Source organism: Lissotriton helveticus, chromosome 6 (genome assembly GCF_964261635.1).
Source record: "Lissotriton helveticus chromosome 6, aLisHel1.1, whole genome shotgun sequence".
Taxonomy (NCBI): Eukaryota; Metazoa; Chordata; class Amphibia; order Caudata; family Salamandridae; genus Lissotriton; species Lissotriton helveticus.
This window is the reverse complement of record NC_136067.1, coordinates 711,727,644-711,799,732: the sequence shown is the minus strand read 5'-3', so window position 1 is coordinate 711,799,732 and position 72,089 is coordinate 711,727,644. Positions and strand designations below refer to the sequence as shown.

At 44.6% G+C, this 72,089-nt stretch overlaps 1 protein-coding gene across 1 annotated transcript; it reads left to right on the top strand.

Annotated features, from left to right (window-relative positions):
- The first annotated feature begins 29,106 nt into the window (after positions 1-29,106).
- Positions 29,107-66,943, top strand: LOC144762902 (trypsin-like). Its single transcript, XM_078648199.1, has 5 exons — positions 29,107-29,245; positions 35,395-35,563; positions 42,261-42,520; positions 43,631-43,767; positions 66,146-66,943. Exons 1-5 carry the CDS (start codon positions 29,146-29,148, stop codon positions 66,293-66,295), a joined length of 816 nt encoding a protein of 271 aa, XP_078504325.1. The 5' UTR covers positions 29,107-29,145; the 3' UTR covers positions 66,296-66,943.
- The last annotated feature ends 5,146 nt before the right edge of the window (positions 66,944-72,089 follow it).

Here is a 72,089-nt window from a genome sequence, read left to right as displayed (position 1 = left end):
GCTGTGCACCCGTTGTTGTGCACATCAGGCGGATTTACTGCACATGATGGGGACATGCGCACGATTAGCACATTTTTGGGAAACAGTAATACATTTGCTGAAGGAAGTGGCTCCGGTGGTAGGAGGTGATACACTAGACTATTGTATGTTGGGATTATGCATTAAACATAAAACACAAAAGGTGCAGGCACGTTTTGCTGATTTAGCTTTGATTCTGGCAAAGTGGTCAATCACAATGCGCTGGAAAGCGACATTACCCCCAATAGCATTGGGGTGGCATAATGAGGTTGTTAGATGGGGAAGAGCCGAAGGGATGGAGAATAAATGGGAAGAAAATTGAGGCCTTTGTAAGAACCACATTTCCTTGGAATGGAATGCGATATTGGAACGGTTTACTGCCGCCAAACCTGTACTACACTGATGGATTGAGTACATCAATAGACTGTATACTATAGGTCTGTAGGTGGATATAAAATAGACCTTGCGCTAATCCAACTAGTGCCAGGATAACAAAAGGCTAATTAGTCAGACAAACATACTTGTTGGGTGGAACTTGGTGGGCCTTCGTCTGCTCGAGCTTGGCTCAGCAGCAGGAGGTCAGAAATGTGTCTCTGGTCAGCAGCAACCATTTTGTGCTGTCCGGGTCAAGAAGTCTGGTACTGGGAACACTGAGAGCCTAACAGAGGGCTCTTCCAGTGCTTGGAATCATACCTCCCACACCGTTTACGGTGTAGGGGTATAATTCCAACATGTTTAATACCAAACATGATAGGATTCCTTGCAGCCAGTTTTGAGATTGTCATCCCATAATTACGCGGTGCCCCTCTATATAGTAAGTGGAGAAGTGTGGCTCACTGGTTAGAGGTGGCAGACCCTGAAGCAGAGGTCAGACCCGGGACCAGGGTTCAATTCCCGACGCGGCAGGGTCTTGAGCCCAAATATCCACGGACTCGATAATTCTCGTTTCGGTGCCTACTCGAGTCACAGGTTCACACTCTGCAGCTCTGGGCATTAGCTTGCTTAATCTCCACTACGGCCCCCCCGCGGCGGGATGCCTGGCTTTCACCTTGGGGATGCCCAGTATGGGTATCTCACAGGGAAAAACCAGGACGGGTTCCCAAGGCAAGCGCCGAGATGCCTACGGGTAATCGAGCGCTATATAAGAACGCTTAATAATAATAATAATAATAATAATATGGCTGCTTCACTTACAACCCGGGACAATGGACTCCGTGGGCTGCAGGGGTGTCCTGCTCATACAGGGGCACCCTCTCACTTAGAACCAAGCACCCTGCCCTCAGGATTGCCTGCTATGGGGGTGACTCATAGGTTTTAAGTGCAGTGACCCAAGATATGGAACACCTATATCTTTAGTAAGTGGTGAAAGCACCAACGTACGTAGGCAGCAATGGCAGGACTTTACTTCCATTTTGAATGGTCCCTCAGGGGTGAAATAATACATTCTTCAGCCCATGGGGGACCTTTGGGGTACCTATGCCCTGGGTACATGGGTACCATATACTAGGGACTGACAAGGGTACCCCAGTATCCAATCTGGGATGTACCTAGGTACCAAACTTACCAATTTACGGAGAAAGCAGATAGACTGGGGCCCTGATTAGCAGGATCCCAGTCAGACTAGTCAAACACAGCATCACATCCAGCAAAAAGTGGGGATAACCATAAGAAGCATATCCTACTTTCCTACAACCCCCCCTCCAAATGTAAGGAGATGAGACTAACTTTGCCCAGTTGAGTCTTCATTTTCTAATTGGAAATATTTGGAGAGTCCATCTACATTGGCATAGTTACTTCCAGGTCTAAGTTCCACTGTATAGTCCATCCCCGGTAGAGAAATGGACCACCTCAAAAGTTTGTGGTTTTCACCCTTCATCTGTTTTAGCCATAAGAGGGGCTTGTGGTCTGTCTGAACAATGAAGTGAGTGTCAAACAAGTATGGCCTCAACATCTTCAAGGCTCAGACCACAGTAAAGGCTTCCCTCTCTACAGCTGACCAAATTTTCTCTCTGGGGGGTCAACCTTCAGCTGATAAAAGCTACTGGTTAATCCTGGCTCTCTGCATTAAGTTGTGACAACATAGCCCCCCCCCCCAATTCAGATATATCTGTTTGGACAATTAATTGTTTAGAGCAGTCAGGACTCTGCAGAATGGGAGCAGTGCACATGGCCTGCTTGAGGTCATCAAATGCTCTCTGACAGCTAACTGTCACTGAACATTCTAGGGCATTTTCTTGGAGGTGAGATCATTTAAGGGGATCACTATGGACCCATAACCATTTACAAATCTCCTGTAATACCAAGTCAGGTCTATGAAAGCCCTGACTTAAGTCTGGGTAGTTGGAGCAACTCATTCCATTATGGTCTGGATCTTGCTCTGAAGTGGTTGAACCTGGCATCCACCCACAAAGTGGCCCGAGTATACAACCTTGCCCTGGCCTGTCTCGCACTTAGTAGCCTTGATAGTGAGGCCTGCTTTCTACAGAGCCTCCAGAACATTCTTCAGGTGGACCAGGTGATCCTCCCAGGTGGAGCTAAAGACAGGTATATCATTAAGATATGCCGCACTATAGGCTTCCAGACCTGTGAGAACTTTATTCACCAGCCTTTGGAATGTGCACTCTTCAAACCAAAGAGCATCATAAGAAATTGATAATGCCCACTAGGAGTTGAGAATGCTGTTTTTGTCTTGGCATCCTCAGCTAGTCTAATTTGCCAATAGCCAGCAGTTAGGTCAAATGTGCTTACGAACTTGGCTAAGGACAAAGTGTCAATAAGCTCCTCAGCCCTAGGAATTGGATGAGCATCAGTCCTAGTAACTGCATTGAGTCCCCTGTAGTCAACACAAAACCTCATCTCTCTTTTATCACCCTGCTGTGAGGATTACGTACTAGGACTACTGGGCTAGCCCAAGGGCTATCTGAGGGCTCAATTACTCCCAATTCAAGCATCTTTTGGACCTCTGTCCTGATGCAATCTCTGACATGGTCAAGCTGCCTGTAGATTTTATTTTTGACAGGAAGACTCTCACCTGTGTCCACTTCATGGGTACAGCCGGTGGTTTGACTGGGTGTCAGAGAGAACATGTGCCTGTATTGATTGAAGATCAATCTGCTGTTGGCCAGTGAGTCCCCCTGCCAATGCTATACCATCTGCTGACCCATCATCAGGGTTTTATGAGAGGATATCAGGGAGAGGGTCACTCTCTTCCTCCTGTCTCCCATCAGTTGCTATGAACAAGCCCATGTCAGCCCTATCCACAAAAGATTTTAGCCTGTTCACATGGAGCATCCTCTGGAGGTTCCTAGGAGTGCCAAGCTCCACCAGGTAGGGGACCTCACCCTTCTGCTCAATGACAGTGTGGGGTCCACTCCATTTATCTTGGAGAGCTGTTGGGGCCAGAGGCTCCAACACCCACATCTTCTGACCTGGCTGGTAAACAGTCAGGACAGCCTTTTTGTCTTGCCAAGCTTTTTGCAATTCTTGGCTGGCCTCTAGGTTTTTGCTGGCCTTCTTGGTGTACTCAGCCATCCTGGAGCAGAGACCAAGTACATAGTCCACCATGTCTTGTTTGGGAGGTTTGGGAGGTAACTCCCATCCCTCCTTCACCAAGCACAAGAGACCCCTAACTGGATGGCCAAACAGAAGTTCAAAAGGGATGTAGCAAACCCCCTTCTGGGAGACCTCTCTGTAGGCAAAGAGAAGGCAGGGCAGAAGGACATTTTCGCCTAAGATTTTCTGGGAGGCCCACGATCATGCCCTTGAGGGTTTTGTTGAATCTTTTAACTAACCCATTGTTATTATTATTATTAAATTTAATTTATAAGGCGCACAGCTACCCGGAGGTTTCCCAGCACCAATGGACAAATTACAACGGAGAGGACAACATCTACTGATTAAATAGCCAGGTTTTGTGGCCTTTATGGAACATCTTATGGCTGACTTCATGACGGAGTGGTGTGGGTAGCGAATTCCACAGTACAGGGGCCAGATAGGAAACAGGCTGTCCGCCCATGCGTGACAGTTTAAACCTAGGAACTAAAAATGTGCTTGAGATGAGGATCGGAGCAGACGTGTCAGGAGATATGTCTGGGCTAAGGAGCATAGATATAGGGGTGCTCTGCCCAGTTTGATCTTATGCATATAGCATAAGGTCTTAAATTTGGTCCGGTTCTCTATCCTGAGCCAGTAAAGATCGTGGAGAGCACCTGAGATGGAAGATGTTTTTGGCACATGGCAGAGCAGCCTAGCCGCAGAGTTCTGAACCACTTGCAGTTTGCAAATTACCTCCTTATTGGCTCCTAGGTACAGGATATTGCCATAGTCCAGCCATGACATGATCAAGGCTTGGATCACAGTTCTTTGAGTGGGACCAGGCAACATCCAAAGTATTTTACGGAGCCATTTTAGGATGGTAAAGCACGTTTATGCGATCTTGACTACTTGCTGTCTCATAGACAGCTGATCATCAATCACCATACCTAAATTGTGTGCAGTTTGCACCGGTTGGAATAGGTCGCCCATTTCTGGCGGCCAATGATGAGGGCCCCAGAAATCTTTATTTTTTCTCAGGATCAAAACCTCAGTCTTTCCACCATTTAACTTTAGCCAGTTAGTGTACATCCAGCTAGCTATTTTATGCAGCCCTACCTGTAGAGATGACACTGTGGAAGATTCATTGGAGGATAAGGAGAAGAGAAGCTGGGTGTCATCCGCATAAGAAAAGATAGACAACCCAGCTTCTTCTGCAATGGTAGCTAAAGGGCTGATATAGAGATTGAATAGCACAGGGCTAAGAATCGAGCCATGTAGTACCCCATATGGAGATGCATAGGTCTTAGAGCTAGCAGATGGGAAAAAAACTGAAAAGTCCTTCCAGTGAGAAAGTTTTTAATCCAATCCAAAGCTGAGCCAACTATTCCCAGTGACTGAAGTACCTTTAAAAGACCTAAATGAGACACCGTGTCAAAAGCGGCACTCAAGTCAAGTAAAATGAGTGCCACCGTTTCCCCTTTGTCTGACAAAGTGTTTCTGTAACTCCCAGGAGTGTGGTCTCTGTGAAGTACCCAGCTCTAAAGCCTGATTGAGACACATGCAAGATTTTATGGGATTCCACAAACTGCGTGAGTTGTTGGTTCACATGTTTTTCCAGGATTTTTGAGAAAGCAGGGAGCAGGGAGATCGGGCGGAAGTTTGAAGGTTCAGCCGGGTCAGCATTCGTTTTTTTCAGAAGGGGGAGAACCATTGCATGTTTCCACTCTGCTGGTAAAATAGCTTCCCTTAGTGAAGCATTAAGTAACTCCATAATAAGTTCCAATGAGGTTGTTTCTAGTTTTGGAGAATATGAACAGAGAGCGGGTCGTTAGGTGAGCCTGATTTAAGGCTATTTAAAATGGAATTAAAAGACAAAGGGTCTAATGGCTGCCAATTTGTATTTCTGTGAATAGACACAGAATCAGGGGTGCCGTGTGGCATATTACAGCCTAAAGTGGGGGGTGACTTCTTTATTTGCTGTTCAACACTACTTGTTACCGTATTTAATTCTGCATAGATCTTCTCTACTTTCTCAATGAAGAACTTAGCCACGTCTTCACAGTGTGCTTCAACAAGTACCGGGGGCGTCGGTAGACAGGCTGCTCCAGAGAGCTCCTTAACTATTTTAACCCCTTGGCTGCGGCGCGAATTCCGCCGCAGCACTGGGGGGGGTGCGAGGTGAGCGCGGAGCTTGCACGCTTGTGACGGAACCACGCCATCATGAGCCACAGGCAGCATGTGCTCATAACGGCGTGGTTCCGTCACGGCCCCGCCCGCTCACTAATTCGCCCGCACAGGTGGGGAACCAGTGCTACGTGGGTGGAGTGGCCGGCTCATGACAGAACCATGCCGTCATGATCACACTGCACCTGTGGCTCATGATGGTTTGGTTCCGTCATGAGCAGGCAAGGTGTTAAACAGCACTTTGGGGTTATTATATGCAGATACGATAGTATTATTCACATGTTCAACACGAGCCGCTTTGCACAGGGAATTGTATTCTCTCTTAGCAAGTTTAGAGCTATGCTTGGATTCAGGTGCGTAATCCTTCCTCCAGTATCTTTCCAAGGCTTTGCATTTTGTTTTTTCGGCTTTTAGCTTTTCTGTGAACCAAGGAGCAGGGGGGCGATGATTATTTAATTTCTAGAAATATGTTGGAAGGCAGGTATTCACAGATGCCGTGATCCAAGTGTGGATGGTATCTGCATCCAAAAACTTGATGGAAGGAACAGCCAGAATATTGCTCGCTAGATGTTGATTGAGAGAATCAACATCTAACTTCTTCCAATTGCTGTATTTTGATTTGGGTAAGGAGGTGAGAGAGTTATTCAGCCGTAGGTCAATCACCACCTTAAAACTTACCAAGAAATGGTCAGACCAAAGTAAGGGAAGGGCCGTTTGGCATGAGATATTTGGTAAGTTAGAAAGGATAGGATCCAGCAGATGACCAGCCCTGTGGGTGGGACCAGAGTTGCAGAGTGACATATTCATGGCTTCTAGATCGGCGATCAAGGCAGAGCCAATCTTACATATGGGATCGTTAAAATGAATACTTAGGTCACCCGCAATGGTAAAGTTGGCAGCGTCAAGCAAAAAAGGAGCAATGATTTTCTGGAAATCTCTCGGCCCACAGCCCCGCTGGACTGGGCGAGCGGTAAACCAAAAATCCCGAAATTGAGGATGATATGGTGTGGTGAATTTGTAATTTATACCACACTCCTTCCACATTGCAGTGATATGACTTGACATGAAGTGTGTACCTCTGTCAGTTAAAACCTCCTTAGGAAAGCCCGCACTGGAAAATAATTCCCAAGAGGGCCCTTGCCACCAATAGGAGCTGTAGTGGTCCTAAGGGAAATTGCTTCTGGGTACCTAGTGGCATGGTCCACCATCACTAGTATGTAACTGTGCCCAGATGCTGTAGGAGGGTTCATGGGACCAATGATATCAATCCCAACCCTCTCAAAGGGGACCCCCACCACTAAAAGGGGTAACATGGAAGCCTTTGTGGTGCCACCTGCATTACCACTGGCTTGGCAAGTGGCACAGGAGCAACAAAACTCCTTTGTGTCCTCAGACGTGAGGCCAGTAAAAGTGAGAGACAAGCCTGGCCCAATTTTTACTTTGGCCCAAGTGTCCCCCCAGGGGAATGTCATGTCCTAGGGTGAGTAGGAAGCCCCTAAATTTCAGAGGTAATAACCAAACTCCTAGTGGTACAAGGCTTGAGATCTCTACCCTCTGAATAAAGGAATCCCTCATCCCAGTAGATCCTGTGGGACTCACTGACATTCCCAGCAGCCTCAGCAGCAGCTTGCTGTATGAGGGGTTCAGGAGAGGGGCAGGTTTGCTGCTACAAACTCAAGTCCGCCCTGGAAGGGTTCCTCTGCACCCAAGAACTCAATCTGATCAGGCTCAAGCTCATCTGGGGTAGTTCCTTCACAAGGATTAAGATCATCTCTCTCAAGAGACTGATCCTCACTCTGAGTCTGGGGGAAAGACACAGCCGTACCCCTCCTGCTCCTTCTCTTAGAAGGTACCTGGTCCTGTGTACCATGATCCAGGGCCTGTTAAGTGCATGTCAGTTTGGCTTGTGATCTAGTCACAGCAAACACATCTGCAGAGATGCCCAACATTGCTTCATGCGTCCTAAATTCAACCTCAGCTCAGGTTGAAGATTCCAAATCGTTGCCCAACAAATAATCTACTGGTAGGTCTGACCTTACCACAACCTGTTTAGGGTCAGTTATCCCTCCCCAGCTGAAATTAACAACTACCAAGGAATGGTCAGTCCTGACATTGTTTGCATTGGTCACTTGGTACATTTCTCCCAGGATGATTTGTTCAGGAGACACACGTTTCTCTGTCACCATGGTGACACTGGCTCCTTTGTCCCTGTAGGGCATTGCCTCTGTTCCATTGATCAAAGGCTGTTGTCTGTACTTGCCCAGGTTACTGGGACTGACAAGTAAGGTGGCAATATCTATGTCTGGAAATGTATTTAACTGGTTCGCCTCCTTCCTCCAAAATAGATCCCAAATATTCAAGGTCAACCAATCCCTGTCCAACCCCATGCCAGTCACATTAGGAGTCCCCCAAGGCTCCTCCCTATCACCCACCTTGTTCAACCTGTTCATGGAACCTCTGACTGATCTTTTCAGCCTCTCCAAGATTCACTTCCACATGTATGCAGACGACACCCAAATTTACATAAAGATACACTCTCTAGAAGACATCAAATCGCTCAACACCACTCTTCAAAAAACGCAAACGTGGCTGGCCGAAAACCATCTGAAACTTAACTCACTCAAAACGGAATTCCTCTTAATCGCCCCCCCCCCCCCGAACAAAACTCACACTATCCTGGACTGGATGAAGCACCTAACAGCTCTTAATGGACAACCGCTTATAGTCGACTCAGCAAAATCTTTAGGGGTAACACTAGACAATAACTTAAAGATGCATAAACACATTAGCGCCTCAACTTCCACCTTAAGACCCTGCGAAAACTGAAAACCTTTCTGCCCGCACACGATTTCAAACAAGCAGTTCAAGCCTTAGTAATTCCTCGGGTGGAATATGGAGCAGTAACACTATGCGGCCTCCATAGGTCATCAACTGCCCCGCTAAGAGCTACGAACAACTCAGCTGCAAGACTCATCACAGGTTCTAAGAGAAACGCTCACATTTCCCCAGACCTGAGAGCTCTCAACTGGCTTCCGTTTGAAGCCAGAATTCACCTAAAAATCGCCTGTATGACACACAAAGCCCTCCACCACAACACCCCACAATACCTAGCTCAGAAATTGGTGCTCTCCGCGTGCCACAGAGCCTCCAGGAGCGCCAAGACTCTTCTCTAAAAACCTCAACGATTTTCCAAGAAAAAAACGTATACCCTGTCATTTTCGGGGATGGCTCCGAGGATATGGAACGCCTTACCCAATGCAACAAGAATGAACCCTTCCACCAACTCCTTCAAAAGAGAAGTGAAAGCTATCCTCATGGCTAAATTCACTTGAACTCTGTCTATTCACTATAAATTCTATCTTTTGTGTGTATTCTTTGTACATTTTGTGCCTTCTAACTATGACCTGTAAAGCGCTCTGATACTCACAAGAGTCTTGTTCGTGCTATATAAAACCTTCAAAATAAATAAATAAATATGCCACCATCACAGACTAGAACAGCCTGAGCTGGAGTTCTGGCTAAGCCAGAACCCATCTCAGATCCCGAGGATAACCCCACTATTCCCTTGTTCCGTGTACCACCCTTGGAACTTGTGCTAGGGGGAGCATTTGCCTTAGGAGCAGTGGTGGTAGGAGTAGTCTCCTTGGCGTTTGGGCAATCAGCATCTTTTGTGCCATGGGTTTTTTCCTTACAAAAGTAGCACCAAGGTTTATTTTTGCCTTTTCCCTTGTTGGATTGTGACTCCCCCAGATGCAGGTTTTTGGGGCCCTGATGAAGATTCTTTTTTTGCCTTTACCCTTGTCCCCACCCTTATTTTTTGTTTTGGAAGCATCCTGCTTCTTCTGGCCACCACTATTGTTCTGGTTTTTCTGCTTCAACCTGGCACTTTCCCATGTATCTGCCTTCTTTCCCAATTCTTGGGGAGAAGCCAGATCTGAGTCTTACAGGTACTGATGCAATCGCTGATTTTGGCAATTATTAAGGATCTGCTCCTTCCTTATCATATTGTACAATCCATCAAAATCATGCACTTTGGTGCCAAGCAAGCAACCAACCTTCCAGAGCCTTAATAGCACCATCCACAAAGTCTACCCAGTCCTGATTCTGTGTCTTCTGGGTGTCTGAAAACTGAGTAATTGTCAGCATCCTCTTCGCTAACAGTGAGGAGCTTATCTCTACCTTTGTCAGCAAAGGAGAGCCACAAGATAGCTGCCCACTTCTCTTGAGGGACCGTCTGCACTTTACAGGCCCTCTCTAAAGCAGTTATCTATTTGTGGATCTCATCCCCAACATGGTAGGGAGGGACAATCTTTCTCAGTTTCTATGGTCCAAGGAATGCTCCTTAATTCTAGGGACACTTTTGCTGCCACCATGGGACTCTAGTCACAATTTCTTCCTAGCCGTCCGGACTTCTAGGGACTCTCTGTCAAGGGCCAACTGTACTTTCCTGAGCCTAAGCCTGGCTTTCTCAAGTTCAAGCAGTTGGTACTCCCTATCTAAAGAGTTCCCCCCTTTACTAGAAATAGAGGTCCCTACTGACTGTCTAGAAGTATTGCATTCTGCAGAGGAGGATCTATACCTCCTAGGTCTACTCTGCACCTTCCCAGGAGGTTCAGAAAGGGCATCCTCTTGGCCCTCTGGATTATCCTCTGGGAGGTCTGAATTGTCCAGGTGGAAGTCATCAGGCTCCACCTGGTCATGGTTAGATTCTAGGTCAAAGAGGGGGACCCCTCCTGTCCTATCCTCATTCCCCTGCCCAGTTTATTAAATCAAACACAGGAGGGTGTTTTGTACAGCACTCATCCTGTATTTCGAAGTCCTCTTATATGTGATAATGAAGAACAAGGAGGGAACGTGAAATACAACATTTATTGCCTAGGATCACACAATTTGGTTAAGTGGGGAAGCCAGGATTGATCCCAAGTTTTCTGGTTTCACATTGTGCAATTCCACCACTAGATGTTCATCCGTCACTTCCCCTACACCGACCTTAACCCTCTCTCCCCCGCCCCCAAACTCCTATCCTGCTGGCATAAATATGGCCCTCGGTCACACCACAGACCAAACATTTTGGCCCCTGGGAAAATGTTTGTGAATACCCATGGGTTGGAGTATCTCTAACCTGCCCCCTTACATCTTCTTTTTTTAACCTCTCTTGAGGACTCAGGACTGACTCCCTAGTCCTGAGATGGCGGCTACCACATCCTTGTTGATGTGGTGGTAGGCAATCAGATCTCCTGAATTATGCACTTTTTTTAGCATTGATTACTCAAAAATTCTGGTCCAAACTCTAGCTTTCTGCGAAATTTGGTGCAAATCCGTTCAGCGGTATGGGTTGTAGCTGCGCTGAAAGTCCAATGGAAAAATGAATAGGGAGAATGCGTTTTTTGACCCACATCTATAGCTGTGCAGTTAGGGATGTGTTTTGATTGACTTTTTTTTAGTGTGTGGAAACAAGACGACTAAATTATCAGTAATACGAGTAAATTATAATGTAAGAGAACTGAAGCACTGTGTAGTCTGTTCCATGAAAACATGACAGACATGCTTGTGCAAATTGATTTATATTGAACTAAGCCACATAATTCACGAAAGACTGTTAAGCAGTTTTTGTATCATTATGAGAAACTGAGCAAAAGGGAAGTTAAAAGATGGTGGGATGTTACATCCCTTATTTACATCAAGGTGGACAGGTGCCTTGGGGAATAAGGATTCTAATTGTACCAGCGTATGAGAATCCACATGATGAACTGCTCTGGGAATGGTCACAATTGATAGCATTTACATGTAAGAACTTGATGGGTTTGCTGTACAAATAGGCCCAAATGGAACGTGATAATATTTGTGAGGTAATTACATTTTTTTTTGTTTTTTTCCTTTTATCAAGTACATTTTTAATTTGTTTCAGCATGACTTCTTAATTCAATTTATAGATTTCTGCATACTGATTGGTAACGTATATAACTAAATATCGGATCGGGTCAGGGGAGAGGGCTTGCAGTTTAAGATTATCTGGGAGGAAATCACTAGAAGTATTAATTATTAAACTTTCAGTCTTGTTATGATTGATTTGATACCCTTCAATTAATACTGGTGTTTTTATCTCTACATTATTTTGGATCCTACTAGCCAAGGGTTCGATAAAAAAGTTAAACAATACCGGGGACAGAGTACAGGCTTGCCTAGTTCCCGACTAATACTAATTGTCCAGGCCAGGTTAGAATGAATAAAAACCTAAGCCTTCGCCCCTTGATAAATATTTCGTAGCATAGTAATAACCTCGGGAGCAATCCCAACCATGCCAAGACAGTAAAAAAGAGAATCCAAATGCACCAAGTCGAACGCTTTCTCTGTGTCGACCATCATTATAAGTGCTTGTGTTGGGTTAGTATTAAAAAAATTAGGTGATTGGACTAAAAACCCAGTATTAGATGACATTAACATCCCAGCCACAAAGCCTGTCTGGTCCTTATGGATCAATGTTTGTGCAACAGTGGTAAAGCGATTCGCCTAGACTTTCATTAAAATGTTATAGTCAGAATTTATTAAACTAATCAGCCTATATGAGTTGATGTACCTGGGGTTCTTGTCCTTCTGTACAAAACTTACAATGATAGATTCTTTAAAAATTGATGGAACCACGCCACCCACTTTATCATAGTTAAAAAGCTCTACCAAATATGGTGCTAACTCCTCAGCAAACGCTTTATAAACTTCTGTTGGAAGCCTGTCGTTACCACAGGCTTTTCCTCCAGGCATTGCGACAAGGGCTTGCTGAATTTTAACTACTGAAATATCTGCTTGCATCTCTTCTGCCTGCGTCTTTGATAAATGCGGAGGTTTATATAATAAAAATATTGTTGTATTGCTCTTTATAACGGTCTAGAGAGAATGTAATGATCCTTTCCTTTTTGATCCCACCATGGCCCCTGTCCCTGGCTCTTGCAGCTCTGTGATTAATGCCGCTTCCTGCTTTAGCTTGGTCAATGAGGCTAAAAATGTGCCTACCATTGGGCTTTCCTCATAAACTCGCTGCTGAAATGCCCGTGAACTATTTATTTCTTCTATGTTATAAAACTCCCTAAGCTCCTGTTTTGCTTTATTGAGCTGGCTTCTGCTAAATCTTTCACCCTGAAGAGGCATTCTGACTCGACAAAGCAGTGTCGACTGCCAGCTAAAGTTTGGTTATGCGTATCCTTCGGATGTTTGATTGTCTAACCATAAAGGCCACCATCTGCCCCCGCACAGAGGCCTTGAAGGCCCCCAGACTGAAAAAAGTGATGCTGTGCCATTATTGTCCTGAAAAAACTCTTTTATCCATTTTCTTGTGCTGGTTACCTATTGCTGATTTGAGAGAAGGAGTCGATCCATCTGCCACCTGGACCTTATCCTCCTTCTAGCATCTATTTCCATTTCAAGTTTGACCAGCGAGTGGTCTGAGAATGAATTAGCCCAAATGTCCAAACTGGAACAGTACAAAGAGCGAGAAATACGGAAAAAAATCAATACGAGATGCTGACTGGCATCGACGGGAATAGCAGCTATACTGCAAAAATTCCCGATGGGCTCTACTCCATGGGTCAATTAACTGATAATAATGCTTTATTACATCTATTACTTTTCTAGTCTTAGGCTCCAGTTGTTTTTATTTTTATTCAACGTATCCTTTGCCATATCTTGAATGAAGTTAAAATCCCCCCCAAGATAATAGTGCCCATGGCCCCTCTAAGTAAATCATTGATCTTCATAATAGATGTGGCATCATCTATGATTGGTGCATAGTAATTAAAAAAAATAAAAATGTTGCAGTTAATCCTGGCAGTGACCCATATCCATCTACCTTGAGAGTCTCATTCTGGATTTGGGTAATCCCCCAATCTATTCCTTGGTTGAAATAGATTGCGACCCCCCCTTATTGCCAACAGAGGCAAGATAAACCTTGGAAAAAAACTTGAGGCGAAAAAGAAGTTAGCCATCTCCTTAATCCACCGTACTTTCGCCTATTCAATGTACCATTTACATTGACCGTCATTATGCGAAGTTTAAGACTTATCGCGGAGACTGTTTCTTTGAAGTCGACATGTCACCGTCAATACTCTACTCTCCAAAACCTTTCCCTCTATGCTTCTGCTCATGTTTTTTTTTGCTGCCCTCACCCTCCTGCCCCTGTGCCCTCCCAGCCCCCCACACCTTGGGAGATGGAGAATAGCCCGCAATACCCCCTCCTCCTTCCCCTGATGGCACCCTGCTGGGTGCCGTGGTGCAACACCCTGATTGACCAATCCCCCCGTCCTCAATCATATTATTACATCCTGTTTAATATTTATTTTCTATTTTGCGGTGGAGATTTCTTGCAGCATTTCCTGAGCTTCCTCTATATCAGCAAACATATGAAACTTGCCTCTCACTAGAACCCTTAACTTGGACTGATGTGCTATTGCAGCCTGCGTGCCCTGTGCCTTAAAAAGATAAAGTAATTTGACAAATTCCTTTCACCGACGTGCAGAGGCCACTGATATGTAAGCAAAAATCCGGTAGCTAGATGCTTCATTGATCACAAATGGACTCTTCTGGATAGCTTTCGATAGTATCTGCTCTTTAATGCGGTAGTAGGCAAAGTTCATAAGAATTCTTTGTGGCAGCTTTGAATTGGGGAATGGATGTGTCGGTACCCTATGTGCTCTTATGATAGTAAGGTACAGCTAGTGATGATTTGATTTTGGAGAATAGTGGGTACTCCTTTGTTTTCCCATAGATTTGATTGACTATAAGCTCCTTTGTGTTCTCCTGTGAAGGGCAAGTTACTTTCCTCCCTTGAACTAGCCCTATAGGCTGCCCTGCTTCTTTGCCTTCTCTGTCCTCTGGAACCCGGACAACTGAGTTAAAAATTTCTGGTGCTTCAGTGTGTGCACCCAGCTCTTCCTATGGCTCTGGTTCTACATTTGACCACCCTTGTGGTATACTCTCCATGACTGGACTCCCGGTTCCGAGCATCCTTCTAGGCTCCAATGCATCTTCTTCCAAACTCAAAGAGCTTGAAATTGTTGCTGACCCACTCTGTAATTTGTGGCTACGCTCTGCTCTTGCCGCGGCTGATGCTGCCGTCATATGAGCAGATCGTGTTTTTGTTTTGAAGTTTGCAGCGGAATCCACAATGGCCATTAGATTCAAGTGTTTTAAGTGCTTCCCCATTGTTTTAAGCCCAGAACACTTTACTGGATCGGGGGGACCAAAAACCAGCCACCCACTGCCATGACCCTTCTCAGAAGTATTAGCTATTTTGGGGGTTCTTTGACTACTGTTGTGAAGCCTGGAGGTATCTCTGTCCTTCAACAGCAATTTTTTCCAGTTTTGAGGTCGTCTAATAAAGGGGAAGACTCCCCATCCATTGCCAGGTTGGTCTGGAAGAAGGGGAGCGGACACGGAGGAGAAGAACAAAACACTACCAGCAAGCCTTGTGCCTTTTGTTGTATCTCAGTGCTGCACAGGCATTGAACTTAAGTACTTGGGGACTTCAGTGAGTCTCTTGCTCTCAGTCAGTGCACCCCCGGGAAAGCCACAGGTCATAGTCAACCTCCACAGTCGGTGAGAGCCTAAACCCCAAGCCTTGTTGTAGTTAAAGTTGTAGCTATCAATCATAGTAGACCCCTAATTTAGTCCTGGGTAGGTACAGCAAGTAGGAGTTGTCCCCTCCCCCCTCCCCAGGGGAAACTCCAGTCAAGCACATCAGTCCCTTTAGGGCACACACACTTGGCATAAAGCAGAAGAGCAACAGTCCTCAGCACGATGCGGGAGCGATGTAGGGATCCAATTAGCATCCAGCACAATATGAAATGTCCTGGGGGCCCTTGAGAGACTGCTCACCTTCACCTTCTAATTACTGTCGGTGGAGAAGCAGCATGGGCGCTAGAGTGCACTCCCGGCTCTCTGAGCGAGCTGACTCACAACCGGATACTTCAGCTAGGCAGACCGTCCTCAGCTGCAGCAGTCACTTTCCCACAGCCTCTGGGCATCGGGAACAGGAAAGAACTTCCGGCAAAGCAGTCTCCTGGGCATGACCCACACATCTAGGAAGCAGGCGTTGATGCCTCAGCGCATCGGTGTCTCTCCACCTCGCTGCCGGTGTTGGAATGGAAACGGCTTGAAGGCTGGGGGAGGACGGGTAAAATACATAGCGGAATAAAAAAAATTAAGGAGCTTTTGGATGAACACCCAGAAAAGGAAAAAATAACAGTTGATGGACAGAATGCAGAACAATGTCATACATTCACCCCAGTACAGAGATCTGGGCCTAAATCCATCGTTTTTTTGCACTCCTTGCTCACTTTGCCACTGGATTTAAGCTAGCGTGGCTGATGACGGCTGAAATGCCAGAAACCGGTCCCAGGATGCTTGTTTACGGTCCAGGGAAGACATGGCTTTGGCAGTTCGGGCTGGACTGTTCCCACGAGGCACAGGGTCAAACTGATTTGCATATGGCCATGTCTGAATTGGGGTGGCGGAGTGAGCTAAAGAATGGTGATGGATTAAACCCAGATCAGTTGACTGGGGTTGAGTGTTTGATTTGCTCAAACGCTCCGTCCATCAACCCCTTTTGTATCGCTTTGTTCGCCTTAAGTTGGCAGGGTATGCTCAGACGTGAGTCCCTTGCTTACTTTGCCACTGGATTCAAGCTAGCCTGGCTGATGACGGCTGAAATGCCAGAAATCGGTCCCAGGATGCTTGTTTCCGGTCCAGGGAAGACATGGCTTTGGCAGTTCGGGCTGGACTGTTCCCATGAGGCACAGGGTCCGACTGATTTGCATATGGCCATGTCTGAACTGGGGTGGCGGAGTGAGCTAAAGAATGGTGATGGATTAAACCCAGATCAGTTGACTGGGGATGAGTGTTTGATTTGCTCAAACGCTCCGTCCATCATCCCCTTTTGTATCGCTTTGTTCGCCGTAAGTTGGCAGGGTATGCTCAGACGTGAGTCCCTTGCTCACTTTGCCACTGGATTCAAGCTAGCCTGGCTGATGACGGCTGAAATGCCAGAAACCGGTCCCAGGATGCTTGTTTCCGGTCCAGGGAAGACATGGCTTTGGCAGTTTGGGCTGGACTGTTCCCATGAGGCACAGGGTCAGACTGATTTGCATATGGCCTTGTCTGAACTGGGGTGGCGGAGTGAGCTAAAGAATGGTGATGGATTAAACCCAGATCAGTTGACTGGGGGTGAGTGTTTGATTTGCTCAAACACTCCGTCCATCATCCCCTTTTGTATCGCACCCAGAAAAGGAGGCAGTAAACTCATTCTTTTCTGCCATGGAGAATAGGCGTGTTAAAAATAAGGAAGAAATTAAACAGAAAAAAAGACACACATTTTTGAGGGACAAGCAAAATTATGCAAATGACAGAATTTTGATATTTAAAAAGAGATTATAAACAGATCTCAGCAATGAGACAAGAATGATGCATAACCTCAGAATCGGGTTCAGACACGTACTCAGACCAGAATAATGGAAAAGCCTCAACAAAAAGGAAAAGGGGGAAACAGTGATAACAAACTAAATCCCAGAGAGGGAGCGAAGGGACAAAAGGACGATTTGCTACTTGGGAAGAGACACAGGACATCAAGAAAGCAGAAATAATGGGTGAGACAATTTTAATAGTCATTAACTTGTCGTCCCATGAACTGACTAAAAATGAACAGTCCGTATTGGAACTGAGGCAACCCCATAATACCACATGATAGTATAGATGCATTTCACAAAGTAGTTATGGGTGACTTGTTGACAATTTGTTAAGGTTCAAAAAGCAACTATGCCACCAATCTAACCAATGCAAAAGAAACAATTGATGGACAGAATGCTGGACTATGCAAACATTCACCCCCAGTCACAAGGATATGGGTTTAATCCATCATTCTTTTGCTCACCACACCACCTCAGTTTGGACCCAGCCATATGCAAATCAGTCTTGACCCTGTTCGTTGTGGGAACAGTCCAGCCTGAACTGTGAAGCAAGGTCCTCCCTGGACCAGAAACAAGCATCTAGGGACCGGTTTCAGGGCATTCCCCTTTATCAGCCAGGCTAGCTTGAATCCAGTGGTGTAGTGAGCAGGGGACCCACGTCTGGGCATACCCTTCCCACTTAGGGTGACATATGCAAAAGAAACAGGTGATGGACAGAATGCTGGACGATGCAAACATGCACCCCAGTCACAAGGATCTGGGTTTAAGCCATCATTCTTTTGCTCACCACACCACCCCAGTTTGGACGCAGATATATGCAAATCAGTCTTGACCCTGTTCCTTGTGGGAAAAGTCAAGCCTGAACTGCCAAGCCAGGTCCTCCCAGGACCGGAAACAAGCATCCTAGGACCGGTTTCAGGGCATCACCCTTCATCAGCCAGGCTAGCTTGAATCCAGTGGTGTAGTGAGCACGGGACCCAAGTCTGGGCATACCCTTCCCACTTAGGGCAACATATGCAAAAGAAACAGTTGATTGAGGGAATGCTGGACAATGCAAACATTCACCCCCAGTCACAAGGATCTGGGTTTAATCCATCATTCTTTTGCTCACCACACCACCCCAGTTTGGACCCAGCCATATGCAAATCAGTCTTGACCCTGTTCCTTGTGGGAACAGTCCAGCCCGAACTGCAAGCCAAGTCCTCCCTGGATCAGAAATAAGCATCCTGGGATCGGTTTCAGGGCACCATCCTTCATCAGCCAGGCTAACTTGAATTTCAGTGAATATATATATTCACAGAAAAAACCATAGGTTTCAGGGACGTTATATTTGGACGTTTCTCTCGTGCAAAACCATAGAAATTCCCCCGTTATAGTTAGTTCAGCTAACTATAACTCGCGCCCCCGCAATGCACTGCTGATGACAACACATATTACATCATTCATGACATGGTCAGTGACATCACTGATGACATCTCAAATGGCAGCACAGCCAGCAGCTTTGGCTGCAGAAGAATGTTAATTGCCCGCTGTGTTGGTACTGTCAGCCTGTGGGCAATGTGGCAGTGTGCACTGACTTGAGAATGGGGCGATAATTCTTTCACCACTTTTGCTGCGCTAAAGTGCTGATAACTCGGTGATAAGTCCACACTGTTGGGTTATAGGGTGACTCTAAAACAAGCCCTTGTGTTTATTAGGATTTTGTTGTAGCTACATGCGAAATACAAGTTAAAAGATGAAAAAACAAGAAAAGTGGGCAGGGTACAAACACCCTGACCCCCTGGGCCTGCTCGGGGATCACACAAAAAACCCGAGGGTCAAAAAATTATCAATTTTTTTTTTTTTTTAAAGCGGCTGGGTGCGTGAATCAGGACGAAAAAATAAAAAAGATGATGGGGTGTATTCTCAAGGACTTATCGCCGAGTTATTGGCACTTTAGTGCAGCAAAAGTGGCGAAAGAATTATCATCCTATTCTCGACCTGGTGCAAACTGCTGATATCGCCAGTTTTCTAGCGATAGCTTCCGCAAAATACATCACCACGAATGAGAGCGACAAGTAACGCTAATGATTTGCAGAGTAGGCGTTCTTGTGCAAAATAAAACACGAAAACACCACTTCCAGATATTTTTAACGCCCAGCCAAATCTGCGATGCGATCCAAAAACAGGCGATAAGCCGCGTTAGCAGTAAGAATTTAACATCTGCCTTTTACTGGTGTAATGTTGCAGGGAAAAGTAGTCCCAGTATACACTCTTCAAAGAACACAAACAATTCTTTATACTGCACAAATGAAATATTATACATTGAATTTGTGAGAGATGTTGTTTATTCACATCCTCATCAAAGCACATATATGAAAAAGCTTTTCATTAAGCATGAACGTTGTGACCAGGAAAAAAAGGGGGGGAAGTAGTCGGAAAGGCATATCATTTAGCCACATAGAAACTTAAACAGTTGTTAACCATGCCCATACAGTAAAACACAGTAACAATGATCTTTTGTTCTTGGGTAGGCAACAATACAAAAGTCAATGTTTCCTCCTTATGTAAGTAATGTGTTCAGCCAATGACATGAGTTTTACCGTGCTTTTAAGCTGGCAATTGTATAGGCCCGTTTTTCATGTGGCACTTTTCTAAATATAGGCCACTTATACAATACCTTTTTTTTTAGGTTGTAGCACGCTCGCTGGTTTTAGGAGCCTGTGTGCCCCCATCCCTCAACTCAGCCCCATGTACGACGGCTCTTTGGTAACTATTTGGAGCTTCTATGCCCATTACCTAACTAGGTGGGATTTCGTTAGTTTACTGTATTTTTATTTACCCTAGGTGCCCCACTCCACTCCCTCCACACGTCCTAGTCCTGAGGAAAACCCCATAGTAAGATGGAACTCAACCTTCACATGAGCATGCTCATCTCTGGTGCCTCTACCTCAGTGCACTACAAATCATGGACCCTTTATGATAGAATCTTTTGTGTATGATTTCAGATCTGCTGCCCCTACCTCAGCGCACCACAAGCAATGGACTCTTTACAATAGAATTTTTTGTGTGTGATTTCAGATCTGGTGCCCCTACCTTAGTGCTACACTAGGAAGTTCCCTCATAGCCTATATATATTTTTACTTTTGAACATTATTCATATCCTTTTCTTGAACCTTCAAATCACAACAGTGACTCATGTGTTTTCTTCAATATACTTTTTTCTGATTTATTTATATTATCATCACTTTATATCTTTTTCTATCAACTTATAAAATTCTTTTTTTCCATGTTTTATAAATATAACATGTAGACATATCAGTACATAATTGAACTCAATTCAAAATGTCATTGTAATACAGAAATACATTACAAAAACAGAATTAATTACAAAAAAGAGAATACAAGAGGAAAAAAACCATACACACCTGGTTAAACAATATACCATAAATACGATCACACTACACTCTCTCTGATTCATACACTTTCACACCAGCCATATACATACAGTATCGAAACATAGTAGAGTATGTCAGAGAATATATCTGACATAGTTGGAAACACAGAATGTTTTTTAGGGTTCCACGCAGGGTCGACGCGCGTTTCGGTGGGTTTGGTGTATTACAACCACCTTCCTCAGGACCTATGTGGATACTCACTCCTCACTACCAAAACCAGGGGATAAAAGCACCATAGTTTAGAAAAGATCCATATTTAAAAACTTCAAATCTAGAGCAGAAATGGTCGTCCAATGAGTCATCCACAGGTAGTCACTCTGTTTATCCCAAATAATTGTTCTAGATGAGTCCAAATTGTATTAATAGATATTTTCTCAAATTTTTCGGGGCAAGAGGAAAAACACTTGATTCTTCTTCTAAATTCTCATAAGATGTTAAAGGGTTTTATCTGTCACCGTGACATGTAGTCTTCACAGTATCTGGTACCGGCCTGCGGGTTGCCTATGTTTTCTAAGTTTCTAAACGAACTAGGTTCTGCATCCAACCTTGCCCGATGAATCACAGGAGACCTATTTAATATCTCCTCCAACATCGTATCCTCTGATTCACTTTCTCCATAACTTTTCCTTTTCTCTGTCTCCACATTATTCCTTTTCTCTGTGCATTTTCGCTCTTCCATTTCATCTACCAATCTAACCGGATACATTCCAACACACATGTCAGCATTTCTCCATCTTCTCATCCTACTTTCGTGTGTTTCTCCCCATAGTCCACGTAATCTACCTCTTGGTCCTCGATGATTTTCCAACCTTTCTCGCTCTAACTCATGCATCTCATCTTCCCACTCAACTAGTGCTTCAAATTGAGTTGGTCTTGGTCTCGGTTTAAGCTTCATCATCTTTTCTCTCAAATTTCGTAAAACTGGCAGATTAAAAGATCCTACTTCTGGAAATGCTAGTGCACCATAATTTTTGGTATATCTAGCCCAATTTTCTAACCAAATGCTTGTATAATAGCCATATTTCGTCATCATGTAGGATGCAGGCGTTTTTGGCGGAGGAAGTAATCTTCCCTCTCTTGTTACTATCGCCTTGTCTTTCTTGAATACATTTTTCAATTTCTTAAACCATGAAGGTTTCTCCTTTTCTTCTCTGTAATAAAACTCAATTTTTCTGAAAGTTTCCAGTCTTTCAAAAGATCGCGCACTCTTCCGTATACTGCTTCGTAACACCAGCCTATCATAGCGCGGTTCACAATATTGCACCAATTAGAACAAGATACGTTGTCTTAGTGCTTAACCAATAGACTTGCTGCTTTACTGATGCATCAATCAGCTCTTACTCTGTCTTGGTCACGAGGACCAATACCTGCGCGACACTTTTAACTTCAGCAGTGCTCCGGCTTCTGCAGCGCCGACTGACCCCTCCTTTACAAGGTTTATCGAGAAGCCGTATTTACACTTTTATACAACTGAAACGGTTAGTAACTACAGAAAACAACTCCATTCGTCTGTTTTGCGAAACCAAAAGTGATAGTTTTCTCATTCGCACAAGTATTCTGTATTTCCAGTAGACAGCGCTTACCTCTTCTCTACCACAGAATTTTAGACTCGCCGATAAAGTAGCACATCTCTCTACCTTACCCTTCTCTTAATCTCTGGTTAAACCCTATTACTCTCTCAGCAGTAAGTTTTAAATCAGGATACACAATGATCCCTGAACTTGAAGGCCAAGATTTTATAGACTGTCCTCGCTATGCATTTATCCTCTCACACGTAAAGTCCCTAAACTTATGATGTACGATGACACCACTGTGATATACGACGATACCAGTACCTTTTGAAACAGACTATGCGATGTGCGACTTCACTTGCCACACTTCCTCTGCCTGCAGACAGAGTAACTAGCTTACCACACTTTCGGGAAGCCTTTTCAGGACTACCTATAACTTTTTACGAACTCAACAGATGTTAGTCATAATTCTGTACATCAAATCCTGCATACATCGCCCGATACATTATCCTAGCTAATTCTATAGCAACCAATGCTCTGCTACCAAGCTAATTACTGATGCAGCGCTACTCCGAAAATAATTTCTAAAATCCTCATCACCTTTCCCTGAAGTATTATATCATGCTTTTACTCATCAGTGGGGCCCATAACACTGCGAGTCACTCGTACACACTTTCTCTCTACTTCATGGATTGGTGAATCAAAGGAGAGCTGCTGGATCATAGCGAAGTGTCTAAAATGTTAACTAACATTTTTAATATATACATCTGCAGTTTAAATTGTTTTACCATGGTTTTATCAACACAATAAATTATTCAGACACACCACCATTGATTGTCGATAGATCTGCTAGTAAAAAATTAGGCTAAGGATGAACAAGACCAGCTTAATTCTTCATTTATCTAATTTTTATTTAAAGAGAAATCTTCTAGCATGACCTGTATTCAATCTTTTGTTTATTCATTCAATGCAAAATAGATTTAAGAAAAGAAAGAAAATTTAGCTCATACATTTATATTTCAATTTAATTCCAAGCTTAGAAATAAACACATTATAATAGAGATTATTAGACATGAATATTAGCAAATGACATAATAGTTCCCAAAGCTTACCTCCCTATTCTCTCTAGCTATTAACCTCATCTAAGGACTCCGTACTCATTCAGGAAAAATAAAGTTCAGAAAAATATTAAAGTTCTTACGCCTCAGGAATTCAGCTTTCGGACAGCATGTCAGGATACGCAGATGGAAATCGAAGAAGAGAGTTTTTTCTTAAGTCCGGACATACTCTTTTATACCCTTTCCAGTGGTGGCTGCTGAACTTTGAAAGAGGTGAGGCGTAATTTTCTTCCTCAAATTAGACCGAGCAAAAGTGCGAGACACCTTACTTTCAGAGGGTCCAGGAGTGTTTTCGCCTTTGAGGAAACGCTAACTTCAAAATAAGTGCCAGTTGGTGCATTTTACAACACATTTGAGTTACCCAGGCCTCAATTAGCAGTTATCACATTTAGGGCCTGCCTCATGCATAACATGACTAAACATGACCCAATTCTCTATTTGCTGGCTTTGTTTCCACTGATAGCCATGGTCCTACCTTCACTTGTCACAAAGCACCTGTAAACACCCTTGAACCTAATTAGACAACTGGCCCATATGTGTATTCTCCCACAGATAGCTTTAAGAAGGTTTCACTGTCTTGCTGATAATCTCCTACCAGTTCCCCATACCCTCTGAGTCATAAAACAATCATGCACATGCCTACACACAACCAATTAATAAAAGTCACATGCACACACCAGACCAAGCTAACTCACACCTATTCATAAACACACATACACATACCTCTCAGTCCGTAGCCTCCAGCCTTAATCGTCCGCCTACAGCAACACAAACAGTAAGGACAGTTACTGACCCCATGCACACTAACAAAAGGGGCCACTGTGACAGCCCTAGGCGCACTAAGGAGACAAAGCCCTCACACACTCAGGAGATGGCAAAAGTGCAATATATAAAACAAATTTTATCAAGCGATGTGATAAAATGCGGAGTGAATGTTCTATATAGTTCGGTTCAGGACATTTGATTACACCAGTTTTACCAGACAAAATGCTGAACCAGCCCTGCTGGTATTTAAACCTATATTCCTCTATTTACCGAACATAAAACCTGGGCTACTATGATAAAGGCTTTCAACACTGTGAGGCGGGAACTCCGATCCCATTTGAAAAGAGAAACTACAAATCATACAAACAGTTTATCTGGTAAAATACCCCAAGACAATACCAGTGCAGTACACTTAAAATGTCCGCTGGTTTCTCCACGAGCCCGGGTACATCACATCCAGGGCAGAAGGCACATTCTCATCATATTTGAGCCCTATCAGCCTCGGCTCAGTTTCAATCTAATTAGAAAAATTCTGCCTTCACAGTTCACATATGTAGTTATGCACACAGTGACAAAAAAATGTTCAGCCATAAATGCATTCACAGAAGTATACAAGTCCGACTTATAGTGTAATGTTTATACTAAACAGTGGCGACAGTCACGACAGTCTGGGTCCAGTGCGTGCCCCTTTAACAGCAACTACTTCTGTTTTTGTTAGCAGATACCGCTATACAAATAACACATAGCTTGGGGTTCCTCGAGTTCACGTAGCCATTATTTTAGATCCATGGTTTTGGTTTTACGTTTTTGTTTATTCTGAAGATGCCTGGTTTCAATATGAAACCTGCTGGGCATACTTGCTCTAGGGGCCCGGCCGGGATTACGGGTGGGGGGGAAGTGGGATAAATAAAATAAATAAAATAAAAGTCAAACTTACCTTCTTCCCGCCTTCAAGTCTGTTCCGACTCCGAAACTCCACCAACCACCAGACTCCCGACTCCTGCTGTCGTCACGCAGGAAGGCTGCAGGCAGCCTCCCTCCCCTTCACCACAGCACAGCGCTGTGATTGGTTCGGCCGGCTGCCCCAACAATGTCCTTTCTCTCTGTATGCTGCAGCATACAGAGAGCAGGGAGAGTGGGAGGGGTTTCTCGAGGGCAGGGGGGAGCGGCTTGTCCACTGTTCGTAATACAGTTAATACTGTCTGTTTGGACAGCCTCTCAGACAGTAATAACAACATTGGGAAAGCAACTCCCCCCTGCCCTCGAGTAACGCCGCCCACTCTCTCAATGAGGAACTTCTGCTTTCTCGCCGTGTAAGAAGGCAGAAACAAATGGTAGTTCTCTATTATTTGTTTCTGCCTTCTTGCACGGCGAGAAAGCAGTGGGGCGGCGCCCAAACGCCCCCATGGAGGATCCGCCACTGACCCTTTCTCTCTAGCTAATCTATCTAAATTCTGAAACATTTGGGGTCTTTAACAGTTTTGATTGGGCAGTCCAAGGGGTGGATGAGCATAACCTCATCATCTCATTGTTTTACTTCCACATGATCATTTCAATGAAAATGTTCTTTGTTCACCACATATCCGCTTCATTCTTGTTCTTTAAATGGTAAGATTGGTCTGCGTTCTCACGCTTTCTCATAATGGACGTCCATTTTGTTGGCACTCAGCTGGCCTTTAAGGGCACACTGTCCTTGAACCATTCCGCTCTGGCACAAGCAGCTCATACTCGACTTGCATCTTTTTTCTATCACGCACATGCGTACTGCATCTCTATATCGGAGTTATAGAAACGTCCCTCTTGCTCTAGGCCTCACAGGCCAGAACGGGAACTATTATAGAAACAAACACAATTTAATGTTAATTGCTGAATTATAACCCTTCTGTTTACCTCCCCCCTTACTAAGGTATCCCTGTTAGTTATTACCTAGCAAATAAAGCTAAATATATGCGCGTTATACTCACCTGTCTTCATGTTTTTTGCCACAAATACATAAACAGAAAGCACATTCATGCCGCTTTTGGTTAATTTATAGCAAATGCATTAGTGTTTGGACGTAACAAGACCACTCAGTTGATTATGGTTGCAACATAAGCAATTTAGTTTCCCACGTGTACTTGTGTGTGTGCAGTCTATTCTACGTTGGTTAATTCTCAAAATCACACCCTTAATTCAGTTTACTGTTATGAGAAAGTAACTTCACGAGGGGTATACAAAATTTAGTTTTTCCACCTTGCTCCATCATTTGCAAGTAAGTTGGAAACTGAAATATTGCTTTTAAACCGCCACTATAGCGAGAAATGTTTCACACGTCTTTGTTCCATTTAGAAAAATGAATACATTCAGAGAACCTGGAACTTAAACAGTGAGGCGGCTGCCGTTATCGAGTGCTTAATTCCTCTTGACTTCGACTGCCACCTTACTTCGGAAAGTGTAAGTTTCCAAGAATGCAGTTTAGCTTTACAGCATTTGCTATTATCACTGGTTCAAAACATTTTAATTCTCTTTTTGAACAGTAATATTCATGTCTACACGTTTGATGGAGATATACCTTGGAAATTAGAAGTAGTGTACTGCGAGGCTGGTTGCGCATTTGCCAAACAAGTAAGTCCTCAACCCCTAACATGAAATTATTGACCCTTCCTTTTTTTTCTCTATTTTTTTGAATGCTTTTTCCTAATGTGTCTTTGTCGAATGAGCTTTTAATAAAGGTGTTTGTTTGTAGATGCCTCCAGACGGCAACTCTTAATACTTAAGTGGGTAGCACAATCAATGCTGAAGGCCCGTTAGTAGAGTTTAATTTACAGTCTCTGGGCCAAGGTAGCGCCACTTTACCAGGGGTTTATAAGTAAATTAAATATGCCAATTGGGTATAAGCCAATGTTATCATGTTTTAAGGAGACTCTTTTTAAACCTCTGCAGAACGATGTGTCTGGATCACACACATGTGGAAGTAGTGAGATTCACGCCACTAACCCACTTGTAAACAAAGTTATTTTTAAAAGTCAATAGGAGCATATCCAGGCTGGGGCTGTGCATAGGCAAGGACACTGGAGGGGCTGGCTTGCCTGGAACTCCATTCTTTAAGCTTTCCTCTTAGTTACTTTATGTTCCTTTGGGTTCGTAATGTCCAAAACGTAGACAGCTTCTTTAAATGTTGTGGCACGCTTAAGTCCAAGTCCCATCCTTGTCGCCAAAATATGTTGTGCCTCAACACAGGTAGCTGATATGAGTTTTGGAAAAAAATGTAGTGACTCCATGTTGCAGACAGGTAATTATATACATCAGTCCATAAGCCAGGTGATCCTGTAACACCAGCCCCACCAGGAGCAGCCTGCCTGCTGCTCAGCCCATCTTCCAACTGTCACCACTCATCCACACAGGCACCCAAGCATTCCATGCTTCACAGGCACACCAACATTCCAATACCAACTCTCCCTCTGGCTGAGCAGCAGGGAAACAGCTAGGCTGGGAAACATACAATAAAACAATCAGGATATAACAAAGTCCTTGATGGATAATATATCCTAGGGAATAAACACATCTTGCTTCAACAGGGAGTCCATTCAGTGTGATGAGAACTGGAAATATATGATTAAATATTCTCTTGGCAGTGATTGTAGAGGGTCTTTGAAAAGGGCTGTGTGTAATATGGCAATTCCTGCCAGTGGTCTACCATTGAGAGCACAGGCAACAGGTGCGCTGAGTGAAAATCCGGACAATGCCCTCTTTTACAAGTTATGCGCTGCCCTAAGACAGTCATGTTTGAATCAGCCACTCTGTCTTTCTCTTCACCCGCTTGTACTTTAAAGAGGAGCAGAGATCCCCCTGCAGGCAGGTGCAGTTTGTGACTGCACCCGACTGCAGGTGGATGTCTGAGGTTCCATTGGATCCTTGCCCCTTACAAGGGTCGCACTCAGGGGGCACACTGACAGTTTGCCACCTTTTTGTGGAGCACAGTCACTGCAACTCCTAACGGCCTCTTTTCTTCTTGGTCCACATCCAAAATAGGGCACGGGCACAGAGGCAAATGTTTCCCTTATTGGTATGAGGCCACACCTCCATGCTAGATAGCGCCTGCACTTTATGTGCACTTTACGTGCTCCGGCGTTATCTGTATTGCAGAATAGTATGCCATCTTCCGTAATATTACAGTGCCCCGGGAGTAGAGTACAGAAAATGGCAGCAAACTATATATTATCCAGTCTCAAATCTTGGATCACCAGTTTAAAATCAACTCATTGGCTCAAGGGGCAGAGCATCAACTCCATCTCCTTGAGATCCACAACCTTTCCTCCTGGAGCATGATGCGAGCTTGCAGGTTCAAATTGTTGCCCAAGATGAAGACTGGTGATTTGGAGCTTTCCATGGTAGCGGGCTGGCAGGAGAGCACTGAACAAGCTCTAAGCAAGAGGAAGAACGAATCAGAGCAAAGCAATTACCAGTGAGGGGTCTTAGTGTATAGTACGAGTCTCCATGTGCTAATACAGATGGCCTCTTCCCAAGGTGAAAAATGTTAACTCCTCTATACATTGTTTGCTAAAATTCTGGAAAAGTGAATATTTGGCATTAATTAACTGTTGTCCTTATTAGTTCGTAAATTGTAATTTTACTCATAAAGATATACAACATTGCACTGCTTAAAAGAAATATAAGAACAAAATCAATGACTGCTCCGACCTTGAAGTAGGGCTGCCCTGTTTGTCTAGGTGTAATCTGACATAGCTCCGCCAAGTATTTGACTTTGACTATGTCCTCCGGATATTCACGTTGTGTTCTGTTAAAAAAAACAAATTTCTAAGAAATTAATTCCATTCCCCATCGACTCAATCAATATATGGAACTAGAAGGTGACTTAGACCTGGCACTAGGCCCGTCTTATGTAAATTCTAAATTGATAGTGTCTTGTGTAAATTCTAAGTTGATAGTGCGATTATAGTAAGAAATGTATCCACTAAAACGGTCACAGCGCGCTGGTTTTATTTCAATACACAGTGGAACATGTCCAGAAAACAAAGCTATCGCATCAGCATATGCTTGTTTTATCATCCCCTATGGCTTTGATTGTTGCCAATATAAAGCTCATGTTATCATTAACGTAAGGGAACTGATAGCCAGGGGTGTATAAATGCTCTCCAACTCATTGCGACCAGTGGAACGCTCCGAAGGCAAACACAGCACAAAGATGAAGCTCCTTCTCCTGTTGGTACTGGCGGTGTGGCATGCAGGTAAACTGATGACCAATCCCAGCCCTCGCGGACCCCGCTCCGGTGCGATCCTATGCACCCAGGCTCCTTCTCCTACTGTTTCTTTCCTCTCCCTCTCTCTCTCTCTCTCTCTTTCACACTCTCTCTCGCACCCTCTGACTGTCGCTCCACTCTCTCTTCTCAGTTTGCCTAGTTTGCTTCTGTTTTGCTGATTAGTCTTTTCTGCTTGCTCTTTTGTGTTGACCTCGTTGTTTTGCCTCTGTCCCTATTGTGAACATGTTCTCTTTTTTTCCACTGTCTTTCTGAGCCATTGCCCCTGTTTTCGGTTCGCATTTCGCTCTTTTGCTACTGTTGCTCTGTGATCACTTTGCTATTTTGCCTCTGTTTCTCTGAGCTTAATTTTGTTGTTGTGCCACTTCTTCCTTGTGCCTATTTTGCTCTTTTTCTACTGTTTTGTGCATTTTGGCTTTTTTCCTTTGCTCCGCACTCCTTCTCTGCTTTCTGGGCCTCTTTTGTCCCCGTGTTCCTTACCTCTTCCCGTCTTTTGCCACACTCTCTGCTCTCCTGTTCTCCGGTGCTCCAATTTTCCTGCACCCAGCCCCACCCCCTGCCCCGGCTTTCCTCCTCTCACACCTGTATTAGCCACAGCACAGACGTGCAGTGGATGCACGCAAGAGGCGCATGAGCAAGTGTGTAGGTGCTAGGCTCCGCACGGTTAGTCGAAGAGCCAGATCTTTACACTTCTTGCCAACCCCATCCTCACCAACGGAATCAATGTCTATCCTATGCTGATGACACCCAGCTCATAATACTTCATCTACAACAAAGCAGTGAACACCGACCCAATTTCACCCTAATTTCACCACCTACATAACCGAAGTTGTCGGATGGATGAAAAACAACTGTCTCAATCTAAACACTGACAAGACAGAAGTCGGGATCTTCAGCAGAAACACCTCACTCTGGGACTCAACCTGGCGGCCTGCAGATCTATGACCCGCCCCCCCTACAGACAACCCAGGCCAAGAACCTCAGCCTAGACATCCATAACTCACCATGACTGGCAAAGTAAATGCAGTCTCCACCTCCTGCTTCCATACACTAAGGATGCTAAGGCAGGTCTTCGAATGTGCCCCCACCAACACCTGCAGAACCATCACTCAAGCTCTCTACACCGGAAACCAGAAAACAGAAACACCCTCTACACTGGAATGAACACACAACTGGCCAGGTGACTCCAGACCATATAGAACTCAGTAGCCAGGCTCACCTTCATCCATCTTCCATGCTCGCACATCACCCCGCACCTCAAATAATTCTACTGGCTCCTCATCCACTAAGGAACTCTCCTCAAAGCCTTACACAATATAGGCTCTGCCTACCTGAACAACCACACAGAACACAGAAACCTCCGCTCAGCCGAACTCCTGCTTGCACGCATCATATGCTCACACATACTCAAAACCAGAACGTCTGGTAGTGCTTTTTCCTACTTCAATCCTAAAGCCTGGAACGAGCTGCCCCTGCACATCAGGGATGCCTCCTCAATTCTTGAGTACCGCAAGAAGCTGAAGGGGTGGCTCTTCACCTGGGCCAGGCCACGGCTTGACCCAAACTGTGCTAGGATACCTTACTCTGTGAATTGCGCGCTCTACAAATACACATAACATAACTTACAATGGGAGCCATTTCCATTAACAAACAATACATTTTGGTTCTAGGAACAGGAATCATTGCATTGCTCTCTTAGGTGCTGAAAAGTTATTTTAATCCTCAGGGTTCTGGAGTGATATTCAGGTAGTTTATGTAGTCTTATATCTGTTCCCTTTTGCGCTATTCGTGAGCTGTGTACACTATGGCTGTACTAGTCCGCCCTTGGGGGCTCTGTCAAACCATTGATTCCTGTGCCTCCCCAGATTCTTATTTCTATCATGGAAATGTGAAACCAGATTGCATTTTTTCTAAAGAAAATTCGCAACAAAAAGAGGTAACATTATGGCGACTCCTGAAACTTCAGTTTTTCTCAAATGTGTAAGCTCATGTGTTGTCTTTGTTGACTTATTTATTTATTTATTTATTTATTTGTATTCTTGTAGAGTGCGATCCTGTCACCCAAAGGGCGTCCTGGCGCTTGAACTTCGGACGGTCACACTTTTCATAGCTAAAACATTTTTGGAAAAAGATGCGTTTTTAACGCTTTCCTGAACGGAAGGTAATCCCTCTGGCTTCTCAAGGAGAGTGGCAGGGAGTTCCAAAGTTTGGCCGCTGCGACACTAAACGAGCGGCCGCCCATCCTGACTCTCTGAAACCTTGGGACCACCAACAATTGTGCCGACGAGGAGCGAAGAGGCCGCGAGGCGGAATACCAGGCAAACATATTCTGTAATAACACTGGACCCTGTCGGTTTACCGCCTTGAACACCAGACACGCCGCCTTATACAGTACACGCAGGTGCACCGGAAGCCAATGAAGGTCTCTCAAAGCTAGAGTAGACGAGCTAAGATTAAGGCGAGAAAGGGCCAGCTTGGCGGCCATGTTCTGCACCCGTTGTAGCTTCCCCAACAGATTTTTTGGAGCCTCCAGAAGTAGCCCATTACAGTAGTCTAAGCGACTTAGTATCGTCCCACGAACCACTTCTGGCCTGGCCTGAGCGGGGAGAAGGGGTAGAACTTTGCGCAGCATACGCAACAGCATCATGCACGTCGAGATGGTCTTGTTGACGTGCAAATCAGGCTGTAGGTTTGGGCCGAAAATCACCCCCAAATTGCGAGCTGACTCTGCCGCCACCACTGGCTCGGAGAAGGTCACGGCCAAAAATTTTCTGGAAGTACTTGCGGAATCCAGTCCGTGAAGCAGTGAAGTACCTCCGTCTTAGTGCTGTTAAATTGGAGGGAGTTAGCCCGCAGCCAGTCCGCTGTGGCTGCCATGCACTGATGAAAGGTCTCCAGTGAGACCGCATTATTTGCTTCCAGAGAGAAAACCAGCTGGGTGTCATCGGCGTAGTTGAAAGCCGAGACACCAAAAGATTTTATTAGCTGGACCAGAGGGCGGAGGTACAGGTTAAAAAGTATAGGGCTGATGGCCGAGCCCTGTGGGACCCCCTGCCCAACATTCCGTGGTTCTGATTGGAATGGCGGTAGCGAAACCACCTGCTGCCGATTACTGAGATATGATACCAGCCAATCTCTTGCTCCCTCTGTGACCCCGCACTCCTCAAGCCTCCCGATAAGGGTCCGATGGCACACCGTGTCGAACGCGGCCGACATGTCGAGCAGCACTAAAAAGGCTGCCCGACCACTGTCGACTCGCGAACGAAGGCTGTCCAATACGGTCACCAGTGCGGATTACGTCCCGTGCCCAGGACGGAAGCCAAACTGTGACTCATCGAACCATCCAATTTCCTCCAGGAAGCCCGAGAGAGAGCGGGTCACCCACTTTTCCAAGATCTTAATAGGAAAAGGGAGCAAGGAAATTGGTCTGTAGTTGGACAGACAGGCGGGATCCAGCGTTGGTTTTTTGAGCAGAGGGGACACTACTGCTAACTTCCAGCACTCCGGGACAGTAGCCGTATCCAAGGATTGGAGGCAGATGGAATATAGAGGCTGAAAGAGTTCCGCCTGGAATGCCTTCCAAAATTTAGGGGGCAGTGGGTCGAGCGGAGAGCCTGATGTCACCAGATGTGCCACACTACAAAATTCCTCAAAGGAAGGGCTAGGGAAGGATCTTAGTTGGGGTCGACTGGAAAAATTATCCGGAGCTACCCAACTAAGGACTGAGTCACTCGGCTGGGGTCGACTGGGTGGCTCTTCCGGAGCTCCCGGACCAGCAATAAGAACAGCCGGCCGGGGTCGACTGGACGGGCTAACCGGAGCTCCCGAGCCGAGGTTGCCCAAACTAATAGACCAATCACTCGGCTGAGGTCGACTGGATGACCCGCCCGGAGCTCCCAGACCGGGACCAAAATCGTCCGGCCGGGGTCGACTGGACGGGCTAGCCGGAGCTCCCAAGCCGAGGTTGCCCAAGCTAATAGACCAATCACTCGGCTGAGGTCGACTGGATGACCCGCCCGGAGCTCCCAGACCGGGACCAAAATCGTCCGGCCGGGGTCGACTGGACGGGCTAACCGGAGCTCCCAGACCGAGAGCAGGAGGCAAAGGATTCTTTAGGCCATCCAGAATCTTAGCGGTCTTTTCCTCAAAGGCACCAGCCAGGGAGTCACACAGGGCCTGTGACGCAACAACCGTGTTGGCCACGCACACCGGATGAGATAGGTCCCTGACGATTTTAAATAGTGCCTGGGATTTGTTGGACGCCTGGTTCAGAGTGGATTCCAGGAAGGCCGCTTTAGCCAGCTTTATCTGTCCCTTATAGCCCTGCAGTGCCAGCCTGAACGAGGCCCTTGCTGGACTCGAATAGTGCTTCCTCCAGGCCGTTCAGCGCGTTTACAGGTTGACTTCAATTGGCGCAATTCCTCCGTATACCATGGGCACGCCCGGTTCAGTCTACCCCGAGACTTACGCTGGGGCGCGACCTTGTCTAGCGTGTTAGTTATGGATCGGCACAGGGTAAGATAACCTTCCTCCACCGAGTCACTCAGACGGAAATTCTCTGATAGTAGAGAGAGTGACGAGGATGAGTGTAGTAGCCGAGACCAAGGTCTACCCATTTTTGCCAGTCCGGCACCACCCTCCCCCGAAAGATGAGCTCCTATCTGGAGAGAGAAAGCAACCAGTGAGTGGTCGGTCCAGTATTGACATAAAATGTCATTGACCACTGCTAGTTGTGCATTAGCAAAGACCAGGTCCAGGACGTGACCCCCCTATGGGTCGCTGAACGAACCAGTTGCTGCAGCTGAATATCTTCAAGGGCTTGGCAGAGTGTCGTAAGTGCACCGTCCAGCGGGCCACCCTGCCATAAATTAAAATCCCCAAGGACCAGCAGCTTAGAGTGGGTATTGGACAGGTCGTAAATCAGGTCAATAAAATCTGATAGGGAGGGAACAGGGCCCGGTGGGCGATAGCACAGCACGCCTGTAAGCAGTGTTCTCTCAGGGTCTTTTATAGAGAACCCCATTAGCTCAAAACCCGAGACCTCCCTGATTTTAAATTGGAGGAACCCCAACGTTTCCCTATAAATAACCCCTATTCCACCCCCTCTATTCTTCGGTCGAGGAGTGTGAATGATTTTAAAGCCTGGGGGGCAGGCCAAACCCAATTCAACCAGGCAGTCCTCCCGAGTCCAGGTTTCAGTTAAAAACAGAACCTCCAGCCCTGAGGACTCAATGAGGAAAGCGATCTCAGTATGGTGCTTACAAAGCGACCGAACATTAAGCAGACCGCATGACAAGGAGCGAGGCAAAGATGAGACAGTGGCAATCTGGATCGAGGATGCCAGGCTCGGTCTCAGGTCCAACAAAGCAGCCCGAGAGTAAACTAAGCGGGGGGAGTACAAGTGGCCAGAGGTAGCGGCCCTATGCGCGCCCGTTGCGCGAACGGGCGCAAACGGGCTTACCTCTGGCGCACCTCTGGCGCGCCTACGTCGCGCCCGCTGCGCGTACCCGCTGCGCGCTTGAGTCCCCATTCTTTTATATATTGGACCGAGCGGAAGTCCGCCTCCTGCGTCCCTTGACCTCCTCAAGATGGCGCCTGAAGTGCTCCCACGCTTCACCCCCACCCAAGATGGCGGTCGGACCCGGTACTCTATCTATATCCCGCCAAATGCGGGTGTAACCGAGTTAAGGTGTAAGTAAGCCTAACCAGATTCCCCGGCCTACGGAGCCGACACCAGGTAAGCAGCGCGATATAAACGAGCTCTAGCAGCTCTAAGCGCGATGACCAGCAGCGCAAGTAATTTTAAAACAAAGCACAGTTAAAATATTGCAGCATCAAAAAAAAGACTTCAGATAATATTCCTACATTCCCACAAAAGATGATAAAGTTACCTATGAATATGAATATAAGAAGTCAGAAATACATAGCCCCAAGTGTAGATAACTCTTTACAAAAGTTTGTTGTTAAGGGCAACCTATTATTAACGTATTACCACTACTTTGCCTAGGATAGGTGACTATCCTATTGGTCACTACTGTATGTACTAGGTATCTGATTCCATAACTGTGAGAACATCTGACCTGCACCTCTTCAAGTTTCTCCTGAATCCTCTCTTGCAGCTGCCTACCCAAGCAAGGTTGAAGATATCAATGATGTAGTCAATGGCTACAACTGTCCCCGAAACAGCGCTCCCTGGCAGGTCTACTTCACGTGCAATGGAGGTCGCTGGTGCGGAGGGTCTCTGATCAATCAGTACTGGGTTGTATCAGCTGCACATTGCTATCAGCCGTGAGTATATTTTTCATCCATTCAATTGATCAGTTGTTGAAATGTACAGTTGAGTACCTGATCAGAAAAAGGGAATAATGCCCTTACTCATTTACCTCTGAAACATTTCTGTTGATATTATAATCAAGACAAAAGAATGTCTAACGGTGCATAAATGCAGAAAAACATACTATTTAAAGGAATGTCAATTCATGATAAGAACAAGGTGAATGTTGGGCCCCTGTACTCTCTACCAAACGGTACCTGTGCGGAGCACACCGATTGTGCACACTTCTTGTTTGTGCTGTTGGTGTGCTTCTTGGAAATCTACCACTCTTGCGTTTTTGTCTGTAATACGGCCCGGGCTCAAGGGCAAAGATGTTTACTCCCTCAGATGAAGGAGTATCTCTTCAGGTGTTCATGCTTAGCATTTCTGTGCACGGTATTGGTGCTACAAAATGAGTACAGACTCTTGTGCACCCCTCTGTAATACAGAAAAGCACAGGGCGTGCAAAACTGGCCCTTTGCACCATTGGGATATTTCTGTAGTACGTTCCCTTGTGGGAAAGATTTCAAAACTTGCTACAGTTTGACCTCATTAACTGCACTTCTAAACTTGTTACTAACTGAGCATTGGCAAGGCCAATAGGTCTGGCTTCTGAATGCACGTTCAACCAGACGAAAAAAATCATTTAGGTTAATGACTGCCCTCCTCCCATCTGTGCTGCTGCCAGAGAAAACCACTATTAAATATCTAGTTATCTACGACACTCTAATAGCAATGCAATGTCATGCATGTAGCCCTGAAAGTTCCACCTCGGGAAGCTTGATAAATGAATAAAATGTTTACATCTGTGTGGAGACCAATAACTTGTTTGTGGCAGCCCACATATTCTTCCCAATCAAACGAGAGAGGATGTAGCCTTACAGCTAGAGCGGTCGACCTCGAAGCTGGAGAACCGTGTTTGAGTCTTGGCAACAACGCTCAACATCCTGTGATTCTGGGCAAATCACTTGATTCTGGGCAAATCACTTAAACTCCCCGTGCCTAACGAAAATGAATGTGTCCATCTGTAACGAAACTGGGGGCATATTACCAACAACTAGCGAAATTTATCGCTAAATGCGCTTAGCGACTTTTTTTTATCGCTGCCTATCTCTGGATATTTTAGCGGAGCAAACATGCTATTAGCAACGTTTTTCTCCATAGCGCTAAAATATCCAGCGATAGCGGCGTAATGCGAGAATATCGCTGAGAATATAGCGATATTCTCGCATTAGCAACGAAATGCTCTTAGCCATGTTATCCACCTCCCATTGGATAACATGGCTAAGAACTGGGCAGAGCAGGCGTTAGTTTTTGGCGATAGCGGGAATATTTCCATCGCTACGCCAGCCTTGTGAATAGGCGATAGCGACGTTGTAGACTGCTTTCAGTCGCTAACGAGTTGGGTACGCCTACTTTGCATGTCATTAGCAATAAATATCGCTGACATGCAAAGCGGGCCCCAAACCGCTCGCTATCGCCTTCAAGCTGTCGCTAACTGCTGTTAGCGACAGCTTGATAATAGGGCGATAGAATTTTCGCCGCTTAGCGGTCGAAAACGGCCGCTAAACCGGCGAAAAGTGCCTATCGCCCCCCTTGATAATATGCCCCCTGGTGCTCATGTGAAGCGTTCTGATACCTGATTTCTCAGGTCTAGTTCGCGCTACATAAAACTCTAAAAATAGTACTCTTTGCTCCCAACACAGCCTCTCTCTAGTGATGCTCACAAGGAGCTGCTTGGGGGTGCAGATATTGGGGAGGGGAGTGCCCCAAACACTCCTTTTTGCAGCATTATGGGAAAAAAATTCCCATCCGGAGAAAATAAGAGGGTATAAATAACGTTGTTTTACTAGAATACGATGTGACTTTCGTAAATTTAAAAAATGTAATAGCATCATACATGTCGTATCAGCCTATAAGGTTTTTAATTGATCTACAACCTACATGTGCCACTTTCTCTGAACTTGATTCAGGAGAACAGACCACAGTCATGAGATGCATACGAGGTTGCGTGACCACAGCTCTCGTTGTGTGCAGCTCACAGAGTGGTATTTCTCCTACGCACCTCCTGAGCAGTACAAACGAAACAAACCTATTGAAAGTTCCCTCAATATGTTGTAATAGACCGTGGCACTGCAGGGATCAGCAATAACATTATTCAGTAGGTGCGCACAAGCAGTGCTTGCAGCTTGCACAACCCTTCACTACTACCAGCACTGACAATGACAGTACCAACACAACTACTAACAGTTGCACACCACACCACTGCACAAGTCTGACAATTCAGACTATTCCAGCCCACCCAAAGCAATAAGAATGGCATTGGCGGCAAGTATTATTAGTTTTCAATGTATATGCAGGGCTTTAAGTGGGACGGGTCTCACCGGGTCTGAGCACCAGCAGTTTTTTAAAGGAGGCCTCGAAACGTGCCCCTATCGGGCTCTGTTTTTGCCGAAGTGACAGCAGGCCACATCGATGTGCGTGGGCTCACACTGCTCACTTCTAACACGCATGATGTCATGCCAGGTGAGCATTGTAGGTGAAGGGAAATCCTTTAAAGATTTCCTTCGCTTTTTGAAATTCAAGTGCAGCAACATTGTTGTGGTGTCACCACGGCTTTAAGTGGAAGCTTTTTCAATATTCTATACAAGCCATACTTGCTGCTTATTTATCTTAAGCAAATAAAAACTATTGACAAAGCCAATAGTACTAACTTGTTGTAGGTATGATGTCACTTAGTGTGATGTGTGCACAGGCCTTTATTGACTCACCATCTGACTACTGCTGTGCTCTGTTTTTAAATGTGTGTGTGTGTACAGGATCCCATATGAAAAATGGAGGATTAAGAATAGAGACCCAACCATTTGCCCTGACGAAATTGCCAATGACAAGGCAATGAAACATGCCGGTCCAGTCATAACAATGAATGGTATCAATTTAACCATTTTTTAGAAGGTGAAGCTTGGCAGCACCAGAATAAAATTGATTCAGCCAGCCAAACCTCACCATTTTATATTTTATGTTTGTCGGTGTTGGGTGTAGGTACTTGTTAACCTTTTCTTGAACACTTTTCTCTGTCCTACCAGGCAGTGTATTTGTACACTCCCTCTCTGTCTCTCTATTCTGTTTTGTGCACATTCTTCTTGCACTTTTTTCATCCTCCCAGCAAGGAAAGTAACCGATGATAAGAAGTGGGTAGACCGGTCATTTGTAGACCGGGAACCCCCTCGGGTGTCACGTCCGTGAGGTACTTTCCTTGCTCTCACACATATTTTCTTTATGTGCTGTATCCTGTACACAATTCTTTTTGTATATCTTAAGGCGTGTCCGGACCTGTAACACAGCACTGGCTTAATCTAGCCGCTTGGTGAGCCAATATGAGGTATGGCCCCGTGAGTTACGTAGTCTGAGATTTATAGCATGCAGGCTGAATAGGGCTTTTTGTTTCAGATGATGTCACTTGTATCATATATCTGGATGCAAAGGCATTAATAGCAAAATACGAGGCGGGCGGCACACTATGCTAAGCACAGATTTTTAGCTGGTGTTTTCAAGCCACGCCCATAATTACTGTGGCCACGCCACTTTGAGAGCCCCCATAGTGTTTTCATCCCACTTAAAGCCCTTTGTGTATGGATTATTAAACACTGTATTGTGATCATCTCAAAATTAGACAGATACTGCCACCATGTGGTCAACTGGCCTTAGTGGTACTGTTGAGAATTAAAGGGCCAGACAGAAGAACAAAGAAGGATTTTTCCAGTCTAATCAGGCCGTTTGCGACCAGATAAAAATTTATTTTTATGATGTACAAAATGCAATTCGGTAACTTGTTACTGAGTAACATTTTGCAGTTTGCATTTGTGAATCTGTATTTGGATGGGTCTTGTTTAGGGCATCCCTTCCAAATACCAAATCGGTATGGTATGTAATCTTGTTTTGCAACCGAATTCCGGTCACAAAACAGTAATACTTTACCACAAGTTTGAAACTGATGCTAACCCATTTGCAAAGGGGACGCCCTTTGAGTATGTAAATAATAATATATCCCACAGATCACAGTCTACTGTTAAAAAATGACACTTTACGTTTTAATTTTTTTCTTTTTAAATGCATCATGTTTTCCTTTAAGGAAAACAGGCTGCTTGTACAAAAAAAAGCATTGCTTTATTAAAAAGCTATCAAGGACATGGTGGTGCCTGACCTCAGCAATTCACCATCCCTTTAATGGTTTTCAAATTGCGACTTACTTCATTAATATGTATGAGGTAGGTCTACTTGCGTCTCAGTAGGAGTCGCTAATGAAATTAGAAATACCGATTTCCTAATTGCCATTCAGAGAGAATCACAATTAGGAAATTGGTATTCCAAATTTTTGTACATCTGGCCCTAAGCACCAGAGTGAGTTCCGAAATCCACGGCTCAAATTAAGCACTAGATATGGTGACCTAGATGCATTTTGCAATAGCCTGTGAGCCCATTTCATACTTTGACACATGCACATCAGTGGGATACCATTTTTCGCTCACACAAAAGCATCTACTACAATAAAGAAACCCTCAATCTAAAAATAGGTAGAATTTATGGTCAATGACCCAAATGCTGCCTGAGTCTACGGGCATGGGATGAAATCATGATTTAGTATACGTGAGTCCTATTGAAACCCTTAACACGTTCTGCCCTATGTAGGATTCGTTTCCCTACAATGTTTTGATGTGTTGTTCTGCCATTATAAAATACAAATCTTCATTTAGTTTGTGTGACATGGAATGCTTATCTCGCCTCTAAGATGTATCATCAATTGCCTTCCATGATTACAATTTGATGTGAGCATGGGCCTTTCTTAGGCTGCAGATAAGTTTCCTCTTCCAAAACCATGCCATTGTCATGCTAAGTGATGAGGGACAGAGTTTATTCAAGCACATCTTCCTCAGGTAGAAGCTCTACATCCGAAGAAGATTTGTAGACTTGAGACCTCTTAACCCTATTCTGTTGGACATTTATTCGACTGTAGATCTGTAAAGTTGATTGCAGGCTTTATTTTTTCCCCTCTGTTGCTCCAATATATACAGACCCACACACCCGTCCGCTCACAGCCAACCTGTTTCTATTCATAGGCCATAAGACAACCATTTACAGTATCCTGCTTTGGGACTCCAATCAATCAATCAATAAATCAGGGATTTGTTGAAACAAGACTCTTCACCTGTAAGGGTCTCAAGGCGCTGTGTGTGGGGGGGGGGGGGGGGTGGAGGGTGTAGGTTCCATTCCATCAGGTTTTGAGGTTTCTTGCGAAGATGGGGAGCGATGTTGTCTGTCTGAAGTGGAGCGGAAGGGCGTTCCATGCTTTGGCCGCAAGGAAGGAGAAGGAGTGGCCTCCCGATCTGGTCGTTCTGGTGCGGGGGACACCTTCTGACTCCACTCACGAGCCCTCTAGAGCAGTGCTTTATATGGGATGGAAAAGGTGGGGGGTCTCAAAGGGGGCATGGCCATGAAACAACAATACCAATTAGGTTGGAATAGACCAATAGATGTCAACAGTTCATATGTCTATTATCTGTGATAGATTCTAACAGAATAAATTCCCTTGCTGGCAGTTTTACATTATCAAGTATCAGCCCAAGCCCGCAAGGGTATATTGGGTCACCCACCGCCTTTCATGTAGCCCTTAGAGGCCATCCCTGGTCACAGGCCCCTTGGTACCCATGGTACCTTTTACAAGGGACTTACATGTGGCCAGAGAGTTGCCAATTGGGTGTGTAACAGTGCAGTTTTAGGGAAAGCACATAAACCCTAGGTACCTGGTTGGCAGGAACCCATGGCACACTTAGACAAAAGCCATCAACATTAGGTAAAAAGTGGGATGCAACCATGCAAAAAGGAGCACTTTTCTACACTGCAGAAAGCAGAAGGCCAGCTATATAACATTTGCTAAGTGATCATGAAGTCCTCAAAAACAGAAAAAGCTAAATTGTGTGATCGAAATTGATGTGGAGCATCCAATGACTCTTTCCCAGACTTGCTTTTGGTCTGTTGTGGTAAGGAGAGTTTTCATAGATTCACCAGGGGAGGGACTGACAAATGGAACAATGTGGTTTCTTCTGATTTATTTGCAGATGGTTGCTCATCTAGGTAGACCATCAGCACCAGAGAGAGTAATCTGTGTGAAACAGTGACAACAGCCTTCCTTTTACCTTAATAGGTGCAATGCCGTCAGGATATTTTACAATTGTATTATATTGCATTGCTTTTCAGTTGTTTAGTGTGAACTGCTTGAAATGAGACAGTATGTCCTTCAAAGCATTGTTTATTCAGGGGATTCAGGAGTAGCTGGCGTGCTTGTTTTTAGGTCGTTTTTTTAACCCATATATATTTATTAACGCACTTGAGTATCTTGGGAGTATTAAAGTGATTGTGCTTGCTATTTACTTTATTGATGGAAGTGGCAATAGTACATTTGGTAGACAAGTGATAGGGGTGATTATTTTTCTCCTCTTTAAGAGTGGTTTAGGTACATTCCTTTCGAAGGTGGAATCTGCTAGAGTGCTTGGCATTGGTAAGCGCTGATGCTTTGGGATTAGCCTACAGATGTTCAATGTAACTTTTTTTGAAATTCCTCTGCCTGTCACTGTCTAGGATCTCTCATCTTCATCCATGTTTTTTCCCTGCTAGGGCCAACACCTTGGTAGCCTACCTTGGTGAATATGATACAACTGTCGCTGAAGGAAGGGAACAAGCCATACAAATATCTAAAGTCATCAAGCATCCGAACTACAACTCCCAGAATCAAAATAACGACATCATGCTGGTCAAGCTTTCTCGGCCGGCACAGTACAACCAGTACGTCACTCCGATTGCTCTGCCAGCCAGCTGTGCAGCAGCTGGTACCCGGTGCCTCACATCTGGATGGGGAAATACAGTGACCAATGGAGGTAAAATGGTGTTGTCCATGTCTATTTTTGCATGCATAAACAGGTGCATGGTATTAGGTCTGTATCTGAGAACAGTATAACAGCAACGTAGGTCATTTCTATGTTTGTCTCTACACAATATTGCAAATTTGCATACTAATGTCCTGCAGCGAAACATTTTTCTTTGGCTACTGTACGACTATGAACTCCTGTGCAAAATTTATAGAGAAATGTACAAAATTTTAGATGCTATAACCACAATCAGCGGAAAGTATATTCACAGTTTAGGATTAACTAAGCCTAGGACAAATTTTAATTACACCTGAGTAATTGGAGTTGTTTCTGTAAAAAAAGTACAAAAAAGACTTCTCCCTTTCCGCGCCTCTCCTCCATTGTCCCATAGTCGTCTCTCCCAGCCTGAAAGGAACAGGAAGCACCCAGGCTGAGGTTCCCCTGGACAAATCACAATGCTGCAATGCAGCATTGTGATTGGTCTAAGTGCCTGTTATGGCACTTAGCCAGGGAATGGGAGCCTGGACCTGATCTCCACCAATGCAGTCTGAGTGGAGAACATGCTAAGTGCACAGGACTGCTTGGCAGCCGCCAGACGGCAGTTCAAACAGCCATGGACACTTACAGTGTGGCAACATTCCTCCCCCTGCTCCTCTGTCACCAGAGCAGCCCCGCCCGCTCCCAAAGCTGCAGCAGAAGGAAAAAATTAAATGATAATAACCTCGAGTTATTATCATTTTATTTTTCCTTTATTTCGCAAAGCACTGTTGCAAAGCACTGGGGTGACGGTCCTCCACCTTAGAGGAGGAGGTGCCACTGGATAAATGCAGGGATAGGCTCCCCGCATAATTGTGTAATCTTGCTGTTGCAATTGTTGCGTTTGGAAGGACCATTCCTTCTAAAGTAGGTTTTGCAAAAAAGAAAATGAGCAATAACTGACTTTTAACAAAATAATTCACTCACAAAAAACTTTTTTACAAAAGGATTCATCCTCAAATAAATTTTTTCGAAATGTGCAAATCCTTGCAATCTTCACTTATACGACATTTTGCTTAAATTAACTGTGTGTTAGTCACAAATCCTCACTTTGTTTCATCTGATGGCATCTTCTTCTTCCAGTGGTGTATCCCAATGTTCTCCAGTGCCTGAATGTGCCGATCATCTCCAACGCAGAGTGCAAGCAAGCCTATCCGGCCTACTACACAAACAACATGATCTGTGCCGGGTTCATGCAGGGAGGGCAAAGCACCTGCCAGGTGAGAACATCAGGCTCTGCTCGGGGTTACAATACAGCACTTCGCTCCTTATGTACAAAGGGTGTTCGCATGTGCAAACCCTCTGATTAGGCAAATAAGAGGGTTGGTAAATAATAAAACTCTTTTTCAAATGGACTAAACCAAGTTAGTGAATCTGAAAAGGTTTTCCAGATCAATAAATGGGTTTAGAAATGGTTTCAAAATCTGTATTTGGAAAGGGCGTGTTTTGGACGTCCCTTCCAAATGGCGATTCTGTACCTGATGTATTTATATTTTGCTAGCATATTCTGATCGCAAAACGTTGAAAAGTTACTGACTTCCAAGCAGCGTCGAATTGAGAGTATGAGCAGTCGGGTATTGGGTGATGGGCTGGTGCATACAGGTCACCTGTGGCCCGTGTTTTTTTAGGACATTGGTCAACCGCTCATAGGGCCCTATTGCCTTTCATGGCACCCGCCAGGCCCTGTTTTATTTTATTTATTTTTATTTTTAAAGTTTATATAGCGCTAGCTTAACCTGTAGGTATCAGAGGGCTTTACATATAACACAGTATAAAGCAGAAAGACATTACATTACATAGTAGGCCGGCAGTAAGGAAGCAAACCAAAGACACAAAAATACAGCATGGGTGATAAATATGCAGTGAAGCGGAGAGGGAGAGAGCAATAAAAAGAAAAGGTGAGAATGACATAGTCCGGTCACCCACTATCCTTGAATGTCCAGGGAAAGAGGAGACAACTCGGATATAGTAGTCTAGGTAAGTTGACGTTGGTCATGAAAGTATTTGTTTAAGAGATGGAGTTTCAGGTCCCTTTTGAAACAGGAGAAGGAGGGGTTGCATCTGAGGACTACAGGGAGACTGTTCCATATCCTGGGAGCGTCTCCTGAGAACGATCTTTATTGGGTGGTTTTCTTTTTCATTGTCAGAGGAATAAGAAGGAGTGAGTTGGAGCTTCTCAGAGTTCTGGATTGACCTGCTCTTTTCAGTTTGTTATTTGGGTAGTTGGGGGCAGGGGAGTGAAGGGTTGTGTGTGTGATGCAGGCCAGCTTATAGATACATCTCCCTTCCATGGGAAGCCAATTGAGGCAGTTGAGGGCTGGAGTGATGTGTTGAAATCTTTTAACTCCAGATATGAGTCGTGCGGACATGTTCAGCACGGCTATGTGAGCTTTTAGAGTCCCTGTAAGGATGGCATTCCCGTAGTCGATTTTAGAGAGAACTAGGGATTGGACTACTGTCTTGCGGTCATCGTGGGGTAGAAAAGGTTTCAATTTCTTGAGGTGTTTTAGAGAAAAAAGAGCACTTTTTGCAGAGTTTTTGATGTGGACCTCCATTGATAAGTTCTTGTCAAGAGTGATGCCTATGTTATGTTATGTTATGTTATTATAATTTATTGTGCGCGCAGCTACTCCAGCCAAGGAGCGTCCCGGCGCATAGACAAGGAGAAACATAACACAACAGGAAAAGATAAGACATGTTGGGGGCAGCTAAAACAAAAAAGTTTTTATTGCTCTCCGGAAAGTCATAAGGTCCTCTAATAGACGGATTTCAACCGGAAGAGAGTTCCAGGTTAATGCAGCTTTTACTCTGAAGGAGCGACCCCCCATGAGGCTGAGTCTAAATCTAGGGACTACAGCAAGGGCCTGGCCTTGAGAGCGGAGGGTGCGAGTGGGGACATAGAGAGAAAGACAGCTGGACAAGATTTCAGGGCCTATACCTCTCAAGATCTTAAAGGTCAAACAGAGGACCTTAAAGAGAATGCGCTTCCTCACTGGAAGCCAATGTAGGGAGCGAAGGACATTCGCCACCGGACAAAATCTGGGCAGGCCGACAATCGCTCTCGCCGCAGCATTTTGAACCCTTTGTAGGCGAGTTAACTCAGCCTGGTTGGCCCCAACCAGAAGAGAGCTAGCGTAATCCAGGCGGGAGATGATAGTTGCCTGGATCACCAGCTGTCTGGTTGGGGCATCAAAAAATGTAAGTACTGGTCTTAAACCTCTCAACAGACCAAAACAACAGGCTGCTGTCTTTTTGGTATGTCCTACAAAAGTAAGGCCCGCATCCAGCCAGACCCCCAGATTTTTCACCTCCGACACCGGGGTCGGAGTGGGTCCCAGCTCGGGAGGCCACCATTGGCCTAGAGACTTTACTGAGTCGGATAGGGTAGGGGGGCAGTTTAGGGCAACCAGATTCTAGAGCCACTCTTGGATTGGATGCTGTTTACTTTTTGGAGAGAATAGTATTAGTTCCGTTTTGTCTGGGTTGAGCTTTAAGTGGTTAACGTAGAACCAAGATTGGATCTCAGTTAGGGTGGTATTGAGGAGTTGGATGTCGCTGGGGGACTTGATCCTGAAATAGATTTGGGTGTCGTCCGTGTAAAGGTGGTAATTCACTCCAGTTTTTTTCAATATGATTGTGAGGGGCTCCATGAAGAGATTAAAGAGGGTCGGGGAGAGGATCGAGCCATGCGGGACCCCAAGTGTGGCTTTAGTAGGCTTTGAGAGACAGGAATACATTTTAATTTGTTGTGAGCGGTGTTAAAGGCAGGAGGTGAACCATTTTAGTACTGTGCCATTTATGCCGGAACGTTTCGATAGGGTCTCCAGAAGGGCTGGGTGGTTTACTGTGTCGAATGCCACAGGAAGGTCAATAAGGATGAGTAGGCAGGCATCACCTTCGTCTAGGGCCCTGTAAATGTCGTCGGAGACGTTGAGCATAGCTGTTTCCGTACTACAGCCTTTTCTGAAACCAGATTGAAAGGCGTCAAGGAGGTTGAACTCATCAATGTGTTTATTGAGTTGGAGGAGAACACATTTTCCAATGTTTTTGCAAGGAATGGGAGGTTAGAGAAAGGTCTGAGGTTGTTAAGATCATTAGGGTCAGCCCCAGGTTTCTTGAGAATGGGTGTGATTTGTCCTAGTTGGAGGGAGTCTGGGACACAGCCTGAGGTGAGAGAATGTGTAAAATGCAAACTCGACCAGAAGCAGTGCCTTTCACCTGAGCCCTCCCCCTCCTGGCCTCACAATCAGGTCATGGTGGGCAGGGAGGGTGGGTGCTGGGCCTCGCTGGGAGCCCTGGTGATTTAATAGCTGTTGTGCCTACCTCAACCCCACCACTCGGCATTGTCAACATCCTGTGATTCTGGCCAAATCATATAAACCTCTGGTACCTAAAATAGATTTGATCATGTGTCATATAACTGATGCTCATATAAATCTGCCTTTGTTTAGCTTAACTATCAGACACCATCAATTAAGGCAGTTTAGAATACATTTTAAAGTGCTTTTGCCATTTACTGTTTAACCCGTTTCATGTGCCCGCTATTTTGCAGAAGTGCGGCACTTCCGCAAAACAGGTAGTGCTGCCGTCGGTCAATGGCCGATGGCAGCATGGAAGGGGTTAAAGTACATAATGATCAGACAAAAAGGCAAACTGGCTTTTGGGAATTTTCATCATTTTCATACCAGTCAGGACATTAAAATTAATTTGATGCTGGTAAAATAACCAGTCATGTGGCACCCTTAGCCAGAGGCGATGTGTGGCCCATGGACCATTTCATTTCATCTCGCCCGCTCAGCCATAAGCAGTGTTTATATTTTTCACCAATGTTACTGGCTATAAGTTTTAAAACGCTTATTTTTTCGGGCATTTCTCTGTAAATTAGTCAAATGAGAAAAACCAAATGGTGTTTCATGAAAGGTCCTGATCGGGGAATGTGGGCCACATTTTTGGGACTGACCAGGCCTAATTGTGATCACAATCCGACCCTGCTACCCAAGTTGAGATGGTGACTGATTTGCAAAGGTGAAGGGGGTCCCTTTGGACTCCTTGTCCTTGGGGAATCTTGAAAAAAGCTTCAGGGACCGTTGGCAGTGGTCCACGGGATGAGTGTCAATTCTCACTGAAACTCTTTGAAAAAATATTCTTTTTTTTAAAAAAAGCTGCTCTGGTTTCTTTTAAACTAAATGTGTGTCATTTACAAAAATGATTGCTTAAAATAAAAGCAATCACAGACAAGGAGGCCGGCTGATCCCAGCAGGCCACCATCTCTGTGAAGATAGCGAATACTAGTGGGTTGTTATGTGCAACCAACCTCGTTAATATTCAGGAGGTGGGAAAAATTGCGACCCACTAAGATTCGGTATTTTGTGAACCGAGTAATGAATACATAGGGTGGTTCGGAAAATACCAATTCATTTGGTAAAAGTCTGTGCTCAAATTGTGACCACTTTTACCAAATGTATTCTTTGCGCATGAGGGCCTTCGTGTTCTATGTTAGCATAATAAATGATGGGTGTAACTATAACACAGCTACCTTGAAAAACTGCAGGGCTTTCTAGCTTTGTTACCCAACAGGCTTTATCAAATGAAAAAACGATCTTAGCAAGGCCCTGCTGCCATTTTGTAGCAAACAGTGGGTGATCTGTAAACTGTGGATCCCATTCCAAGTTTGTGTCTATCCAAACTGAGTTACCTGCCAAATTCGGATATTCTAGTAGGGTGGGAATACCACATTCCCGGAGTTTCCATCCCAGACATTTCACCAGCTACAATCTGATGACATTTATGGACAAGACAAATCCAAAAAAATGTATAAGGATGAAGGGAGTTGAGTGCAGTAACTTCTGTTTCAGTGGTAATTTATAAGTCACACTCATAGTCCCACTCAGTATACCACAGTATCCCTACATCCCTAAATTACCACTTTCTGAGGAATCTGTATTTCGGGAGAAAGAACACCAATGCAATATTTCCACCAAAGTTGTAATGTGGGTTTTAGTTGCGTTTTTTCAGGTAGCCGGAAAGACAGCCCTATAAACGAGTGAGTACTGCAAAACTCTGTGGAACCTCCGCCCACTCTCCACCCATCTTTTTCCTTGGCTTTGCTCCTAAATGCTGCCCTCAGATTGTAATGTCAAACTCTTTGTTTATTTAGACCATAGTCTTTAAACACAACGGGAAACCACAATAGATAAATTACAATTCAATTCATTAAAACTTCCATATAATATATTCATAATAAGGGTACGAAATCCACGGTCTTTCCCCAATAGCAGCAACCTTTTATGCCAATGAAATTCAATATTATATATATTAATCTAAATAAATAACAGTACAATTCATTAAAAATACCTTATCACATGTGTACATATTAAAAATACGATATCCACTTCCTTTCCTTAATAGCAACAACAATTCGACGCATGTCAGTAGTATATAGATTAAGCTGAGATATATTGCATAAGCTAGATGAGGGGATCTTAGAAGGCGGGATAGAATTACTAACCCCCCTTCAGTCTATCCCTCAGGAACATTTTTATGCCTTTCATGTAATTCCCCAGTGCAATATCAAGATTTGACATTTCTGTAAGCATTACTATTGCTTGAGCTTGGGACCTTATTCCATATTTTAAGAAAATTGGACGTAAAAACACTTTCCTCAAAGCTAAAACTTCTAGACAATCTACCAATATGTGCAGAGTATCATTTTTGGTTCCAAGCCCACATTTACAAGTTCCATCAGCATGTATCATTTTGGCCTTTGTTTTTCCCTCCAACTGCCAGGGGTTAATACCAATTCATATTCTTAGTATTTCACATCTTAAGCTCATAGTTCGGCAAGGTGTCCAGGTACGGGTACCATGATTCTTTTACCCATGAGTTTCTTGTACCTTGCACTGATTTTTTCATACTCAGGTAAGCCAAGTCATTCTTCCTTGACTGTTCCTGACCTTGGAGTCTGAGTGAACACTTGGTAAATTCTAACTCCAGTGAGTGCTGAATTAGGCTCACCTTTAGTCTCTCTGCTATAGACAGGAGTTTCTTTCTTGCTTCTCTAGCCCACTTCAGGCTGCTACTTCGGATCTCCTCCCTACACCATTGTGAGACATTCTTCATACCCCCTGGATCCTGTTGTTTCGATTTGTTTTAGGCTTGTTAGTCCCTCCTCATGACGGCCATGTCGTCATTTGTATCCTTCCATGGCTACTGGTCCCTTTACTTCAAACACTATTTTCTTCCCATCCCTCCCCCCACTTCCTGCAGTCCACGACTTCTCGGCGCCCCGCACCCTCCTCTCCCGTTCGTGCCTTCTCGCCTACCTGCACCTCCATTTTCAATGCAATAGGTCTTGCATAAATGCAAGTCCAATTGCATTGCAAATGCTTTTTTTCGAGTTCTAAGTGCTATTCTTTTTATTGAGTTTGTCCTACCTACTTCCATCAGGACATTGCGCGCTGTCGGCGCTTTCAATTTTGATGCTGTTTCGTTTTATGTAGCAGCTAGACGAGGGATGGGGGCATACGATAGTTCGTTGTCTCCAATAAGAACAGATACGTAACGTAAGAGGAAGAAATTGGTGGCCTAATGAACGGATTTTAAGGAGGCGATCGCACCAGCGGCGACTTGCAATATGGGAGGGTGGGTAAAGAACCAGCCCCATCGGTGACAAGACTCAACAGTAACCAATTAGAGTTTAAGGCAGGGTGAGTTTAAGGCAGGGTGCTTGTGGTGTGGGTGCACACGCTCTGGCAGTTGTTTGCAGCTGCTGTGCAGACCGAAGCAGTAGCATCCACCATCATTGCCCAATCCCTCCAAACAAGGAGATGCCATGCTGCAGGACAAGGAGGAGTACGGGAATGATTCGCTGCCAAGGAACAAGATAAACAGCTGAATGAGGAGTACAACTATGAGGAGGGTGTCTATGAGACCCAGGCCAAGCGGCTCAAGACTGATGAAGATGGCGAGCAGGCTACCTATGTTACGCACAAGGACAACGTTTGCCAAAACCACTGGGTGAGTGGTCTGGGGTAACCTAGCCATGCGCCTCCAAACACCCTGACTGAAGGTTGAATGAACAAAAGATCGCTGATGTCGGTAGCGTGGGTGGTAATGATAATGGGAGAGGGGTAAATGCAGCACTTAAACACAGGGACACATAGGCCGGTTATATACATTGTACTGGCAAGGAGAGAGAGTACATGGAGAAGTTCTGCTTCAATGAGTGGTGGGGGGTATATTTAATCCGATATTGGGGTTCGACACCTGAGATGTTTGCTTATATTTGAAGATTATCTTCTGCCCCATTCTATCCAGATCACGGTTTAGTGGCAGCCCTCTTGGGGCACATCATGCTGCTATCCGGTATCGAGATACGGCTGCTGTACCCAGGACGGTTGAAAGGTGCCGAAATGCCGGTTTTCTTATGCATCTTTAATTAAAATTAGCTGGCGCTGCCATCTGGTCTCGGGCACCCTTTGTGGGTCCATGTTAATGATGGTCGCTGGTACTGACAGTAATTTGGATTTCATGAAGAAAAAGTGGATTTAGAAATATTTGCATGATTTCATCCATCTTTATGAGGCACCAGCGGGGTATTTGGGTTCTTAACGTGGATCGCCTAGGGCACCCTCCAGGGCCGGACTGGGAACCAAAACCGGCCCTTGCAAAGTGCACGCCCCCCCCCTCCTCTGCAGGGGTGGGTGGGTTTGGGGGTGCTGCCGAGCTCTTTGCCAGGGTCAGTTTTCTGCCGATTTTGTTACAGGGACGATTTTGCAGCTATGCTGCGAAAATGGCCCTGTAACGAAAACGGCCCCCAGGGGCCCAAAACCGGCACCCACCCGTGCGGCGCACCGGGGGATTGCCCGGTGCCCGCCACAGCCAGTCCGGGCCTGCTCCAGAGTTGCATTGAGCAGGGCATACTTTGCATTTTCCTCGTTCTGCGCCGACCTTTGCGCTCTTGCTACTCAGAATTTCACAGATCTGATGCCCATTAAAAACAATAGATGCCAGTGTTGCCCTTGTTAGTGAAAAGGGCGTTTTCCCGCGAAATGCCACAAGCGGAGAGTGCAACTCTGTATTCAGGCACACGCAGGAGATGGCAAGTCTGATATGCCAGTCCTTTGCCAAGCAGCACTCATCACTTTTATGCTCTAAGATCTCCACCCATCCATGCACCTCTACTCCCTCCCAACTTCCCATGAGATGCACTTCGCCCCTTCACCTCAATACAGCCAAGACCAACCTCTCGTCTGCAAACGTCTTTAACTCACACAAGCCCTTGAACGCCACCCTCCTTCAACAGACATACCCTAGCAACCCCACTATCTACACTATTCCGACTATCACCTCTGTCAGAACAAAGCATCCACCTAAACCTTCCCGAGCACCCCCACATAAGTACAATATCCCGATCACCCTTCAGAGCCCAAGTGCCCCCGTCACCAAAACAGTCTTGACAGAGCTGCGCTGTATGCTTCACAACTGCAGATCTGCAGTAAAACACAAACTTGAAATCTCCGATACCATCACCCTTCACAAACTTGACATGCTCTTCCTCACAGAGACGTGGTTCAAAGATACCTCTCACTCTATGTTTGATCTCCTAGTACCCACAGGTTACTCCATATTAAGGAATGACAGAACTGACAACACGGGGGGAGGTGTTGCAGTCATCTTTAGAAACGCCCTCCAACTTAAGGCTTCTCCAATCAGTTCCTCCCTCACCTTTGAATGCCTTTCTCTTGAGCTTCAATTGAAACACCGTCCACCGCTCAGATTCCATATCATTTACCGCCCGCCTCGTAGTGGCCCTTCGTTTATAGAAGATCTCACTGACTTCATCAGCGACCAATACACACAAAGTGACAATCAGACCTTCGTGGGTGACTTCAATCTCCACTGGGGCGTACCCCAAGACTCCTCTGCGAACTCTCTGGCCACCTTCCTCTCTACAAATGATCTTATCCAACACTGCATTGAACCAACCCACTCTAAGGGCGCAATCCTGGACCTTGTTATTTCTAAAGCAGGCATGCTTTCTACCTCTACCCCAATCCATGTAGATTGGTCTGACCACCACCTCATCCCATTCTCTCTTCAACTTTCACACTCTATAACTCTTGGCCAACCCAAGAGGGCCATCTCCTGGTTCCGTGATGCCAAAAATATTGATGTCGGTCCCCTCTGTGAATCAGCTTTGCTATCACTTCCAAGGCTAGACCCAAACATAGCTGTTGACGATCTCACCTCCCAATGCCTCACAGTTCTTGCAGCTGAAATTAATGACGTCGCTCCACTCAAAAGCAAAAGGATAAGGCCCACTCCCTCAGCACCTTGGTTCAACAAATCCCTTTATGAGGAAAGGAAGCAGCTAAGATTCATGGAGAAGCAATGGAGGCAAGTGCCCTCCACAGACAATTTAGCCATGCTTCGCACAGCAAGATCCAAGTACCACAAGCATATCTTCCTTGAGAAAGCGGCGCACTTCAAAACCCTCCTTGACTCCGCCAAAAATAGACCCAAAAAACTATTCGATCTCATCAAGACTCCGAGCTGCTCTCCCCCATCCTCCGAGGTGGAGGATTCTACTAAGAGAGCAGCGGATTTCGCCATTTTCTTCGATGAAAAAGTGAAATCACTTGTGGATCAGGTCGCTCATCCTACACCTCCAGAGGAGCGCAAATCCTTAGCCACTTGGCAGAGCTTTAACCCCATATCTGAAGATGCCCTTCTCAAGTGCATACGCGAAACAAAGCCCTCCAACCATTCTCTTGACCCTATCCCCAGTGCCATTGCCTTGGACTTCTATACCCATTCCCTCTCCTATTGGACCACTCTGATCAACCTCTCCCTCTGGCAAGGCTCCCTTCCTGTCTCCTTCAAAACTGGGCAGGTCACCCCTCTGCTTAAAAAGCCCACTGCTGATGCGAAGGACCTCAACAACTTCCGCCCCATCACTAACCTTCCCTTCCTTGCGAAGATCACAGAAAGATGTGTAGCAAAACAACTCTCTCGTCATATCAAGGACAATGATCTTCTTGACAATTGTCAGTCTGGCTTCATGCAAAACTGCAGCACTGAAACAGCCCTACTGCAAGTGGTCGATGACGCGCTGAGGATACTCGATTCGGGGGGGTCCTGTCTTCTAATTCTCCTTGATCTTTCTGCAGCCTTTGACACTGTCAATCACAACACCCTCCTCAATATCCTTGAACAGAGAATGGGCATGGAGGGCACTGTGCTTAAATGGTTTGCATCCTTCCTCTCTGACAGATCCCAAATGATCAAAATAGCGAACAGTCTTTCTTCTCCTGTGGCGGTAGGTCAGGGTGTTCCTCAAGGCTCTATACTTGCACCCACATTGTTCAATCTCTACTTAGAACCACTGGGAAACCTCCTAAGCAAATCCGGGATTCACTATCATCTCTATGCAGACGACACTCAACTCTACCTCAAGGTTGCCTCCACTCATGATCTCTCCTTCCTAAGCTCTACTCTGGACTCCATCCAAAACTGGATGTCAACTCATCAACTGATTCTGAATCCCTCCAAAACTGAATTCCTCCTCTTCTCCTCCTCACTCTCTCCCCCCCCCCCCGGTTCAATCATGGATGGATCAGATGAATCTACTAAACAATAAACCCATCATTGTCGACAGCGCAAAATCCCTAGGAGTCATTCTAGACAAAAAACTCAATCTAACTCCCCACATCAAGTCTATTGCAAAATCTGCTCGTTACCAACTGCGCCTTCTTTGGGGAATCCGACGATTCTTCCCGGAGCAGGACCTTATAACCCTGGTGCAATCGCTGGTCCTCTCCAGACTAGACTACTGCAATTCTCTTCTTACTGGCCTCCCCAAATCTCACCTGTCCCCACTTAAGTCTGTTTTCCATTCAGCAGCTCGCTTCATTTATGGGGCCAAAAGAAGCGATCACATCACACCGATGTTATCCACCCTCCGCTGGCTTCCCTTCGAGGCTAGAGCTATCTACAAGACCGCTTGTATCACCCACAAAGCCTTGCACTCCTCCTCTCCTCGCTACCTGGCGAACAAACTGAAACTCTCTGGAGGCTCTAGACCCTCACGCAATGCGGAGAATCTTCTACTTGAACCTCCCACTTTCAAGAAGGAGAAAACAATGGCCCAATCCTTTTCAGGAAACGCAGTGAGAATCTGGAACTCCCTTCCGCCTCTGCTCCGGACCACCGCCTCCTCCCAGGCATTCAAAAGGGACCTCAAAGTTCTCCTCCTCCAGAGACACCTCCAAAAATAATTCACGTCCTCTTGTTATTTGGAGGAAGACTTCCCACTACTGATAATTTCCACGACCATGGAAGTGCCTTCCCAGGGTATTCCTGGGGTTGGAGTGTCTGCCTCTTTGGAGTATTTTCCATGTACTTGTGTTTGGTGCCCTTGTGTAACATGCACACACCACTTTGCCCTTGTAACACACGGTTTGCTACCTCTCACATGTTTTTACCTTTGATACTGGCACAAGTGCCTCCTTTGCCTACATAACGCTTGTTCTTGTGCCTGAGTGTCTAGCACCTTTTGCAGTATTATACCTCAAATGATACTTTGTTTTCTCTTATAACTGCACACTTGTCACTTTTTCCTCCTGTGCACTTTTTACTACCTCATGTATTTTTGGCTGCTCACAATTTTTACTACCTCATGTATTTTGTTTGCTCACAATTGTCACTATTACCTTTACTACCTCATGTATTTTTGGTTGCTCACAATTTTTACTACCTCATGTATTTTGTTTGCTCACAAATGTCACTATTACCTTATGTAACGTAATGTATGCTTTTGTAATCTGCTCTTTTGTAATGTTTCTCATTATGTTTCATTTCTGTTCCTTTTGTGAAGCGCTCTGACACCTTCGGGTAAAGTCCGCGCTATATAAAAATGCATAAATAAATAAATAAAATAAATAAAAAAATCGAAAGGTCCGGCACAGCGGTCGTGGTTGGTTGAGTAGACCCTGCGACAGGGAATACGCTTCTGGTAGCTAATGTTACATTCGCGTTCCACGGGTCATAAAGTATAATGATGCCTAAATGGCGAAGTTATTTCACAGCTCCTCTCGGGTAACCTCTAAATTAACCGCAATCTCGACCTGGGTGCATTCTGTGAGCGCGAGACTGCCAATCTGAAAGCGGCGGTTTCTGGGCATGTATCATCCTTCACTCGATAAACTTGTGAACACTGTCTGGGTATTGGTTTACCTCATTAGCGCTGGTTTAACACCAAATTGTACCAATAAGCACCAGAAAGGAGACCGGTCCAACTTTGCAACGGGCCTTCCACTGCACCGCAACACGCGTCGCTGCATTTTAAATGCAGTTAACTTTTTAACTGTTTGAGCTAAACTACAGGTAGACATACATGGAGGGTAAGAGTAGCAGAAGGGAGGTTAGATCAAAAGGGGAAGAAAGAGACCCGAGTGGGAAGATTGCCCCAGGCAAAGAGAAATAAGTGAGCTTGTGTTATCCTGGAACAAAACACACAATAATTGTTTCCGACATGAAGGTCATAAACCAGGATAGAGTCGACAATCTGGGAATGCCATTTATGGGGGGGGGGTGGGGGGTGAAATCGGTGAAACGGGTTTTTGAGAAAGTATGTTCTGAAGAGAATTCCTTAATTACGTTTTTCTCCAGAATCTCATTTTACCACATTATCACTCGGAAAGGAAACTCTGGTACAGGGAGGTAGACGTCACTAATAATTTTTTATGTTATGTCTCATAACATTAAAAAATGGTTCGCTATTTGTCAGTTGCTCAGCCTCTTCGCTGTGTTGCTTGACTCTTTTTTTCCACCAGCAGCCAGGCTAATGTGCTGCATAGCTAAATGCATATAAGGAGCTTATGCACCTCATTGTCAGACGAAAGCGTATATTAGTGGGCATGCGAAGTGACACAGTAGCCGCAACATTCATCCTTCATATGCAAAGGCTACTTTCCACCAAAAGCTGGTGCATTTACAGTGTCAAAAATGTTTTGCGTTGCCCAAAAGTAAACCCCTCCTTTTGTGTGCAAACGGGAAGGAACATGGTAGAGCCAGAAGAAGCGGCCCGAGGCTTGGTCCAAAGCCAATCTATTGAAATAGTTAAATAGCTTTGTGTGAATCCAGGGGCCACATGAACCAGACTCGAACAAGACGAACGAGGCACATTAGGTGATATTCCTTCGCGTAATATTAGCACATCTTACGCGGTTTACGATTTGCAGGTTGTCATCGTTTAGGAATTTGTGCTAAAGGGTCTATCTCCAGGACAAAGTCCTATCCAAGATGCAACTGTCTCACTTTTGCACTACAGCTCAATGCTTTGTGTTGCACTACACCCGGAGGCCCTTATTTATGAAGGCATACGCTGCTGTTGTGTCGCTTATCAATGATGCTGCAGCAACGTAATCAATGCGCCGTACTGCACCCTATATACAAAGGGACGCATCTAGTAATGCGCCACTTTGTAAATGCCTGAGCTACTTCATACGTGAGTCAGGAATAATGTATGCAGGTTAGGCGTTCCCATGTAAAAAAGGCTTGTGGAAGTGGCGCAGTGAAATCCATGAGATTTCACTGCACCACTTCTACGACTTGACTGCCTCAAATACTTACGCCTGTTTGAGGCAGGCGTAAGATTTGACGTAAGGCCTTTCACATGGGACTCGCCCCATGTGTAATGACACATTGCTGGAGTTGCGTTAGGTTACCAACACACTCCAGCAATGCGTCATTACTGTGCCACCAGATACGTCAGGATTCCTGGTGTATCTGTGCTATCCTTGCAACATGGAGCACCGTACTGTAAATACGGCGCATCCAAGGTGTCGGAAGGCGGGCGCAATGAAAAGTGTTGCATCGCTGTTTTTCCCCAGTGATGCAACACTTTTCATAAATGAGGTCTGACATTTTTTGCACAAACACCCCAAATACATAATTGTCACGCTCTTTGTAGAGTTAGTGCTGCACACTTTTCCACGTTCTATCACTGCAGCTCTGCAGTTTTTTACAAAGTGTTACTCAACCCCGTGGCGTAATTAATTGAAATACTGTAATAAGATTATTAACAACAATACCCTTCACCTGGAATGGAACACATGATTATTTAGCCCCCTGCTTGTTCTACCTCCAAACATCAATCATACACAAAGCTGGTTGGAAAAGCGGAACTAGGTTACTACGCAGACTTTTAGTGAAATTAAAATGAGGGAGCCCCGCAGTTGCCTACTCGTTGGATCACGTTAAACATGTTGGGTTGGTGCAGTTTTGCAAATGGACCGTGCAGGTCATATACATTTCTCTGGTACCCGTGCAATATTGCCCCAGTGCAAAATGTTGCTGCTGCAACAGTCTGACTGCCCAGATGTCAGTACTAAATGGCACTGGCACCAGTATAATCTATGTATCCTGAAAACGTACATGAAAAGTTTTACCATTAGTCAAAAGATTGTGGGGCATATTTACAAGGGCATTGCGCGACAGGAACGGTGTTTTTAAAGACGTTCCTGTGGCACAATACCCTGCTCCATATTTATAAAGTGGCGTTAAGCAGGTATCTGCGTGAAAAGGGCGTGCAATGGGTTCTGCTGTGTGGTTCCACCGCAACACTGATTGCTTTTTGATGCTGCCCCAGATTTACAAGAATCTGTAAATCTGATGCAGTGTCAAAAACGAACGCAATGCAAGACCAGGCGTTAAAAAAAGCCAAAACGAGGAGACATACTTGTATATCCCCTTGTTTTTGCTTTTTTTATGTGTGCCGCATTCTGCATCACACATAGAGGAGAAAACGCCATGGATGATTGGTTAGGTGCAGGAAGGTGTTGCTTCTTGCACATAAACAATCATTAAATAATGGTAATTTGCTACCTCTAAGTGTGCTGCGTTCTGCAACACACATAAAGGAACAAATAGACTCTATTGTCTGTTTATGTGCAGAAAGGGACACCTTCCTGCACTTAAACAATCATTCCCTGCAACGCAGGCACCCTTGCACTATGGTGCAAGGATGCATGCATTGGCGCTAGACAGCCAATTTTAGCGCTAGGGGAAAACAAAGTGGTGTGCCATATTGTTGTAAAAACAGCTCATCCCCGTGTTTTGGAAATGTGGGAGCGTGACGCTGCCAAATTTGGTGCAACTCCGTGCTCCCATATTTCATTGTACATATGTCCCTGCATCTTTTGGAGCACAATGTGTGTTAAGGTGGGTAAATAAGGAGTGCTGCAACACTGCAGAAATATTTGGAAGTCAGGGGTGTAACACAGGCCCCTGCAGTCCCTGCGGTGTGAGGAGGCAAACCTTCAGGGGGCCCCCAATCATCCCATGGACAATGAATATCTATTGGATATGGGAGCAGTAGGGGCCATTCATCCCATTTTGCTGGTGGGGTGTGCTCATCATTGTGAGTTACACCGCGGTTGGAAGTGCTTGAATTGAAATGTTGTTGTCTGACTGGAAGTGTGCGCCATGTTGGTATTGATACCACAGTTAATTGTGGAAAAAGATAGACACCCCACGCCGTGAGAGAACGTTCTTAACTGACAATTGTTTGGGGATGAGATGAAAGAAAAACATCATCGAAACTAGGAAGGTTAAGTAAAATGTTTTTAAAAGAATGCATCTACCAGAATGCATTGTGCAGTGGTTGCTATCACAAGCCAAGTACTGATGTACCAACGACAGTGCTTAATTTGAGCAGGTGCTATCCGGTGCTCAGCACCCACACCTAATCCTCCGCACCGGTGCTCAAAGCAGCGCTCCTTCCTTAGGAGAGCCCTGGCACTTTTTATTTGACAAATGAACCACTGACCAACGGAAATAAATACATAGGTTCACCTGCAACAAAAAAGAGACTTCCTGTTGATCAAACAAGTTGAAAGGCGATAGGGGCATGTAAGGACTGTCAGCACTATGTACAACCAAATGTATCGGGCAGGACGGCTTGTCTCGGAGGGAAACTGGTAAGTAGCTGATGAATGAACAGGGATGTGTTAAACATTGAGGGCCCTGCTTTGTATTACGCCTAAAGGCCGCAGCCCAATTTCGAATCATCCCTCTGCTAAGGAATCAATGAAATACTGTAATAAAACACAAACATCAATATTTTCCCATGAAAAGGGATGGTGGTGGACTCTCTGTATCTCCACCCCTCAGTGGCCAGGCAACTTGGAGAAGCTACTCCTACAAAGGGTGGCTCCTTAGATGTAATTCTCTAAGGTGGTCTTTTTATCTGGGACTTCCATAGAAGCCATGACGGCCTACAACAAAAAAATATATATTTACATATCCCCCTAAATGCTGGGATGCAGCTCTTAGTGGTTTCGAGGCATTAGTTATGCAAAATGTGTATATGGACCCTTGTTTTTTTGGGAGGTTACCTCCAGGAACCCATAGTTTGGGGAGCTACAGCCATGTCACCATGGAACAACCGCCATGGATTATGCATGTGATAATCATTCTAAGGGAGCTCTTCCAGCGCAAAATATACACAGTTCCATTTGTTGTGGCCTCCCTGCAGGTGTTGTGGAACAGGCGCTGCTACCAACACAATGGTAATTCAGTGTCTGGGCCTCCATAGTTAAGATGAGGCCGTAAGTCTTTTCATGGATTTGTGTTTGCATCATTCACTGATATATTTTAATTGAGATCAAGTTAGCCTTTGGGTCGCCCTATTACACCATACGGAGGATTCTTCGCATTAGACTTTTCAAAAAGGCACAATGATGGCAGCCATCATTCGCCAATGGGCCAATGGTCAGACAACAAATATGCAAATGATGCTTTAATATTCCACGGTGCTGCCAGAGGAGACAGGACACTCACTGGTCAAGATATCATGTTGCTGCACAATAGATCAAGATGTTGCATAACTATTCAGGGTGTGTCCAAGAAATTCCAGGTGCTCATCAATATTCAAGCATTCGCACAGGATAGGAGGTGGTGCAGCGGCCAGAGCTACCGACTCGGCAGCTGGGGATCCAGGTTCGAGTCAATGTGTCGGCGCAACCTGTGATTCAGAGCAAATCAGTTAATCTTTGCTGCCCATGGACAGCGTCTGGGTACCCTCACAGGTGATAGTCTGTCCTATATATAGCTGAAAACTTTAAACTTCTCACATTAGAAGAAGTATGATGTTCAGTGTGGCGAGATTCTGCAAGGAATATGAGGATGCTGATCTATCGATCAGATGTGTCTCTCAATTTGCCATGGCATGACTACTTAAGCAAGGGAGCAGTTCACATTGCAAGGATGATGCTCAATGTGCCATATTGTGCCTCAGTATGAAAGAATGTGGTTCAGTGTGTCAGGGTTGCTCCTCAATATACTAGAACATCGCTGTGTACACAGGGACAGATCATTATACACGTTTGGATTTCAATTGCTCGGTGTACTGTCTAGAATGCACTGGTGTTGCTCCTATATGGCACCCATAAGCACCTAGCATAATCGTAAGATTGTATTAATTGTTTGCACTTTTGAGCTTGGGTGAGAGGTGTTCCACCATCTCCTGACAAATGAGTGCAATTCTACCTTTGGCAAGACTGTTACAGGCATATCTTACTGAATCTGTCCCAATAGCAGCCTACTTGTCACACGAGGTTTCATGAGAATGTTAGGGAGTACATGTGTGCTGTGTAACCACTGTCACCAGATCTTGCAGTCATTGGTTCTGCAGAAGAAATTGTTGCCTTCAATTGTCCTGACAATTTGTATGAGTGCCACACCCAATGATACATTGGTAGGTGCTTGCAGATCTCTCTCTCTCTCTCTCTCTCTGTATATATGTATGTGTATATATATATATATATATATATATATATATATATATATATATATATATATATATATATATATATATATTACCTACTGGCAGCCCCCCTCCTGGGGCCCTTGAAGCCCTGGGGAACACCACCCCACAGGGCTGGCTCCTGCAGTGTCCCGGGTTGCCCGCCCCCGGGACACTGCTGTTTGCTATGGCAGGGCGGGAGCTATGGCCGTCCGGCTACCACCCTGCCATAGTGAACTCTGCTTTGCTTCACTGAAGCGAGAGCAGAGAAACTTGCTCTCGTTTCAATGAAGGAAAGCAGGATTTCTTTTCTACAAGGGGAGCTGCATGTCAGCAGCTCCCCTAGTGGAAAAGCAATGACGGCTCCCACAGAAGGCGGGGAGCCGGCGGGACCGTGGGGGCATTGGGGCAAAAAGGGCTGGCCCCGGGGGATGGGGTCCCCGGGGCCATAAGTGGCCGTGGAGGGGGGCCACGCAGCCCCCCTCCCTTTTGTTAAAAAAATGAATGGCCGGGCCCCGGGAAATGGGGTCCCTGTGGCCGAAATCAGCCTGGAGAGTGGGGCCGCGCAGCCCTCCTCCTCCAAAAAAAAAAATAATGGCCAAGCCCGGGGGATGGGGTTCCTGGGGCCTGAAGTGGCCAGGCAGGGGGGCCACGTGGCCCACCATCCAGCGATAAAAAAAAAAAAGAGGCAATGGCCAGGGGGTCGGGGTCGACCGGGACAGATAAAAGCCTCAGGTGGGGGGCCAGGTGCCCCATCCCATTTTTTTTATTTTTTGAATTGTAAAAAACAAGTCAGGCCCTGGGGGATGGGGTCACCATGGCCTCAAATATTGTAAAAGAAGGGGACCACACAGCCCCCTTCTTAAAAAAATAAAAAATCCGGCATTGCGCCAGAGGCCCCGCCCCCTCCCTGCAGCACTTAGCAGGGAGGTGTTCAGAGGCCACACTCCTTTTTACACCTCTCTGCAACGCAGCTCTCTGGCGCTTACTGGAGGTACCTGGTGGGCTAGTTGGCCCCCAGGGACCCTCGGGACTCAAGAAGAATTAATCCCCCAATTTACAACGCACCATGGGGCCCATTTGCACAGAAGTGCAGGGAGGGGGTGGGACTGATATAGAAACTTAGCAATCTTGCTGTGTGAGACTTACTGGAGGTAACAAACGGGGTAGTTGGCCCCCAAGGTTGACGTTGGGGGCAAACTACCCCTCCTATTACCTCCAGTAAATCCCACACAGTGGGACTGCTAATAGGTGTTTGGGGGCCACGCTCACCTTTCTCCACCACTCTGAAAACGAGACTGCTATGTTATAGTTAGAGATTAGCATTTAAAAAACCTTAGAAAGTCACAAAAAAAACATGTTTCAGGGACGTTATACTTAGTTGGACATTTCACTCGTAAAAAACCAGAGAAGTTCCGCCGTTATAGTTTGTTCAGCTAATTATAAATCACACCCCGCAACGCACTGCTGATGACGTCCCATATTACATCATTCATGACATGGTCAGTGACATCACTGAGGACATCTCAAATGACATCACCGATGACATCATCCACGTGAAAATCTGATGCACCTCCTTACACCCTAATATAAACTTGGATACACCCACTGTAAAATACAGACTACCATTTTCGAAACCATCTACACACCAATACCAGTTACTACACACACTCACTGATTCCTAGGTCTACACACACATTCACTCATTCACCCGTACAATCACTCATACATGCAGTCACTCATCAATACAACACTATCATATGCACTCATACACCTATACAGACACTCACACACCACCGCTCATTCATGCAGAGTATCAATCACACTTCCATTTACTCACCTATACAATTATACACACACCACATCACTTATTCATACAGAAACAAACGCATACTTACTCTCTTTTGCAATCACTGCTACTACTCCAACTCTCACTTACACTGCCTTTTACATATGTAGTTACTTAGACATGTACCACTGAGACATCCATTCACTCACCAACACACCCATACACACACTCACCCACCCATACAGCTGTTTCCACATGCACTCTTGAGCCCATACACCCAGGGAATCAACCACTCAAACATCTATGCACAGAGTCACACAACTCCCACCCACCCACACACAGTCAGGCACCCATACAAATACTCAGGCAACCAATTGATAACCCATATAGACACTCATGTAGCTACTGACCAACCCATGCAGCAGCTTATACAACAGACAGACTGATACAGACATTAACACAGTTTAGTCACTAACCCATGCATTCTGTAAACACATTTAATCACGCACCTACTAAGTCCTCCATCCAGACACTTATACACCCACTCATGCTTCAATACACCGGGGCATATATATATAAAACACATTTAAACTTTAAAGAAACACACAGTCACTGGATGATGTCATCAGTGATGGATGTCATCAGTGATGTAATTTGAGATGTCATCAGTGATGTCTTTGAACATGTCATGAATGATGTAATATGTGACGTCATCAGCAGTGCATTGTGGGGGCGCGAGTTATAGTTAGCTGAACTAACTATAATAGCGGAATTTCTCTGGTTTTGTACGAGTGAAATGCCCAACTAAGTATAACGTCCCTGAAACCTATGTTTTTTTTCAGTGAATTTATATATATATATATATATATATATATATATATATATATATATATATATATATATATATACATATATACATATATATATCCAAACAATCCGTGTCCTGGTTAAACTATGGGACAGCCCTCCAAGTAGTAGCAAAGTCTATGAAAGCCGAAACGCGCCAGACGCTTTACTTTTTTACGTATTGTTGGAGTAAAAGAAGTGAAACACTGCTTAGAGTGCTGTCCAATGGTTTAACTAGGACTTGGATTGTTTGGACTTTACAAAGCTCAGCCGCAAGCATTTTACAAGCAATCCTGGTGTTCAGGCATCGCGCCTGCCAAATGCGCAACATTTGCATCAGAGACGTATATATGTACATGTGTGTTTATATATATAACTTATGTTAAACTTAAACTTAAAAATTCACTAAAAAGCAAAGGATAAAGTAGAGTTATACGTAGTTTTTCTACTAATGAAAAAGTACAGTTTTAAAGCAAAGAAAAGCACTGAAATTCATCAGTTATACCTAACGGACACAAGTATAGCTTGTACAGCTATGATGCGCTGTTTATGATGTCACATATTATACTGTGTATAAGGTATGGAATTTTATGCATCTCTGCAATTGTGTGCTATTGAGGGCAACTTTCCAATGCACATTCATTACCACAATCCACAATTTAACAAAATTGACATGAGTTAAACACTGTTTATGGTGTCTCGAAAACTGTTACAATGATTTTTAAAACCCACTCATTAGGCTCCTTCAAAGTAATTTACTTTATTAAACAAATGTACATACTTGTATCAATTTTTAGTTAAATGTCTACTTTTTTAAATCAAAAACACACGAAACAACACCATAGCAAAAATTGCATATATAGATGTACCGAGTGTATTTAATATAGCCTTATAGCCCACCAAAACAGCCTATACCGGCTAGCCGGTATAGCCCAGCTACGAAGGGCTATAAGGCTATTAGAAAATTCTGCCACTAGAAGCAGAATGTTCTAACAAATAAAACAAAGGCCTCTCAGAGCCTGAGGGGATTGAAATGCTCTCGGGCTCCGAGAGGCCTTTGTTCAAACAACATTGGAATGTTGCTCCAAGGGCCTTTACCGGCCCGTAGAAGCACGGAGCACTCCATTGTATTCAATGGGCAGGGGAGTTGGCCTAATGGCTAGGGTGGTCGACCTCGGAGCTGGGGAGACAGGTTTGAGTCTCGGGCAGGGATGCGCAACATCCTGTGATTCTGGGCAAATCACGTAATCTCCCCGTGCCTAACAAAAAAAATGAATGTGTCCCTGGTGCTCGTGTAAAGCGCTCTGATACCCAATACCTTTGGGTCAAGTTCTCGCTATATAAAACTCTGTTAAAAATGAAGTGCTCCACCTTTCAATTTTCTAATATAGTGTATTTATTACTATTTTTGTGTGAAGGAAGGGGCATTGCGACCCACTCAAGGCTTCAACTCTCAGGAGTCATGGCCGTTCCCCAAACACAGTGGTAATAAATGGCATATAACCTTCAGCACATCGGCCTATTCACACTTCATTAAATTATTAACAGTGTTTTTGTGTCATGTCTTTTTTTCCTTGCATCATGTTTAGGAAGTTTTAAAATCCAGTATTTGCAAAAATGAAGCCACACTAAGAGTTATGGATTTTCAATTATTAAGTTTTTTGTAACATAGTTTTATCCTCGTTTTTAAATTCTCTTCCCCTTCCCTTGTCACTTATTATTCCTTCCCCATTCCTTAAAAGTTGTTTTTAATGTTGCAGAATGTTATACATTGTAATGGTTTTAATTAACCGCGCAATAAAGAATTTTACAAGGCTAAAAAAATTATTAAGAAACATAGACGCTCAGAAAGTTGCACATTTAATGTTATAATAGGTAACCGGTAACCTTGTTGTATGTTTCAATAATGTCACCTTAGCATTCTACTTTTGTTCTGGTGGTTTGTCAGGTTACCAGGACCTCTTAAGCACTTCCATTTGTTACTGAATTGTATGTGTTTGAATATCATTTGAAAATGACATGAGATTTTAGAATATTTACTAATTTGTTCATACATTTGCCATTCATATTTTTCAAGTACCCAATACCTATTTCTTAACTGTCTGTTAACACAAATGACAATTTCTAATGCATCATCTTTCTGTTTCATTTTCAGGGAGACTCTGGAGGACCCCTAGCATGTAATGGATTCCTTCAGGGTGTTGTGTCTTGGGGATACGATTGCGCCATGAAGGGCCACCCAACTGTATACGCAAAAGTCTGCAACTATAACGCCTGGATCAATCAAATCGTGGCTAATAACTAATGCAATAAAAGCTTATAATTATATTAAAAGTATCCCCTCAACCAAACCAGTGTCTCAAGGAAACCATGAATGTTAATATTATGGCCATCTATAGAATTCATATACCGGACCTATGATACATAAGATTGTCCTATGAGGTGGTCTTGAGCGCTTTGCACCCCAAGAATTCATATACTGACTGATGCATATACATACCACAGTAGCCTATACTTGAATTTGTGTTCCCGGTAAAAATAAAATAAATTGTTGTTAAAAAATCTAGTGCCGTGCCAATATGTGATCTCCCGTACATATCGTTACTTTAGAGTCTTTAAGGGTCTCCAACCTTTTCTGTACTGAGAACTACTTATGTTTCATGAAACCCATTGAGAGCAACTAATAATATCAGTGTTATATAATCTCAGTTTTTTATATGTATATTAATTCAACTAAGCCAAAGCTTTCTAATTTAATAGGCTGGGCTGCTCACAGGTGAGCTACTCAGAGGTAGCTGGAGAGCTACAGTAGCTCACAAGCTACTGGTTGGAGACCCTCTCGTAAACCATAGCTGGCCTCCATTCATGAGAAAGCATCTGGTCTGACTTATAAATACTATTGAAAATGCATGATACGCTGTATTTCCTCATTAAACATAGTTCTGAATCTGCACCTGTTCTATGTAGAGCATCTTTTAAATGTGTTGGGCCCTGTTAGTATGCATAAAAGGCTGAAGTAAATTTTAACTGGTTAGTGTTTGTGCATTGAGAGTGTGTTTTAGTATGCTCACTTACCAAGTGTGCATTAAGCCTGAAAATTAGGCCTCAAAATAAACGTGGCTTTCTTACTTATTTTGTGTAAACGTGCAGCATGTTTTGTGAGTGCAAAATTGCCCCACATGTTCTGGTCTATGTTCCTTCACCTAAAGGGGAATTTTGCAGATTCTTGCTGAATGACAACAAGCAGCTGTGGCTGCAGAATAGAGCTTCTCTAATAGCTGACCCTGTAACAAGCTTCACTTGTTCAATGTGATAAAGTAATTATTCGTGACCTTTGGACTTCTGTTTTTTAAGTTCAGAATAAAGTTTATTAAAATAAAAGAGGTGTCAATACACAGTCAAAGTAAAATACAATATCAGTGTCGAGGTCAAATATAGAGAAAAAAAAAAGAAAATGCATGAAACAGTACAATAATGAAAAGAGGAAAAAGATATACAATATATGAGGCTATCCGAAGGAGAGCAAATCAAAAGGCATTTGTGAAAATTAACGAGTTATAGAAGAAAGAAATGGAACGGAAGGTAAGTCATGGAGGTTTAGAAACCTCTTGCTGAGAGGGAGATAAACGGGTAGAACGTTTAGCACAACCATCTAAATACAGGGTAACGGGAAGCCATAAGGCATGTCTCTTCGGGGCTAGGGTAAGAGGGTAAACAAATGCAGTGTCTAATCTGTGATTATGGCATACATTAAACCACCAAGCTTTGAAGGTAATATTGCTCGAATTCTTCCAGTTAACAGTTATCTGCTGAAAGGCAACTGCTATTAATAAATCAATAATTTGTACATTAGAATCCACATGTGCCCAGGAAGGAGATAGGCTTCCTAGAAAAATGTCAACAATGGAGAAGGGAGAGGTAGTATGGAATATAGAATTGATTTGATCCCAGACTTGAGTCCAAAAGGTGCGAGTTGAAGGACAGGAGAAAAGCATGTGGAGGAGTGTAGCATTAGGTGCGGAGCAAGACCAACAGGAGTCTGGGGTTGAGGGAAATCTCTTGTGAAGTAGAGATGGAGTGTAAAGAAGTCGGTTGTATATAAAGAAAAGTGTTTGTGTGAGGGAGGCAGCTCTGGAAGATTTGCGAAGTTTAGTCCAGAGTTTGTCCCATAAGGAGGAAGGCCAGGACGTATTGAAGTCTGTTTCCCAAAGCTGTTCCACCGTTGACTTCGGTCGGGGAGATAAGGGTGTATGAAAAGAATGATAAATGGAAGAGGCTTTAGGTCCAGTGCTGAGCAAGGCGCGAAGACAGAGGCTGGGCTAGGGGAGTCAGAGAGGGGAGGGGATCGAGGAAGAGAATTGTAGGCAGATAAGACCGCATCTTTTAACAAAGGGAATTTATGGGCAAAAGGAGAAGGGAGTGAAAAGGTCTGACGTAGGACAGAAAAAGATAAGAAATCCGATCCTTGAAATAGTTGGGACACCCAAAGTAAACCTCGTTGTCTCCAGGTTTTCCAATAAAAAGGTTTTTGCTTAATGAGGATACTATTATTGTACCAGATGGGGGACTTAAGAAATTCAGCGACCTAGGCAGGAGGGTCTGGAGAGGAACAAAGGAGTAACTTAGCGGTGTGTTTGTGAATAGGGGTAGAAAGAAATTGAGGTTTGCGGGAAAAGGAAAGGTATTCAGCGAAAGAAAAAGGAGAACGGGAAAGACGTTTGATTGTAACCCATAGGGGGGATGGTTCATCGGGATCCTTCAACCAAAGGGAGGCTTGCCGGAGGAGGAAAGCCTTATGATAAATGGGAAAATTTGGAAAGTTAACCCCACCCTCTAATTTGGGAAGACGAAGTCGGAGCAAGGACATACGCGGTTTCTTGTGGGACCATAGAAAGGAGGAAAGAATAGTATTGATTTTCCGAAAGAATTTGGTCAGGATAGAAACAGGGATATTGGAGATGACGTAAAGGACTATTGGGGTCATCATCATCTTAACAGTATCAAGCCGGCCCCACCAGGAGAGATAAAGGGGATGCCATCTGGAAGTGAGATCGGAAAGTTTCTGGGAGCATTTATTGAGACAGAGTGAAACGGTATCTGAGACAGAAGGGGCAATATGCAAGCCAAGATATTTGATGTGAGTAGGACTCCATGTAAAGTTGGATGCGTCAAAATCTGGTTTAAAGGTAAATTTGGTGAGGGGTAGGATCTCACATTTGTCGTTATTTAATTTATAGCCAGACAATTGAGAGTAGGCCTGAACTTCAGCGAGGAAAGCGGGGATAGAGACAGAAGGGTTAGATATGAAGAGGAGAATGTCGTCTGCGTAGGCAGCTAGTTTGATATGGGTATGAGAAAGTTGAAAGCCATGTAAGTGGGGATTCTGAACCTGGAGAGAAAGGGTTCAAGGGCTAGATTAAAGAGAAAGGGAGAAAGAGGGCATCCCTGACGGACTCCTCTACCTAGATTGAAAAAGGATGAGATTAAGCCATTGGCACAGACCGCGGCTCTGGGATTAGAATAAAGGAAAGAAATGAGAGCGATGAAATTGGGACCAAACCCAAACCACTTTAGCGTAAAGAAAAGGAAAGACCATTCAACTCTATCGAATGCCTTCTCGGCGTCTAAAGCGATTGCAGCCAAGGAATCGTTAAAACGTGAGGATTTAGAAAGGACGTTGAAAAGGAGTCTGGTATTATCTGTGATGTAGCGGCCTTTAACAAATCCGGATTGTTCGGGACCTAGGAGTTCTGGAAGGAAAGGATCTAATCTGATTGCTAAGGACTTGGCATATAATTTATAATCAATGTTGACAAGTGAAATTGGTCTATAATTTTTGCAGTGTTGTGGATCCTTACCCTCCTTGGGAATAATACAGATGTGGGCGTCAGAGAATGTGCCAGAGGAAGCACCGCTAGATACAAAGAAATCAATGAGGGCATGCACTTTTGGTAAAAGTAGGGAGGCAAAATGTAAATAGAATTCGACCGTAAATCCATCTGGGCCTGGAGCTTTATCTTTTTTGAGAGAGTTGAGGGCAATATGTAATTCGCGTGTGGTTATGGGTGATTCGAGGGCAGATAAATCGACTGGAAAATTAGAGGGAGGTTGAATGCCTGCAAAGAAAGTATCAAGGGAGTGAGTAGAAGGGTGGGTGTCAGAAGAGTAGAGTGTAGAGTAAAATCGGGAAAACTCCTCCAAAATATCAGAATCTTTATAACGTAAAACAGAAGTAGTATCAAAAACAGATTCAATATTCAATTTGTTTTGTTTAACTTTCAAATAATTTGCAAGAATTTTCCCCACCTTGTTTTTCCCACCATAAAATTTTGAGCTAGATTTCAACAGGTACAATGAGGCGTCTTCAGTAGCTTGCTTGTTGTATTTCATTTTTGCGCAAACAAGAGCATTCAAGCTGTCTCGGGAATCGGAGGTATAAAAGGAGTGTTCTAGATGTTTGATTTGAAGTAGGAGGTCACTAGTATGTTTACGTGCAACTCTGCGTTTTGTGGCAACGTGTCTGATAATGAAGTCCCTGGCAGCAGCTTTATAGGCATCCCAAATGGTGTGTTTGGGTAGAGAAGGGGTATCGTTGAGGGCAAAAAATTCAATGGAGAAGTTCGTGAAGGATTCAGTAAATTTAGGATCGAGGAGAAGGGCATTGTTGAAGCGCCACCTCTTGGGTCCGATAGGTTTGGGGAGAATGTCGATGTTAATGAGTACCGGGGCATGGTCAGAGAACATTATAGGGCCAATATCAGCTTGAGTGAGGGATTGCGATAAATGATGGGAAAGGAAGATGTAGTCAATACGAGATTGCGAGTGGTGTACAGGTGAGTAAAAAGTAAATTCTTCAGAGGTTGGGTTGCAAATTCGCCATGCATCGACAAGCTTGTGTTGAGAGATGGCATGTGTAAAGAGTTTGTGAGATTTATGAGGAACAAAAAATGAGGTAGATTTCCTATCTAAAAAAGGATCAAGGGGCAAGTTACAGTCACCAGCTAAAATAAAATTGTCATCTATACATTCAGTAATACGAGTGGTAAAGGAGCTCCAAAAGGCGGGATTGCCGCCAGTGGGGGCGTAAACATTAAGCAGGGAGAGAGAGGTGCCTTTCGAGGAGAGCTTAACAAACAACCATCTACCTTCAGGGTCAAATTCAGAAGACAAAACTGAATGAGGAAAAGATTTGCGAATTTACAGGGAAACACCATTCCTCTTACCATCACCAGGAGCGGAAAACACTGCCCCCACCCAACCTCTTTTAAGTGTTGCAGCTTCAGTGTCAGATAAGTGAGTCTCTTGTAAAAAAGCAAAATCAACATTCAGTTTAGCTAAATGGGAGAGAACTTTTTGTCTCTTAATTGGTGAGTGTAAACCTTTAACGTTCCACGATACAATACGTAATGACATTAAGTAATATTAAAAGAGTAAAGCGTGAAAGAAGTAAGAAAACAAGAAGAAGCCTCAAAGAAGTGCGTAGTACAGCTAAATGGAGAGGGAAGATGAAGAGAAAAAGATGAGATAGTAAGTGGGAAAAAGAAGAATAAAGAACGTGGTGAAAAGATCACAGCAAGAAGTAAGGATTAAAAATAGGAAAGAAACAGCAGGAAAGGGAAAAACAGTGAAGATGAAATATCAGGATCAAACCAGAGGGAGATTGAAATGAGGATCAAGGTGAGTCTGAGAGAAAAAAGGAGGAAAGGAGAGGAGAGAGGAAAAGATAAATAATGCAAGCATATGAAAAAAGGGAGAAGAGACGAAAAGAAGCAAAATTGTGCGAAAAAGAGTGACACCAAAAGAAATGACAAGGTGAAAAAGGGTAGGAGATCAGGAATGGATACAACAAATGAAAACATTTCAAAAATAGGAAGGGGGGAAGGGTAGGTACTTACAAGTGTGAAGGAATAAGGATACAAAATCTGGAAGGAGGACGAAGGGGATGAGAACGAAGATGAGACGAGGGGGGTAAGGCCAACCAACGGAGGGCAGGAAAACGGGGCAACGAGACGTCCAACCAGGTAGACATGACATTGCGCTAAATAGGGATCTGCAAAAAAAGGAGAACAGCGTGATTAGGTAAGAAGAAACATGAAAAA

Coding starts and splice junctions, on each gene's coding strand:
- LOC144762902 (XM_078648199.1), top strand. CDS start 29,146: ATGCTCTCCAACTCATTGCGACCAGTGGAACGCTCCGAAGGCAAACAC. Junction 29,246..35,394: donor ACTGGCGGTGTGGCATGCAG/GTAAACTGATGA, acceptor CCTCTCTTGCAG/CTGCCTACCCAAGCAAGGTT. Junction 43,768..66,145: donor GAGGGCAAAGCACCTGCCAG/GTGAGAACATCA, acceptor TTTCATTTTCAG/GGAGACTCTGGAGGACCCCT.